Genomic DNA, 69,930 nt, shown 5'->3' on the forward strand with positions numbered 1-69,930 from the left:
TCTGATATACTTGTCAACATGCTTGACATTGGTATGCTTCACGGCTTAATAGACCTCACCCCAATGTGTGCCTGCATTCCAAAATCATACATACACAGACATGCAAGAAGTAAATAGACACCTTCAAATTCAAATAATGGTGTCTGTTTACTTCTTGCGTGTCTGTGTATGTCATTTTCATTAGTTAAAGATAGGACATAGGCTTCAGAAGAAGACCTGGCCTACGGCTCATGCCTGAGATGCCTATGTCACATACAATACACCTTGCAGCTGAGCTTGTGCGAGACCTGATGATAGCTCCGCCGCTCAGCTTTGCTTGCAATATGACCACAGTGATCAGTAACCCGCAGTATTGCTGTAAAAAATTCCTGCAGCACAACAAAAAAAACCTGTACACTGTCACGATGACAGACGTGTGGAAAACTGTTGACAGGACACCGCAAACAAAGTCACGCTCATGTGACAAATTCCAGAATTACAGGCTGAGAAAGTTAGACATTTTACGTGAAAGGCACAATGGCATGTCTCAAAGGGAGTTTTTTTTTATCAGTGCAGCTTGTCACATAGTTTGAGTGTTTGATAGATGAAGCACTCCACTGCACGAATTTTCCATCGCAGTATGTTTCCGTTTGGTACTGTAGATAAATATGTGATCTGCAATCCGGATCTACAGATACAGTGTATTTTACATATGTTTGGGCTGATAAACAAGACAATTTTATGTTTATTTCAGTATATATGGACAGTGGTTCAATATGGTGCGTTAGATATTTGAGTAATTTGACACTTGCACTTGCAGGACGAGGCATAAATCGACACAAATGGAGAAAGTAAAGTGCTTCAAAAAGGCTTCACAAAAATTACAACAGTTTAAAATCCTATCTTAAATAATGTATGCATTAACTAAAAGCCAAATGTCTCTGTGTACACTGGGAATAGAAACAGCCAGGTTTCAGTTTCAGGTCTCGGTTTGCAATATAATGTTTTATATAAAAAGTTCTGTTGTCGTCTGAATGTTTCACCACTGCAAAGGCGTTTTTGTACTCTTATAAATCCATGTGGGCCGGGCACGTATGTATGTGAATGGCACAGCTGTATAACAGGAACAGGAACCTCACATGTTAATCCAACATAAGCTTATTTAATACCTGCAGCAGTATTTTAAATGTCTGCTGTACCGACATAAACTGTCAAATCTAAACACACCTTCGGAGCAGATCCCAATTTAGAGTTCACAGACACTTGCATGCATGGAAACTGCATGATGAGACGACCCGCGAGAAACAGTCAACTTTCTACCTAAAACATAACGGATCTGCTTCGGGATTAGCAGTCTGTATTAATCACTCAGTCACCACGGTCTCATATTTTATCACTAAATAAAGTTGAACCTTGTCAACAAAAAAGAATCCAGCCAACAAAAGTGACTCAAAGGTTAATGAAATATTTATTTTGGCCTGTTCAAGAATTGACTTCAGTGATCCGTGCACAGTTGAATAAACAGATCTCTGTTTGATGTCTTGCTGTATTACACAGTTACGCCGCTGTGGTTTATTTTTCCAAAGAAGAGTCTAATTTTTCTTCTGCATCGTTAGGCTTACATGACAACAATGCCTCATTTCCACAAGTCCAAGTCACAAACACACACTGAAGTGTGAGTTCTTCTTGGGTACATCCATGCATAATAGGTCAAATGGTTGATCGACTCTGAATTGCCAATATTGTCGGTGAGAATGTGAGTGTGGTTCTTTGTCTCCATGAGTCAGCCCTGTGGAAAACTGGCGACTCGTCCTCTCGCCCAATGCCAGATTGAATCAGCTCCAGCTACTCTGCAATCCTGATACAGGAAGTGGAGAGTAGAAATATGTTTGTATACTCTTACAGTTCCGTCGGTTGGTTCAACAGGTGTTTCAAACCTTTTGATCAATGCATTCATTCAAATCTAGAATAACTGACTGTGAATGGATGCCATTGTTCTTGTTTCGTCTCTTCTTCTTTCTTCACCACCGTGAGTTCATGTTTTGGAAAAAAAAAAACGCAACAGACTTATTTTCCCAGCATTCATTTTGACGTGACAGAAAAGCACAGGTGCAATTTAAAGAATTAGCACAGGGTGCATGTGTGTGTCATTTCCAGGTAAGCGGTCATTAATGTGATTAATCACTTTTGCACTAATGTGACAGGACAAAGTGGCTCCACGTCGCAGATGAACCCGCTTCAATTAAAGTGATATCTAGTGGTTGACTTTGATAGATGAAGGTGAGACAGTTGCAATAAACAAGCCATATTTTGTGACACTCAGCTGATTGGATTAATGGATGAACACATTTTATATGGCTGTAGGGAGTATTCAAGTATGAAGTGTTAGGAAAGTTTGTTGATCAATCTCGACCACAGAACAAAGAACAAGTCTTATTCTTAGCAAATATTTGAATTGAATATCAGAAAGGAGAGGTTTGTACTTCTTTCGTAAAACAAAGAAATATAATCCTTGAACCGTTTGTCGTTCTCCCGTCTCACCTGATGATGAATGTGCTATTACTACTAGAAAATTCTTGTTCAGTCAGTAGACCTGAAAGTTCTGATCCCTTCTAAATCCTAACACACAGTAACAATCTGTCGTGGGATTAGTGCCTCAGTGAAGAACATGTGCGAGGCATTTGTAAAAACAACCTTCACATTTAAAAAGATTTACTCATGTCTCATGTTGTACGTTTATCGTAGACACTAATATGGACAAATCTTATTCGATTTCCACAAAACAATGTGGCTGTTGCACCATAAAGGAAATCAGATATTCTGTCTGCGCAGAAGCTGTGCCAGGCTGCGTCACTCGGTGGTGGCTGGATGTTTAGTCAGATTTTTGTATCAGAGTGAAACAATGCATGGCCAACCAGCAACACATATGGCAAAACGTTATAAATGAGGTACCGTGTGATCAATGTAGAGACAGGCAGAGGAAAAATAATTCCATTTCCACTATTAATGCGTGCATGTGGCCCACAGCTGTTCAGCTCGGTTCAGCTTCATGTGAAAATATATATTTTTTGTAATGATGTAATGGGAATTAGTTTGACTTTTTAATACTTTTTGGCTGGAGATGAATGAATGAGATGAAAAATGTGTATTTTAATTCATCTGTAATTTATGCTAATTTCAAGCCTGGCATCCTTAATTTTCCTTAAAGCTGCATCCATCAATTTGTAGAAAACATCGAAACAAATTAAATTGAAAAATACACCATCAAATATGCAAATTCTAAAGCTGTTGTTGACGTCTAAGTATTCCATTGTTCATTTTTGTAGCCACGCAGCCACACATGTCACAATTACACGTACATAAACAAAACAGGCATCTGATGGATGAAAGATACGGTATATTTTACATACGTCTGGGCTGATAAACAAGACATTTTACGCTTATTGTAATACACAACGTTCAGCATGGTTCAGTATGGTGTGCTAAATAGTGGAATGAGTTGACACTGGTTGCAGGCCAAAGCATGAATCAACACAACATGCAAAAGAGAAAAGAAATATTCCAATAGGCTTTTTCAAAATCGGTTTGGAGTGCAAGTAAAACTATGAATATGAAATTCAATCTCAATGTATGCAGAACATTGTGTCCTTAAAAAATGTATTTGCACAGAATGAATTTAGTATTTAAATACAAATGATTTCCAGGAAATCAATTACAAAAATCAAGTCAGAGATCTCTGTGTTACGTTCAGGCACACGGTCGGGAAGACAGACTAAAAGACAAACATCTTTTTGTGTGTATAATCATATGTTCCAAATCTCAGTACATTTTGATGCATGCTGATATATTTTGGTGTTGGTTCAGCAGCATCCTTTCAAAGATAGAGAAAGCTACTATATAATATAATAATGTATAATTTGCTACTATTAATGGATGCCATTCTTCTGGCTTTGTCTCTTGTTCTTTGCCACCAGATGTACATTCATTACAGGAAAAGCAACGGTGCAATTAATATCTTTGGTAAAAGGACGGTGGTGTTCCAGTTTTAGGGAGGCTATTGTTAATGTAATTAATTACACCTAAACTGCTGTGACTAGACAAAACGTCTCCATTAAAGTAACATCTACTTAGATAAATTAGATAACGGATTGTGGGTGGTGGCCAGGCTAAGTGTTATGGTAAATATCAGGACATTTTTGAAATGTACATACTACTAAATCATGAGTCAATCATTGATGGCAATCACCTGCCAAGTGCACCCACCGTAGGGCCAAGGTATGGCGTGTAAATTGAGATAAGCAGAGTTACTTTTTGCTATGACGACGATCATGGAAGCATTCAGATTTCATGTGTTTGCATTTGCATACACAGCTGATTTATCATGTTGAGGGCTCAGAGGTCAGCAATTTTGCCACTTCTCCTACCTATTCGAAGACCCAGTCGCCGTCACCGCCTATGTCACCGGTTTTGGGTCCGACCCGGGCGGACTGCTGTCTGGTGGGATAATTTTGATGCCGCCCATAGGCATGGCGTAGTTATTATGGCGCTCGATGGCGTATTTACAGTATGCGGGTTGATGTAAGTGAAAACTTTTTGGAAAACGATGCTATGTGCACGATGTTATTTTGGAAAGCGGAGGGAGGGAAATATTCTTTTCTCAACATACCCGGCTATGTGTAAACGTATTACATATTATATTACGTACATACATATTAAGGGGTAGAAATTAATGCATGGTTAACTTGGAATGTAACAAAGAAAACTCAAAGACATTAGTAAGAGTAGTAGAATGTATGTTATCGGAACATTTTAATAAAATATACATATTTCATTATTTGATTGCGGTATAGCTGATGTTGTTGTTGAATGAGTTATGTTATATTGAGTTATGAGATATTAGTCATTAATGTGGTGGGTACACTTTTGGGATTAGGACATAGTATTGATGTGTTGGTTCATTAAACAAACAGGTAGACCTGTTTGTTCAGTGTAGGCTTTACAGTGAAGAACTCAAAGTTAAAGTTGATCTTATAGTTAAGCCCTTAATTATCAGTGTACAGCCGGTGAGCTCACTGCATTCACGCATGAATATGTTGGTGCCTTGCATAATCTTTGAAGGTGATGCACTTCACTGGTCTGTTGAGCTGGCTCACTTATTAAAACAAATCAAACCACAGGAACGAATTGCATCTTGCGTGCACGTAATAGCTTTTCTCAGTGTATGGCCACTCCAGGTCATCATAAGTGTTCAAATTAAATTAAATAAGGAGATTAATCTTCATGCAATGTCGAATTTTTGTGAAGTTTCTCATTTTTTTATGTCAAGCTTATTTGCATAAAAAAAAAAACATAATCCTTAAATGTTTTATAATTCTGATACATCTACAGGAAAATCCTGTTCAGTCAGTAAACCTGATTCTTTATAAATCCCACACAGACACACAGTGATGATTAATGACTATGCGTGAGGTATTTTTAGAAAACACTTTCAGATTAAGTTGTCTGTTGTTTAGTTGTTTTGTTGTTAATTTCTTTTTAACATCATCACCAGTTCATCACATTAAAAGCCCCTTCAATGTGGCACAAGGAACGTACAGATTCAAAGTGAATTTCTGTCTATACCAACGACACTGATATGAACAATGTGGCTATTGTGCAACATGATCATTATGTAATAAAAGTCTCCTCCGTCTACTGGGCAGACATCCTTGGTCGAACTTGTCAAAGTGGTTTGTCATGAGCTCTTTTATTGAGGAAACGTCTGCACATTCTTCTTTGTGCTCTGTCTCCCGGTAAAGGTGTGTATTGTGCACCTGAAAGATGGCATCAGACAGTAATCTTCCATTCATTCTATGGCTGAATGTCAACAACTGATACAGTTCCCATCAACATTTTTTCCACCACCTAAAGAAATGCAATTCAAATATTTAATCCATTTTGGCCTCCGACCGCGAGAAACTATCCGGATCTTTGGCCTGCTATGCTCAACATTCTTCTCTAACTACCCGGCTTTGGCTTTCTGCCACTTAGTTCTGGGTAGGAGGCGTCCCGTGTCTTTATCGGACTTATTTGCTATAAATATCCAAAGCTGCTGAAACACATACTGTGTGTGCAGACTGTGGAACCAAAACAAGATAAAAGAGAGGCTTAAAATCGCTGCTGAGCAACAACTGTCACATTACGGATGTGTCATGTTCGTTCAGTCGAAATCTTTTAGAGTTTAATGACTTAACACAGAATTATGAGCAGAGGCCTATGGTCACATGTTGCAAGAGGATCACACTTGAATTTAACTTTACTTCATCATTAAAAGTGACACAGTCTTGCATATTAGATACTGCAACACGGTTCAATAGTCTTGAATATAGCTGATGAATTCAATGGTAAATTCGTTTAATTTTGCAGCTGCACTAAATTATTTTTGACTCTCAGAAATAAAGACACAGCAATGAGCATGTTTGGAGGCCATGATGGCAAAATACATTTTGGATATGGAATTTGAATAATCATAATAATGCATATTAGCTGCAGGTGTGTCTGCAAACTGCTCATCTTGTGCTTTTGCCAGTCGCACTAGCGATTTATTGGCATTTTGGCTCTCAGCATTGGCATGGAGCATGAGCTTGTTTGCCGGGGTGTGGTTCTTGCTTTGGTTAAACAATAACATTGAGATTTTAATCATAGTCCATCTATTTATTGGTGAAGCTACGGAATTTATAGCAAACGCGTTCCCAAAAAACTGTGCCATTGTTATTGTGCACGCAGGAGCTTCCTGTTGACACGGGAGCCGTGCCCGACTCGACCTTTCACTAGTACAAAATTCGAAACTTTTTACAAAAAACAGATTTAAAAATCAAGTCACAGATGCAGACAGCAGACTGATCAGATGTCTTTTCTTAAACTGGAAAGAAATCTCCATCAGAAGGTCGACCAACGCTGTAATATCTTAAAAAAAAAAAAAAATCATTTATTTCTAATTGGTGGTGAAAAATAGATAGATAGATAGATAGATAGATAGATAGATAGATAGATAGATAGATAGATAGATAGATAGATAGATAGATAGATAGATAGATATACTTTATTTATCCCAAGCTGGGAAATTATAGTGCAGTAGCAGCATTACACAAAGTGACAAGTGACAACATAAGAATAAAAATATACTATAAAGCAAACTATACATAATAAAATATCAAAAAAGCAATAGTAGATACGATAAAATAAAATATATTGTACAGAGGTATATACAGCAAGTATAAGAATAAACATTCACTGCAAACACTGCTGCAAGTGCATTGACTCTATGAGGTCAATCTAAAAAGTGTAAGGTTGTAATGGCAACTACTGGATCTGATCAAATTGTAATCATTGCCCAGTATTAACAAAGCATAACTTGCCCAGGTGGGAAAAAAAACTACAATCTCATGTACGAGATAAAACGTGACTTGACCTCTCCTCCGCTCACACAGTTTGTCACCATGACAACAACCGCCAGTTCACAAGAGGTGCAGCAAGAGGGGATCGCTGAGAAAAAAAACGTCTCTCGGTCAGTCTGCATTCTCTGTTAAAGCTGCACTAGAACGCAACTTTACCCCGGCCACTGTTAGTGAACTGGACATGTCATCAACAACAACTGTAATGCAATGGCTTTAGCATTACATCATACTTCTATTAATGTACATGTATCACCGTGCTGTTTTAGCATGTATTGTTTTGTGATCAGGTGGAAAGTAGAGCGTATCTCATTACTACAACACGATTATAGAACTGCAGTCGTGCAGAGCTGACGTGGCTTAACATCCACCTCTGTCATTATCTGTGTCATATTGCTGGCTTCGTATTGTTGCAGTTATGGTCACAGTTCATTGATGTTACTGTGTTTTGATAAGGGCGTGTGATCCGCGCACACACACACAAAGGACGGGCTTCATCACAGACAGATGTCAATAGTTCATAGTCTGCACTCAACACATCATTCTTGAGAGGAGAAAGCCCGAACAATAAGATCCTGTGTTACGGTATCCACTGTTGATTTTTGCAGGAATGTCCTCATCTGTTGTAAATTTGCTGCAAACTGCAATATTTACAGCCAGATTTTTGGAGCCGATTATGCAAAGCATGAGAGAAACAACATCTAAAAAAAGAAAAAAGAAGAAAACAAAGAAAAGAGAGACATTGTCATGTCAAAACATTCGGTAATTCCATGGTGGAGCTACTTATCGCTGTGGGGCCAAAACATGAAAAGCTGCAGGACTGTGAAGGAGGGGCGCTTTTGTCATGACGTGTGTTATTATGAAGAGAAAGAATGCAGCTTTTAAACACTATGCAGTGTACAGCACCTATCCCTTTGACAGAAATGGTGTGGTGTTTCTACAGTAAATAAAATAATCACGACAGCGCTCTGTTAAGCCTTTCATAAAGTGAGCCCCAAAAGAGGCTCTTGTGGAATGTGTCCGAACCATTCAATACAACAGCAACAGCAGCGATCTGATAAATTGGCCCCTCCTTGCCATGACTATGTAGTCATCGCCCTGTGATGAAAGATTTCTTGTAGCTCCATGTCCATTCACATAAATTCAGACTGTTTCTTTAATGAATGACATACAAAAAAAATGCACTAAATAACATGTAATAAAAATGAATAAAGCGGTGTGTGTTGGTTATGATGAAGACAAACTGTTGAACTTTAATTGGATCATGGATGTTAGGACTTTTAACCTCAGTGCAACGTGTCACAGCCACATCAAAGTCTCACATTTCTTGCTTCCAAACTAATAATTACATACAACAACCTTCTCCTCCTCCTCCTCTCTTCTGTTATTCCTGTATTTCCAATCTCCAGTCTAATGACAACATGATGAGCAGAGACTCTTCTGTCTCTTGCGACTCGTAAACCAACAAATATTTAAATTTGACTTGTCTACTCGAATAAGAAGATGCTTATCGCTATTCTGCCAATTTTGTGTTGAGTACACGGAGTGAACCGTTTTTGGGCACATGCTCCAGATCAGGTTGAACTGGTCTGACGATGATAATCTCAGCAGGAAGACGTTAAAGTAAACACCTCCTCTCTATGTCAGTTGCCCACATTGTCACACAGACACTAATAACAGGTGTACGACTGAGGCGACACGACTTAAATATTTCTGAATAGGTCTCATCTGTTACACTGGGAGGAATACTAAACGGCACACTGCTTGTTCTCACATCATCAGGGCACTGACATGACATGATCCATGGTTATTCTCTCAATGGAAACACAGGTGAGGTTATTGTTTTTATTAATAATGCTTTTTATAATCTATGATTTTATTCGAAGTGAACCTACAGGTTTAGTCTTTTAGCTCTTATTTTGTAAATATGAGGGGGGAAAAATCAGGGGAGTGAGGTGCTTTATTTTGAAAAACACATGTTTTTAAAAAAAAAAAACAGATAAAATGATAGTAAATGATGAAATGGATCATAACTAAATGATTCTGAACTAATATTGGAACAAGCGGTTTAGCTTGGATACGTCTTTAAACTTATTCCGAGTGTGAGCATGTGACACGTTTGATTCATTATGGTTTTACAAATAATGGAAACTAGTGAATGAAAGAGTGCATTGATGCCATCAGCGTCATATTAATGGCATGTTGCCTAAAGTGACAAAGCGTTGACAGCACGGAGGCAAGTACAAACATGTGATACATGGTCAGAAGTTGTTTGACAATCATCAGTCACGGCGATGGGACCTCAAAACAGTGAGGCATTGTCACCTCAGGTTCATGTGCATCACATTTCAGATTTCACAACAGGTCTGTGATACCATCTTTAAAAATATATATATATATATCTAAATATTAAACATTCGCCTCTGTGATCATCTTCTCTTAGAGACACATCAATATGGCACACATGATCCAAGAGGAGAGAAGCACAGAGCCGGCCGACGAGATGGGAGAAACGGAGAAACAGTTTCTCAAAGATCTCTACTCGTTCATGAAGAAGAGAGATACACCCATCGAGAGAATCCCAAACCTGGGCTTCAAACAAAGTACTTCAAAGATATTCTTCATTTTATCCCATTTTGTCTGAGCGAGCTGCTTTTAACGCATTTTAAAAAGCACACCTACGATTTCAACACGTTAACTGATAGATATACTGATATATATATGGACATAAGTTAGTCATGATTGTAATTATACTTATAATATAAACATTATCTCCAGTGTATTATCTTAAGCTAAATGATTTCCTTGTCCCAGGAATTTGCTGTTTTCCTTCCGTCTAATGTCACTGTGGATTATCTTTTGATGTCAGACTGTTGGTCAGACAAAACAAACAATTTGAGGACTCACTATTTTCTGATATTCATTCAATCCATTCATTGGGAAAACTGCTGAAATGAAAAGCCCTTTTTTTCTAATAACGAACTGTATTTGATGATGTATATTTCCTGTTTTTCAGTTGATCTATTTGTGATGTTCAGGACTGTCAGAGACATGGGCGGCTACCACCAGGTAACTAAATATATCCAGTGTATTATTAGTAATTGTAGTGACGGACAGCAGATCGATGTCAACCTCTTCTTGTTTTCGATCTTGAATATACAAAAGCTATAAATACTGTGGTGTTTGTTTTTGGTTCTTGCCCCGTATCTGTCACTATAAAAACAAAATTGGGAATAAAATCAAGTGTCCTGCACTCTCCCAGGTGACTGCTCAGCAGCTGTGGAAGCAAGTCTACAACATGCTCGGAGGGAATCCACGAAGCACGAGTGCAGCTACCTGTACCCGCAGACACTATGAGAAGTGAGTTGAATCGTGCATGGATTTCTTCTTCTTTCTCGTGTTGTCATTTTATTATTATTATTTTTAACCACGTGTTATTTTGTGCAGGCTGCTCCTGCCGTATGAATGTCACGTGAAAGGCGTAGAGATGAGTGCCTTGCCTCCTCCGAATCAGCCAAAGAACACGCATTACACAGTGAAACATGATATGGGCCTGAGACCGGCTAAACGCAAACTGATATCAATACCTCTGCATCAGGTTGGTATTATTTTACACTCAAAGAAAAAAGGAAGAACATACCAAAGTTTAACAACTGTACTCTATTACTGTATTATTATTGTATTATATTACTGTAATATATACATATCTATATCTTTTGTGAACAATCTACATCTGGTGCAAATTAATTAATTCCTGCTTAGTAAAAACCTTTCTGTTTCGAGAATGCATCCCTGTCTAACAAAACTAACAACTACTCTATGCTCCTTTACACCTTTCTCAGCTTATGTCCTCCTCTGTAAGTCGCTTTGGATAAAAGCGTCTGCTAAATGCAATGTAATTAAAGCTTAGCATAGACTGGAGACAAGGTGAAACCCTTAAAGGTAACAAAATCCACCTACAGCACAGCTAAAGTTCACTATGTAACCTGCTTTATATTATTTGTACAAATAAACAACATCCCGGAGCCTCCACCGATCTCCTGGCAACTAGCCAAACCACAAACTTCTATCTTTCAGAATTTGTTTGTTTTTTTACAGATTAGTCGAGATATGTCACGTTCATTAGGGACTTTTCAAAGTAATGGTAGGCTGATGTTGTTATCTTTGGATGGAGTCAGGTTAGGTGGTTTCCCATTGGCAGTTTTAACGCTAAGCCATGCAGCTGCTGGTTGAAGCTCCACGTTCAGCAAACGGACATGAGTGTCTTTGCAAGAGAGTGAATAAGCATGTTATAAAAAGTCAAACTATTCTGACGGACCACTTATCTTTCCAACAGCCACCACGCGGTCATCAGCCAGGCCAGCATGCGAATCCTTTCCCCGTGTCGCTCTGCTACCCTCACTACTACCATCCAAGCCACGCGGTTTTCCCTCCCCACATCCCTACCGCCTCCTCACTTATGGCACCACATGGCCCCCCCGAACCACGGCCCCGGTTTCCTTTCAATCCATATCATCTAAACTCAACAGAAAGGGTCATGGAGCCGCTGGACCACCTGCGGGAGCTGGCGAAACTCTACAAGAACTCATCTGGATTGAATGAGCCCCTAAACCTCAGCGTTAAAGCATCAAAAGAGGGAACCAGCAGGCCTGTCTCGTCGTTCGCCCCACCTTCATCCAGCAAAACCCCGAAGTTTTTGAACAAACCCTCCCCTCTGTACACTGCTCATTTCCCACAGGTGGTGAGAAGTGAAGATGATAAGGCAGGTTTAGGAGAGACGTATCCTGCGAAAGCTAGGGAGACATACGTCATCGATGTCGACGCTATAACGGCCTCAAGCAGCCCCTCGTGTGACTCTGCTCTGACACTTAGAACAGACGAAGGCGCCGTCGCAACAGCCCAAAGTCCCAGCTCTCTGAGAAGAGACTCCGCAATCCAGCCAAAAGGAGAAAGAGAAGGGAGTCCGGAAGTAAGAGGGCTCGACCTCAGTCATATACTGCCCAACCTCCCTCAAGAGAACAGAGGCGAGATGGAAATTGAGGTTCCGCTGTCTGTGTTTAATAACTGGCTCAGGCTGTGTAGGTCCTCACCCACGACGCAAGGAGATAAGCAGATACCTACTCTTTCTACTCTGGAAGAACCCTCTGGGAAAAGGATTTGTCCTGACGCAGACGTCATCCCCGCCAACGTAACATTTCGAATGAATCCCCAGCACCCGAGCTCGGTCGCTGAGGATCTCCGGCTGAGGCAGAGAAGTCCCACGCCGGTCGTCCAAACAAGTGATCATCGCAACGACATGAGCCAAGATTCTTTTACCAGCTACAAGCCTGTGCCTTCAGGTAGTATTCTGAAAAATGCAGCCAGCCGGGATGTCTATCCATTCGATCAGCAGGGTATCAACAAGTCATACACTTCCAAACCCTCAAACTGCTGGGAACCATACGACCAACAGACCTGGGTTCGCCCAATCCAAGCAAAAAGTGACTCTAATCCTCTCACGGTTCCGCAAAACTTTGCAGCCTCTAAATCCTACAACGAAGACCGAGGCCAGGGAGGGAAGTCCGAGATAGTACCCTCGGCTCTGCTAATGATGGATCCCAGCTCCACTTCTCTGCTGCGGCTCACAACCGAAGAGGTGATGAAACTGAAGAAAATCATCTCGAGCTCATTGTGAAGATCGGTTCAGACACACACCACACTGACACTCCAACACCACATTAAAGCTGACTCGCATTACGCTGTAGCTCGTTGAAGTTTTGTATCATCCTTTAATATGATTAAATATAATGTCAAAGTGTCAAATAAAAATCTGAATTTTAATGACTAATAATTCATTCACGTCTGGAGCAGAACTTAAGTTAAGGAGAATGTGCTGCTTGCCTTTTCTGTACAGTAATATTTCTTGCATGATACATGTAATACTTTTAATTATAATGTAAATAAAATCAATTAAAGTCAATGAAACAGACGTATCATGACTCATTTGTTAATTGGATAATCCTGTCTTCATCAATCTTTCGTAGCTGAACTACCATCACTGCATTTCACTGACTGCTAAACTATACCTGGGATGGAGGGAGTGGCTTGAAGGTGTGCTAATTCATTTGCATGATTTTACAGATTTACTGCTCGATTGTCTAAAATATTTTCCTAACAGGGAGGCTGTGTCTACTCAGCTTCGGTTTTGTTGTTGTCCTACCAGCATGCTTGACGATTACGCATGCGGTCTACTTACATCTTATTGTTGCGGTTATAATTACTACTTTCCGATTCAGTGTGTAACGTTTGGAATTTTTTAATGGTGTGACAAAAACATAGAACATGGAGACAGAACTGACACTCCCATCCCATTCTAGACGGTGATTATCGCGTGCACGTTGCTTATTAACATCATAAAAAGCCTGTAGCAGCTATTATGATTCATTGTTCGGAAATTGTATTTCACCTAAACAGGCCTTTAATCCATTGACAGGAGGGGATACGTATTGAAATATCTGCCTGAATCGCTTTGTTCACTTGTTTACCCGCTCGTTATCACATGAAATGCATCAGAGGAAAATGAAAATGATGTCAGCGATCCGGCATGAACATGTTTGAGCGAGCGTGAATTCAGTGGTCTCTTTTTTTTTGCTTGCAGTCAGATTTTTTCAAATTTCTGCTGCCATTTGATTCAGAATAACAAAAACACTTCTGTTCTGAGTAACTCTACACTGAAAGCATTTTAGTTCCACAAGCCGCTGAGAGGGATTTACAGGGCTCAGTGCACAGGCATGAGGCCTTTTACTGATCCACAATATGGTGCTTGCATGTTGCAAAGGAAAACACTGACATTTACTTGGAATTCATACGATATATAAAAAAGATTGAAGTTACATCATGAGGACATTTCCTGAATTATTGGCTCAAATAATATGATCTGATTATTTCCACACCACTTTATACATGGTACTGTGTGTGTTTATGGGAATCAAGTGAAAAATAACTGGGCAGTGTGTGTTGAAAGTGTTTTTTTGGTGTTAATAATTCAAGCTGTCGCATACTGAAATGTCATTTATTTGCTTTATGCCGTCAGTTTTACAGATAACTGAACCCAAGCAGTGTGTTCTCTTGGCTCAATGATGGAGTTTAGTTTTATTAAAAGTACTAATACCACACTGTAAAAATACTATATTACAAGTAATGTTTGTTAAATTTTGTCTGTCAACAAATCGCACTGTGTATTATATAAGACCTTTTAAACAAGGTTATCTATCTGAGACTATTTGCCTCATGACTCAGCAGGAAAGATACAGCATCTGTGGTTTCAGTAGGAAAGTATGAGAGCCTGACTGCCAACTGGAGAATCCACCGTAACCGAAAACAAAAAAATCTTTACAAGCATCAGAAAACAGGAATTACTCGTTTTAATTTGCCTTTCGGTTAAATGACCTATTTAATTTGAAAGTGACAGTGAACAGATTGATTTGAATTTTTTATTTCCTTGTTTTTGTCATGTCAGGTTTATCTGAAACTCCAATTAACAACACATTAGTGGCAGAATAGTCTCAAAATCGATGGTGTGGATCTACCAAATGTTGGACTGTGTTGCATGTGAAGCTCAGTGAAAATCAATAATATACTGGACCTGCTTATGGGTCAAGAGAATACTTGCTAGACGTACCAGTCTGTTTCTCTTTACAGTCACAAAATGTACAATACAGCTAGACAGTGTCTGCGTTTGAAAGTCAGTTACGGGTTGGGATTTCAGGCTAAACTGTTAAAATTCACGGTGGAGAGGTAGAAGATCGTGGAGAAGGATGTGTCCTCTGCAGCTTTTTCGAAATAGCACCATTTATCATATCCATGTTCACGTCCATGACCAGGCGTAGTAACCACGAATGGAAAGGACGGGTCCTCGCCACACTGGTGAAACTAGCAGCAAGGTCATCAATAACTGAGAGGGAGAGAGAAACAAAGAAAGGTGGGGTATCGTGTTACAGAAAGATGCTGGTGGTCTTATATGGCAACATCATTTTAGTATCTGTTCAATCAACGGCTTGTTTATTGGAATGGAAACTATTTTTGTGACTGACATATACGACAATTAGTTATAAATCTTTCTGTACAAACAACGCGTACCACACCCCCATGACAGACAGCAACTATTCATGCTCGTATCTGCACAAACCACAGCTGCAGCTGTAACTTTGCCAATATCTGATCTGGAACTGGATTGCTATGAGGATATGATCCATTCTTATTTACTAGAACACAGACAAAACATGATTTGCTAGATCAAATGACAAAGACATACCTTGGTACATCATTGTCTTGCCAGTCTGCATTCACCTCCACACAGGAGGAAATGTATGACACTTTTACATATGTCTTTAAATGTACGCCCATCAGTTAAACTTTGATGTCACATAATACATAATACAGTTTTAGCCATGTGGCGTAATTGTATTCATCTCCGCGGGATAAACTCCAAGCCTTAGAAATAAATTCATCCGCCGCCGCGTCATTTTTCTTCAAAAGAAATGAGCTCGGCTGCACAGATCTGCAGATGTGACTCACTCGTCTGTCACTACGAATACGGAAAATCACATATAACTAGCGTCTATTGCTGCATACAGCGTGATCATGACTCATTACCATACTGGTAAAACATTCACACATGGAGTGAGTTTCACAAAGCCACTATTGTAAAAAAAAAAAAAAAACTTGTTTCTTCACATATATCAATTATCTTTCCTCCAGTGCAACCTGTTCCCCGGGATATCTCTGGACCAATCTCTGGCTTTTCTCTGTAAACAAACCATGACAACACCTGAACAATACCTGTAGCATTTAACACATGAGGGCATTATATATGAACCCGTACCTTTCTTTCTCAGATGATCTGGGAAACATTCAGTGTTTGATGACATATGTGACCATTATGTGTTACAGTAAAAGAGGTGTTTATCTTGGCTTAGCTGGGATGTCAGATATAAAGTCACGACCTCAATATATGCTTGGAAGAACAGTTTGTGACCTGTGTCCTTTTTTTTAAGTGATGATGAATAAACTGACTGACTGACACAGCATTTAATATGCATACAAGACATGAAATCTGAGAAAGAAACCATCACATATCTGCTGCTTTTGTTGACATACTCTGCCTGACGACAGAAAATACGTAGTGGAAAATACACATGCTTATCTAAAGTATGTCTGGAAGGGTCTAATTCAGACAGACACACTGCCCCAGGGTCAGCTGCATGTACTGTCGAGTGTTTCCTGCCTCTTTGTTGAACTATCACAACAGACAAGTGATGATGCGTGTAATGATGAACAGGAGGAGAGGGAAGGGGTTTTTTTTTTTGTTTGTTTGATACACCAGACGTCTGCTGCTACCTTTCCTTGTAGTAGGAAGAGAGCAAAGTGCGGATCTCAACGGATAAATCCGGAACCACGAAGCCTTCTCCAGGAGAGGACGGTGATACTGACAAAGAATCAGGAAAGAAAGAAGAAAATTAAAAAGGGGATTTCCTGACATCTCTTTTTTATCAAACTCTAGATCAAGTATTTTAAATATTCTTGTTTGTAACTGGAAACAAAAGAAGCAGGGATTTTAGAAAGACGTTTTTATTTCCTTTACTGAATTATTATGAACCTCTCTTCCGTCTGAGAGTTGTTTCTTTTTCTCAAAGGCTCTCCTAAAGACTGAAATGCACAACACACCCACATTTTCTGTATGTAACATACTTGTCCTCCTCTGGTCTATAGAGGTTTATTTATAGGTGTATACTTTCTGATCAGCATGACTGATGTTTTTGTCAGCAGGTGTTGAACATAATGCGCCTATTCACTGTGACGGTGTCTGGCCTGTGGGTTTAGGCCATTGTTAGGCAGCATTATATATCTACTATTTACTCAAACCCGTTCGTCAGCTTTTAAAAACAGGCATTACTCCAGCTTTCTGCAGAAAAAGACAAAACAAGCGCACATGAAGCGTTACGTTTCACCGTTCGTCATCCTGTCAACACTTAGACTCATGTTTTTAAGTCATCAATGTGGTGTTTAGGGTCAAGAACTCTTTGGTCATTGCAGTTTTTGGCTTCAGCGTGCGTGACAAAAACCTCCAACCATACATGATACACCCCCTGACCAGCAAAGTTATTGACTGCCTGGCAAACACGGTGGAGAATTTAGCAAATAAAGAGAGAGAAATATTTTCTTTTGGGGTTTAGTGATGCGAGAAACAGAGTAAAGGTGGACACAACCACAACTCTAGACGCATGTTAATGTAGATCAGTATCTGCGGGATGTGTAACAAGTCACTATTTGCTTACAAGTTCGTCATACTAACTCAAAAGGTGATGATGCGTCATGTTTATAGCATCTTACGCAGCCAAGAAAATCTGTTATTGCAGCTTTAAAAGTTTCAAAGGGTGTAAGATTTAAGGGAGTTTATTTATAGAATAGAGCAGAAGTTGACTATACAATGCTCTATGACTCTGTTATATGCATAAGTTGTTGTGTTTTTGTTACCTTAGAATGAATTGTTTCATATCTACATATATCACAGATTCTCTTTCATGGAGTCCACCACCATATTTCTATTGTAACCCAAAATGGACAAACCAAACAACCACAGGGCCTTTTGCATTTTTCCGTAGCCAGCATAGTGTCTCCTTTTGCTCTTGGCTTGCGTCAAGGGGTTTCAAGTTGGTTGCAAACTGCATTCTACCACCACTAGATGCAACTAAATCCCACACACGGTGGTCCTTTTTTTTTTTTTTTGGACTAGTTACACAGTTGAAGTGCTGGTTGATTTGAAGAGTCTTCACAGTATTTTGAACTTTAACACAAATACAAGCAGACGTGTCCTCTGCTGTGAAGATTCAAGAGTCTGCCAATAGGTTTACACAGAAATTAATGAACAAAAACAAAGGCCCAGAATAGCAGAAAAACAAATATATTAAAATTGCAGAACAATTTTTTTTTTTGCACAGAAAATAGCAGAAGTTGACCAACTGAAAGTAATCAGCAAAACCACTGATAAGGTTCCTTCCTATTGTGTTACCCTACCTATTTCATGGTAGAGCGATCCCTGCTTCACTGTAATGGGTTTCCTGGGTCTCAGCGTTTCAATCTTCATGAGGTGATCGCAACATTGTTTCCACTGGCCTGCAACAAACAGTATGAACAGTGATTTCTTGAAGCACATGATTTTTCTTTTTTGTCAGCAACTGATCTACTAGCAACTTCTGTCTGACCACAAACAAGCTGTCAAAGTGTGTGTATAGTAGTTGGCAAGCTGGCAGTGTAAATAAATGCCATACAACATACCAGACAAGAATTATAGATGCTGGTATATGTATACTACGGAAGTCCTAAAGGGTCATACATACATACATACATTTTATTCCACCCGTTTTCCTGTGATAACGAGATAATTCATAACACTAGACCAGGGGTCCCCAAACTTTTTTCGGTGCGGGCCACATCAACTTGCCTTTCTGTGATGGGGGGCCGGGATCAGTCTATAACTGGAACTGATATCAGTCCCACCAGGATTTCGCGGGCCTTTTTTGAAATAGTTGCGGCCTAAAATGCCTGATGTTGCATCAGGTTTTCAAAAAAATTGTGGTGAAAGTTGCGGTGCTTTTGTTGCGATTTTGTTGCGGGAGGAAGTGAAAGTTGCGATAAATTGAGATTCGACAGTCGCGGAGAGGGCACAGCGAGCACTCAATATATATTTTATAATAGGAAAATGCAATTTTGAAAAATAGGCCATGTTTAGAGGGATTGTTTGGGATCGTTAAGTGGGCCACTCCAATTGTTTAGGCGGGCCGGATGTGGCCCGCGGGCCGTAGTTTGGAGACCTCTGCACTAGACTATCGTTTTGTTTTCTCGAGATCTCAAATTAATTATCTCGTTATCACGGGAAAACGGAGGAAAATTATCACAGGGAAAATGGGTGAAATAAAATGTATGTATGTATGACCCTTTAGGGCTTCCGTAGTATACTAATATACTATACTAAAGAATTAACCAGAGTAATTATTTGTTGTTTCATGTTGTGCTTGCTCATCAAATCAAATAAAGCCGCCCTGCAGGTTGAAACTGCCCCGAGCAACAACTTCTTTAGATTCACAAAACAAGCTCTGAGCAAGCGGTGTTACTGACAAAGAATCAGGAAAGAAAAACAGAAAATTAAAAAGGGATTTCCTGACATCTCTTTTTTTTTCCTTTACTGAATTATTATGAACCTCTCTTCCGTCTGAGAGTTGTTTGTTTTTCTCAAAGGCTCTCCTAAAGACTGAAATGCTCTTCATGAAAAAACAACACACCCACATTTTCTGTATGTAACATACTTGTCCTCCTCTGGTCTATAGATGTTTATTTATAGGTGTATACTTTCTGCGGCTATAAATATCAACATGTCTTCTAAATGCTTTCAAGAACGATGGCAAACCAGTGCAAAGCTCCCATACACACCCGAAATAACTCCTCTAATTAAAAAACAATTCAAATTAATGGGCACCGTAATGGGAAATGTGTTGACTGTCACGCAGATAGGTGTGTGGGAGAATAACTGAGGAGCAAAGCATGTCACATGTCATTTGTAATTGCCCGGGGAAGGTCGCTGTAGTGAAACAATTCAATAAATCTGGTGTTAGTGTGCCGTGCTATTAATCCTCCTGTACTTTGCAGTTTGCACAAATGATATGCAGATCATTTCTCTCCAAAATAAAACCATTAAGTGCAGTTGAACGGTAAACAAAAGATTGCTGACAAACACACACCAAGGAGTGGCATATTACCACGTTCGCTTATTCAATTACCAAATTCTCATTCCTGTTCTATCTGTTCAGCAAGAGTAGCGAAAGGAAAATCCATTTTTAGCACAAAAAAAAATAAAGGGACAAAATGCAGTTGCTCCTGCAAACACATTTCCTTATTGGAGAGGATTATTTGCATATCTTAGAAATGCACTGAGGCATAAAGAAACTACAATAACAGCCCAGAGGTGCACAGTATATTATTTATATTGCAGCAGAAGCTGACTTAGAAGCGTAACGTGTTTGGCAGCAATCCAACGAACAATGAAATAAATGGCAATGAAAGTACAAAAATAATAGACTGAATTAGCTAAATATTTCGTTATAAAAATGACTTCTCTCTCATTTCCTGACTGACTTAATCAAATATTTGGATCGGGGGGTTCCCCCCAATTTTTTTTTAAACAGTAAATTGCTCAACTGAAGAAGTACAGTCAATAATACTTCCTCAGCTTGAGACAAACATCACGTAACGTCACGCAACCATGTTGTGATTGTAATGGGTGTGCATGAGCAATAAAAAATAATTGTCAACTATTATGTGTGGTGTGGTTTATCACAGCTCAAACATTTGGCATCACACATCAAACACATTTTTCCACAACAAATTCTATACAAATAAGAATACAAATTGAAATCAGCTCCAGCTCTTAGCACTTTTAAATCCAGGTTAAAAAGCTTTTGGCTGAGCTCTTTTAAAGAATTTTTAATCATAGTCCTGTGATTCGTTTAATGTTTTAAATTGTTTTCATATTTGCTGTTTTAATGATTTTAAATGACATTCTGATGTTTTAATTAAATTTTCTTCTCTTTTTTTATTTTTATTTCTATTGCTTGTCTTAATGTCCAATGTTTTTCCTAGCTATGAATTGCCTTGTGTATGAACTGTGCTATACAAATAAACTTGCCTTGCCTTATGATCCACGTAATGTCATTTCTCAAAGTAAAACAAAGTGACAGACAAGTGTTTATTTTTGATCAGTACAAGGAAGCTTAAGAAGTTTCAGAAATGTTTCACATGACGATGAGAGGATATGATGATTGCAGTGACTGCAGGATTTAATTGGAAAAGGGTGACAATTCTGTTGTTTGTGTAAAGCTGTCACATACGTATTGCTGCATATATCAGCATTGTATCAGGCCGTCAATACGCTTCTACTAATCCCAGCTCGACGTATATTCTCTTATTTAACATGCAAGATTTAGGGAAGAAGGTGTTCTTTCCTAAATCTTGACTTAAATGTCAGGATTTTGATTTATTGTTATGATGCAAGGCAACAGGTGTAATTATCATGGTATGTGAGACAATTAAAAAAACAACGATGATGGCATGCACACACCTCAGTACTGTGAGTATAATTGTCACGGTGGTGTATTTGATCAAAGGAGCGCTTGTTTTTGTTGTCAAAGAAGTCAATCCGTGGCAATACTGTGGTTATTTCAGAAAACAAGTTACTGTAGCAACCAAGTAGTGAACGTGGCTGAGCATCTGACTCTGATGCCAGTGTCACTCTTAGTGAGTTAACAACTATATGCAACAATCCCAAAAAGACTTTGTGAAGTATTGAATCTTTCCCTACTCGACGGAAAGTGTTCACCAGACAAATAAATTCACGCTGTGCCTAGTCTCATTCAACAACTTCCCTTCCTTGTTCTCTGAACTATCTGATGAAAGGCCTACTTGTTAACACAGAAGTTTATTTATTTATTTTCCATAAGTCCCCATGTTCAAATGTCCAACTTCACAGCAGAAATAAACATGTTTACAGCCTGGTACAAAAAACAGTTTTGGTCTCTGTAGCTAATTTCCCCGTTCATGACAACTGTACTGAGGGTGAATTTATATACAACCCATCTGTTCTTACAAAATGATGCAGTGTATCCACTTTGACTGACGGATGATTGTTGTTACAGGTGGCTTGTTTGGCGGCCAGAGCCACCGCACTTCCGAGCTTCACATACGCCTCTTCAGAAACCTGCGAGAGACGTCAATGTAATAAAGTTACAACTTTCTTTGGGTTTATATGGATTACGCAACTCAAACTAAAAAGAACTATATAACATAGTCCTTGTGTTTTTTTTAGATATTTTAGTGTGAAAATGTTACGTATTATATCTTTAATTTAAATACTGGCATGTTGTCTCTATGTGACCCTGTTGTGTTGTGTATGATTTAGTGCAAGACAATGCTACGCCAAATTATTTCTGTCTGGAACATCAAGAAACACCACTCCCTTTGACTTTTAGATCTTCTCTAAGGTTCTATACATAGAAGTACTTAAAAAGTGTAATGAAAAAAGTAATAATCTAGTATAATGATACCCCAGCAACGGTATTTAGCTTTAGAGTGCTCATTATCGTGTCAATACCATAGTGTGATCAAACATTTTCTTTGTGGCACTCGGGAACATCTAGTCACAGATCATGTCAGGAATGCGACTTTGCGAGCGTCAGCAAGTATATACGGTATCTTGCGTGCTTCTGGGACACATGCATGAAGCCCTCTAACCATTTTGGGGACGGATGCCTGGAGCTTAAGTCAGGGTAATCAAGTGAAGATGGCAGATATACATACACGTACACACACGCTAGAACAATTTCTGCCACGTCATCACCGTTCGTATTTATACAACAAATGTGTTTATGATTCAAACATTTACTAGAGTGCAAAATTGTTTACATGAGGTATTTTATTCTATTAATATTGCACATTATGCCTTTTGATTTTATTATTTGGGAGGGTAAACACAATGTAGGTAGCTGTTTCTTGACTAAATTCAAGGGATTTGGTGTGGAAAAGCATGAAATTTGTTATAAATTACATTTTTATGTATCTTCTTTATGCATTTTTACAAGTGTACCCTCATTTTAAAACATAACCAGAAATGAGTTCCCAGGACTGAATGTTTATACTGGCAGCTGCAGCCTGTTGCTACTTTCCATGACATTAGACAAGCATGAGTAATATTTTGCTTGCGGATCACAATGGATCATTCAGTCCAAACGTTTGAGATCACATGAAAGCTTGAGAACTAAGTGGAGGTAGAACGAGTGAAATTCTTCACAGGCAGGCTAGTCTCCAAGGTTTCCGAGTACGTGCAACTCTAACGCGCTTTGCAGAAACTGTATCCAGAGCACAAAAAGTGACCACGCCGTCAAAAGATCAATACGTCAAGATTGATTTGCCAAGACTCCAATCAGCAGAAGTTCTGTCAAAAGATGGCGACTATCTAAACCACTTCTTAGGAGGGGAATCAAGGCCAAACACTTGGGATGGGCCAGCACTTCACAGCTGGTACTCCAGCAGGATAATGACCCCAACAACGCCTCAACACAACTGTCATGGTCTCCAAACTTGTTCCACAAAGGACCAGTGTGGCTGCAGGTTTTTGCTCCAACCAACCAAGAGCACACAGTTTGACCAATCAACTCTCTGAAGACTGAGATCAGTTGATTAAATGAGGTGTGCTGCTGTTTGGTTAGAAGGAAAACCTGCAGCCACAGTGGAACAGTTTGGAGACCCCTGCTTTACGGGGTCACTTGAAGTCTAAGGAATCCAAGCACTCTGACATCACAAGACGGGACTCTTTGGGACTTTATCAAACCATGTTGGGACAACATGGAGCTTATGGAGTCTATCTGTTGAAGCATATTCTAAAATATTAAAGATACTATGAAACTTCTGTACATTTTCATCAAAGATTCAACTTTTCACTCGAATTGTTAGGCCGATATTGTCATTTGTAATGAAAAATAAATGCATTACATTAAAAAAACAAATGTGAAACCATCTATCTTGTTTACCTCACAAGGTATGCTTCAAGGAATTCTGAGATTTGCATCTGGCATTTCTTACAAATGTTTCTAAAGGTTCCTGTTAGTCCTTTGTGGTCTCTCATTTCACTTCCTGTTGCCATGGCAGTCTCTGAATTTGTATTCGTACATCTGTACATCACAGCTGTTGTTGTCCAATTCATGTTGCTGTTGTGTAATTGTGTTTTTGTGTATTATGTGACGTCCTTGAGAATGAGATGATGCATCTAAAAGTAAGTAAGTAGTTAAATGAGAAAACAGAACCAAGAACAGAACAGAGGTGACTTAAGGTCAATTATCTGTGGTTGCATAATCTACTATACTGCATATGTATTCCAGTGAAAAGTCAAAGACACCCTGTGCTTGATAGTTTGCCAAAGCTCTTTCTGAGTAATTGGTACGCTAAAGCATAAACTTTTTGTTGGCTCACAATCTGAATTCCACCATGTAAGAATAACAAACAAACACAAGATCAAGACATAAAGATCCAACGTGTCCTAGTAGCTGGTGTTAGAGACTAATAGGTTTTAAATGTACATCCAGGCCTCACTCATGTTATAGACGTGCTGCCAGAGGGCTACAGTCCACCGCTGCGTGTCTTCAGGTGTGTGCGCGGTCAGCGTGTAGGTTACATCCTGTCCTTGGTGCCGTGTGCTGATGTACAAACTCTGGCAACGGACGGGATCTGTCTCTGACAAACAGACGAGGGTATCCTGAAACACAGACATTATTATTCCACCTTCATTCAGACACAGAATACGCATTATAAGAGAGTGTTTTCCCAAGAAACACCCACATAGCTAAGACATTACTGGTAGTTGTTAATTGACTAAATAATCTCGGTTGAAAGCGCAGATTGACAGAAGCTTAAGAGCAAGATGAGTAAATCTGCTGTTGGCAGGACAGTAAAACATTCTTTTATAATTACATCAGAGTTTAAATTCAACTCCTGAACACTTTTTTCCATCCTGACCTCAGCATTGACCTTTGACGTCAGCAATTTTTCCACAACAGTTGCCAGTTTGAGGGTTGGGCCCTCAAAAAGGTCACAAGGATTAATGAAGTCTTCTAATTTTTTTAGCCTTTGTGCCTTTAATGATAGGACAGCTGAAGATCGACAGGAAATGGCCGTCCGATTCGGGATTCGAGCCGGGGCCAGCTGCAGCGAGGACTATAGCCTCCACACACGGGGCGGCCGCACAACCCACTACGCTACCGACCGCCCCTCTCAAGTCTTTTTAAATTATTAAATCATTTGACCTCCTTGAGATTTTCAAGGGGACAGTCCCCCCTCAAAAAAATGTACATGTAGTACTGTAGTAGTAGTGCTATTATTTAACTATCTGGGTTATTTCGGTGTGAGTTTTGTTGATATCGGCCTTAGAGATCTTCTCTCGAGTATAATGGAACTAGATGGCATTCGGCTTAGGCCATTTCAAGCGCGTAAATATCTCCAGAACCCAGCAACTCACACCAAAACTATCGAGATGAATAAATGACACTACAGGTAAGAATATAAATATGTATTTTTGATTTGTGGCTGAACTGTCCCTTTAATCACCTCTAACAAGTGTCAAGAGGCAACAAGTAGACACAAGCCAAAAAGTTTGAGAACTTTTTATGTGTGGTATCTTATAAGCTTATCCAGTGTCATTGTGAAATGTAACTAGTAGCTAAAGCTGTCAGATAAATGTGATGGAGGTAAAAGTTTAATATTTCCCAATGAACTGTTGCAGAGTAGAAGTAGAAGTTTTTCCTTCCCACCGTCACCAAGCGCTTGCTCATGGTGGGAACTGTTAAGTCTCTATAAATAATACTATAAAGGGTACGGTCTCCTTAGATCTAGATCATAAAAAAGAAACTTCTGTTATTATTTGTTGCTATATGAATAAAAATTTAACTGGATAAAATGAAAACACCAAAGTAAATGTAAGCACCTCAGAATCATGAATATATAATCATACATGAACTGCATTCACACTGTTTTCTTGTAGGTAATAAAGTGTGAATCTAAAAAAAATAAAAGTCTTCATATCGCCGTTGTCTTATGGTCAAAGAATTTCCAAAATCTGATAGGGTGCTACCTGATTTTACATTTTTAAATTATAGCTATAATATGTCGGACACGGTTTTGGCAGAAATGAATCATAAAATATGATATTCCAGACGCTCACCATTACAACAGGTTTACTCTCCTTATACAGTTTCTATTAATTCACCAGTGCACTCTGGTGGCCTTGGCATGTTATCGTAATCAGCACGGACGAAACCACAAATGAATCCATATATTTATTCATGACTGTGCTCATTTCGACACCAACCTTTTTGAGGTGGATTACAAGTAACGGCTCGTCCTCAGACTCCAGCTCTTCTTGACACTGATAGCAGAGAAGACTTTGGCCCTTGAGGACACCATAGACATTTTGCCAGCAATTAAGGTCCTCTCCGAGCTGAATGAGAGCAGGGGAGTAAAGCGATACAGTGAATGATAATGTGATACGAGATGAAACACTATCACACGGCAGGATGATATATGACAATCTACTCACCATAACCTTGAGTTGGCCACTTATGACTGGTTCAATCATGCAGAGAGGCTGAGCAACTAGGCGGCAGCACATATTGCCATATAGAGGCAACCAGAATGGACTATCCTCTGGAAAAATAAAGACATTAGGGATTAGAGGAGAGGAGAGGAGAGGAGACAAGAAGAAAAGAGGACTCACAACTCACCTGTTGCTTCTAGTAACAAATCATGTGTCTTGAAACTTCCCTGGACATGTTCGATTCTCAGTGTTGTGTGCGCCAGCAGGTTATACTTAGGCCCCCTTCAGAAAGAAGGCAAGAGGTGAAACCACTCTTCATTTTTATTAATATATATATTTATATATACAAAATATATTCCTTTAGTATGTGTTTCAGGGAGAACTGTCATCCTCACAGAGTAGATAAGTCAGGGGATGAAGGTGGTGACACCCGTCCAGATCTTTCATCTCCTCCACTGGATCCACAAACAGTTGCAGACTCAAACGCAGCACGGATCTTTCTCCCCGAGGAGCGTCCCAGAGAGCCCCCAAGACGGCTCAGCCTCCTGGGTCCTAGAGCCCCCGGGAAGAAATCCTCCACCACCACACAACTGCTGTACAGTTCAACACGAAGCTGAAACTCTGGGCTGGCCTCATTGCTGCTTAGACACACACACAGACACATTTTACACAAAGACATGTGGAATGACTGAAAGTGGAACTGGAAAAAAAAATATCTGTCTGACTTACAATATGATGGTGTCTTCAAAGCAGATGTCAGTTAAAGTCCTGTCTACCATCACCAGATCGGTGTCATGGATCTCTGTGCCACACTGAAGCAGGCAGAACACAGCACAGCGATGGAGCTCTGCAATTGAAAGGAACAGAGTCAAAGTTACAATTGATTCCAGACGTCTTGCTATATGTATTTTTATTCCCTGTCATTATATACAGTCAGGCAGGTCAGGTCCAGAGACTGTAGGACTGTAATTTCAGTCTTTTCAATGCTTTTTATAAACTATAAAAGGAATAGGCATAAGAAAGAGAATAATAGTTTTCCATGCAATCAAAATCAAAAATTGTTCATTCCTTTTCTTTTCTTTTTTAAAAAACAGAGCGTGTAGACAAAGACAACAAAATCACTTCAGACTTCAGGCGTACTTACCTCCTTTGTTCTTGAAGTACTCTGAGTCCTTCCACATCAGCGGGATACGAAGGTCTGCACGATGCAAATTATGAAGTTAGAAAATCTAAAAGACAAGCTGAAGTATTTTTTTAAATGAATTTTTGGCAGGAGATTTGAATAAAACTCACCTGAAATGGCCACTTTCCCCAAACATGGCACTATAACTTCAGAGGGCCTGTAAGTAAAACAAAATACATCATCTATCCAGCAGAACATACATGCTGTACAGTACAGTATGTACAGGGGGGGGTGGACAGAATAACATGAACACTACGGGATGACAACAACAACAACAGCGCAAATTACAGAAAACATTCACAAAGATAATATTTGTGTTCTGTTACATCATATAAGTCTGTGCTTGTATATTCCTCATGTAATGTTACATCACAAAACACATGAAATCAGGCAAACCAAGGATGGAGAAGCTTGTCTGACACCTAGTGGCTGTTAAGAGGCATGGCGATGTCCATGAACGAGCTGCTTTCACTCCTCTCTCTCTACACTGACGACGGATGTATTACCTGTCTGTTCACCTCACTCCAATAATGCATCCTTGAACTCAATCTGACCTGCGTCCTGCTCTCTGCAGCACTTGAGCTTTCCTCATCCTCTGCAGTTGGCTGAGCAGAGCCAGGATGCGGGCGTTGCAGGTTAGCAGACTCTTGGAGGCCTCCAGGGCCTGCTCTCTCCTGGAACAAGCTGCCAATAGCTTACTGGCCCCCTCCCGCATTCGCACCTCCCTCTCAATCCGCTTCAGCACCTCTTCGTCCTACGGATTAGTGTGGAAAATAAGAACATTCGTTGAATCCAAACTATGATTTTTGACTGAAAAAACAGCTTAGAGCGTTTGGAGGCTTGGTACTGAGAACGAATCAGACAAACAGTTACAACATGTACACCACATTTGGTCCAGACTAGTACAACTATTCAATGTACAGCCAGTGTTAGTAGTAGGAAAGTACAGATATCCGTGAATCCTAATTACTCACTCATCCACTCACCTCTCATGTATCAAAACCGACAGGTCCAAACGATCATTTATCCAGTCAAATAACTCAACATCTACCAAATGGATTGGCCCTAAATGTTTCCTCTAATGTCACCATGATGTTTTGAGTGTAACGTCTTGACAACTATTGGAAAAATTGCCTTGAAATTTGTTCCATTCATGTTTCCCTCAGGGTGAATTTACATCACGTCGGTGATCCTCTGACTTTAGATGAAATATCTGCAAAACTGATACTCCCATCAGCCTCAGCTGCACTTTGTGTTCAGTGCACACTAACATGGTGAATATGACTGTTACTTTGATGCAGGTGTTACCATCTATGCGTATGTACAGCCTGATAAAGACTCTTGTCATTTGCCTACCGCATTATATCAGGTGGTAGCCACTATTACACTGTTGATCTTTCCAGCAACAGATTTCAAACACACACTGACCCAGACGTGTTACATAAGAGTCCAGAATCCACGGGGCGACGGTGTTAAAGTGCATCGCATTAATCCCTGGATCTAGTCGAAACTTGTCAGAGATCTTCCAGATCAAGAGGCAAGAAGTTGAATATACACAAGTTGATGAGGACACCGCAGGCAATCTTGTTCACCATAGAAAGATACAGCTTTGATATACGCACATCTGGAAACGCTTTACATTTCTCTGACCCTCTTATCAACATTTAGGGTCTCCTTCTGAACCTGATCTGTTACTCGTCCTATAACTTCAGGAACAACACCAATACATCTGTCCTGGGCCTCCAGATGAAGATTCCTACCAGATGTGTGAATGTCAAACTGAATGCAAACACACTTTTACACCGGGCATTTCGTCACATATATCTTGACACAAATGCAACATTCCCTTTGTCTTTGTCAGATTTAGTTGTTCTTTGATAGGTGAGAAAAACATTGTATCTTTATTAATAATCCACTTAGAGGCATGATTCCTAATGAGCCCTGTTTATGTGGTCATTATTATTATAGTTCTAGATTTATTATTAGACATACACTTTGTGGTATGAATTAATACCCTCCAGCTGATTTTTCTGCTCATTAATTCAATGCAATTAACACACTCTGACATGAATTTTATATACCTGTTATATCTTATTACTGTTATATTATTTAGACTTTCCACAGTGGACACAATTACACAGATACACAGTGTTATGTTGTTGGTTAATGCAACATTCCTGGGCGGTCTTTTGGGGTTTGCCATGCAGAATAACAAGCCGTACAAGTAAGGTGAAGCAGCACAGCTTTAGGGATCAGTACAGTGTTGCATAATTCAATCGTGTTTTCTGAGCCTAATCCTCTGTGAAATGTTGTTTTTGTTCCCACATAATCACATAACCTGTAGCTCACTAATAAAATATTATAAATTATTTATTTTTGTATTACTTTATTATTATCATTTCCATATTACACACTTCTAATTACTAATTATTAGTTTCTCATGTGACTCGCATGAAAAAAAATTGAAGAAAAAGTTTTCTTTTGCAGCTACCTTTTTATATAAACAAAACATAATCATAAATCCCTATGCTGAGCCGCAATATGAAAACTTGTTTCACTAACCTGGGTGTTATCATTCATGATGCTTCTCCGCCTTGTGCCTCAGAGATCTGCTCCGGTGCAGTCAGCAGTACAGTACAGTGAGTAGACTGACTAATCTCACAGCTGACTGGAAGAGAGAGTTAGAGCGGACCTGCAGACGGAGCAGTTAGTTACTCAGCAGAGAGATCAAAACAGTCTTAAGCCTCACTACAAGAGGTTTCAGCATGAGGGATTAGTCTTTTATTCTGTCAGCTCTATCACATGCAACAATGAATGAGTGCTGTGAAAATTTACAATATCTTAAAAACACGGATGGATTTCTTTAGGCTAAGAAGTTCAATAAAATGAGGGTGGTTATTCTAAAAAAGGTATTTTAAAATGATTAAAAACACAGTCGACCAATTATGGCAAACACCAATCCTGCAACAACAAAAAAACAAAACTTATTACTACTGAGACGCTTACACATTCATGTGACTGTTTGTCATGTGCCGTCAAGTGAGATTACCTAATTATGCGGTTGATTTTTTTCCATTCAGATGGTTTGAAGAGTCTTTAAAAAGTTCTGGAAAAAGCAAAAAGGGTTGTTAAACATCCTTTGCAAAGATCACAGGGTAATTAATTTTTCTGACAAACTGAGACTCCAATGTAATGACATAACACATGAGATGAGAAATCATTTTTGTTAAATTGCAAATATGTATTTTGCATGAGTGTGTTCAAGGTGTTGAGTTTCTCTTAATAAACCAGACTGCACAATTTCATTAAAGAAAGGCGACACAAATATTCTACAACATCGCAATCTGCCAGCTGACACATTGCCAATGCTGTGCCAAGTAAAAATAAATGAGACAGCTCTGATGACGACACGGCCACAGTTGATGTCTGATGTTCACTTTCATAATGAAAATGTTTTAATGTTTACAGTATCTTCAGAATAAAGCAAACCAGCATCCACGTAGATGAAAGACTAAATCAAGTGTCGGTGGAAGAATATATTTTATTCAGATCTTACATAATCCCACATTTGAACTTTTAATAAACCAATGAAACTTAAGGTCGATAACACATGATGTGTTCTCATTTCAAGTATCAACCATAATAATCTGAACGCTGTGTGACAGTACAAGGACGAACAAACCTCTGCTCTGTATGGAGTCGGCTGCTACAATGCTACGAACTGAAATGAAAAGACAATTCCTTTTTTGGTAATACGAGCAGATTTGTTTCAGAATGTTTTGTTTAGAACATATTAAAAATTAGCACAACATTACACAAAAACAATTGTACATGATTGCAAGTAATCCAGTTTTTTTTTTTTTCCTGAAACCAATCTTGTGGTCTATGTTAACGGAACAGACGTGGGAAGAAAAGAAAAATCATAAACCAGTTTGTTATTGTACAATATTTACACGCTCGCATATCTTTAAACAACAAAACGAATGGATCCGAGGCTCGAAACATAATGAATACTTGGGGAAAAGCTGACACTTCTTTAAGTTAAACTGGTGATGTAGCAGTTGTTTTTAGTTATTTGAACTAATGGCTGTTTAAAAAAAAATTCAGTAAATTGAAACTACTGTACATATTCAAAGTGCTTGTGAAAGTGAAAATGCATGTCAGTATATTAAATTTAGCTTCAGTTAATTACATCTGACAGCAAAAACAACAAGAACAAAACAGTCTTAGTTATAAATTAACCTTTACAGACATAACTTAATACAACAGATCTTTAAAAGAAAAAAAAGTCTCCTCTCGCTCCTCCTCTCTATGGCTTTCATCCCTCCTCCACTTCTGTAAAAATGTCACTTAAGAAGTATTGAGACACGCTCATGGGCTCCTCCTCTTCCATAGAGCTGCTCTCCAGGCTGTCACTTTGCTGGGATGCTGAAACCTACAAACAAAAAGAAGAACAAAGGATGAGCTGCACTCATCTCTAATGTGGGTGCGTGCCTCCACCCCCATCCACCTGTGCGACCTCCTCACCTCAGCCGTCCATGGAGAAGTGCTCGGAGCCGGGTCTGAGCAGAGTCGGCCGTGCTCAGAGGTCTGTACGACGGCCGCCTCCGTTTGTGTCGGGGATGTGTTAGAGGGTGCCGAATGGGTTTCTTCCTCCGGTGGCGGCTGTGTTGGACCGGGTGTAGGAGAGCGGTTGTCTGATGGCGAGCGTACCTGTGCTCGGGCGGATCGTTTACCTGCAGCACGTGACGTTTTGGCCTTTGAAGCTGGTTTGTTCGGTGCAGAATCGCTTGTGATGCTCGTCTCAGAGACAGGATGTAAGCTTTTGGGTTTTCTGTAAAAAGCAATTTACATTTTATCACAAATGGTCGCTGAATGTGAAAATTGAGGATTTCTTTTCAGTTTTTTTTCTCACCTTTTCCGACTACTAGTCCCCCTCCTCCCTGTAGTCTGTGCTCCTGAGCTGCTATCCTCAGGGTCTTTCCCACCTGTCGGGATCTCCTTTTCCAAATCTGTGCGATCGCCGCTTTCTTTTTGTGGCTCATCGCTGAGCTCATCCATGACTTTTGGCTCCTCAGACGGTCCAGGAAGCTCTGAGTCCTGAGCTGGGGTTGACTCTGCTTCCTTGCTGGCTTGTCTCTTCCTTTGAGTTTTGGGCTTAACCTGCAGTTTGGCTGGTTCAAAGATAAAAAAAAAAAGATGTGTTCAGAGTGTTCAGAGTGTGTATGAGTGTGTGTTAGTGTTCATCTTATTGCATACCGGCTCTTCCTGGTCTCTGTTTTGAGGGAGGGGGTTCAGCCTCGTCATCATTCTCTGCAGCCTCTGCTAACATGGATGGCTGGACTGAAGAACTCTCTGTTGCACAGACACAAACAATCCACGTTTATCATTTCTCACACGACGTTAATCATTAGTTCAATTCAATGACAGAATAATGAAGTTACTATACCATGTGGATCCACTGGGTTCTCCACGATCGAATGCATCTGTGCAGCTGTGTCCGACCCAACGAGGCCTGTTTCACTACTCTCCTCCGTGGACGCAGGTACAGCGACATCAGAGAGAAGTCCATCTGCTGCTCCGAGATCACTGCTGAGGGGTGAGGAGTAAGACTTAAGACGCCAAATATAAGCCAGATCCACGCCTGCCAGCTGATAAAAAAAAAGGTGGGTACCAACCTCTGTTGCTGTACCGATGCATCTGTTGCAGGGAGATAAGAGAGGGGCTCAGACACGCTGTCCACCACCTCCCCTGATGGACAGACCGGGATTTCAGTCAAAGAGAGGATGAAAAACGGTTCATCTGGATCTGAAGGCACCTGATCCGACAGCACTGAGAGTGAGAGTGACAGAGGTTTTTTTTTTTTTCAGCTTTGACCATGGTGCGTGCGGTGTACAATAATTCATGATACAGCGTCGACTGATGCCGAGTGGAAGGTGACCTCTGACTGACTTACTGTCTGGAAATATTGTGAGACTTGGATGAATTTGGGTCACTTCTGTACCGGATGTTGATGCGTCCGGGGACTGCGAGTAGAATCAGAGACATTTGAGGATTAATCGTTAAATGTGGCGAGAGCTTCTGAGACCAACGCTGCCTTGTTAAGCGCTGCAGTGACTTTGTGCTACTTTTAAGTGTTCAGACTTCTGCTTGCTCGCCTAATAGTTTTCATGCACTCAATCACAACAACTGGATCGCTCTGTGAAGAAATTATCAACACCGGGTTGGGAATAAAAGCTAAGAAAGAAGCCAGTTCACTGAAGGGGTAAATTGAAATTGTCACACTTTTATATTGAATTTAGGCAGGCAGAACAGGCAAAAGCTATTGTTATGATGCGCACCGCAGTGTAATAACACAGTTTGAGTAATGTTATTGTTTGGCAAACAACTAACTGCAGCGGGGGTTGATGGGAGAGTAACGCTTCATACAGAAAACATCAGCGGGCTTTTCTGCAACCATTTAGTCTTTCTGTATAAAAATATAACGCTCATAAATCGAGCTTTTATTTCCTCGGGAAACATCGTGCCCGGCCATAGACAGAAGTTAAAGTGAGGCTTATAGGGAACCAATCTACATGTGGACGGTGTCATTATTCTATAGCCATTACACTGTGCAATCAACACTGACTGCATAATGACACATTAAAGCTCCAGAGTTCCCGATTTCCACTTTAAATTGAATCTAAATGTTTTGTTTCTCCATATTTTGCAACAATCTTTTCACATACACACTGCAACTCCTGAAATATCAGCTGGGGGTTACTGCTGTATGATATAACCTTGTTGGTTTGGCTAATATTAAGAAAACTTCTCAAGAATTCTTACACAGAAAGACACCGTCATGATACATGTAATGCTCATGATATTGCTCCTCCTGCACATGCTGATTAATACCTCACCTGTGTAGAATTGTCAGGTACTTGTGTCAAACATCCCAGAGAGGATCCAGCAACATCTGAAGGGGAGTCCTGTTGACTCAGTTGTTCAATCACTGGTGTTATGCAGGCCAGCGAGGACGCGGCATCATTTACAGGGGGGATAATGTGTTGCTCAACAGCTCCCTCTGCTGGTTCTTGGATGTCAGGTCGTATTTCAGACACAGGTTTGTGGGAAATCGAAGCATCCACATCTTCTGAGTGATTACCAGAAACTGTGGAGAAACAAAAACTGTAAGTGATCTGCTTTGCATTCTTTAAAGGTAACGGAGCTTTTATTTTTAAAAAGGTGTCAAACCTTCTTCCGCTTGTTTTATATTCTGGACTTGTTTGGGTTGTGGAGGTTGGCTGCTGCGTCCCAGATTGGGTTTGGGTTTAACAAGCCGGCCTCTACGAATCGGAGGAGCTTTTCTTGAGGACTCAGAAGAGTCTTTTGACTCTAACTTATGCTCATCAGTGCTGTAAGTGGAAAACAAACTCTGTTACAACAGAAACTATTAAAACAAACTGTAAAAAAAGACTTGTGTCTTTTTGCAGACAGAACTCACTCTTACCTTTGGGCAGCTGTTAAGTTAGTTTCAGTAGTTTGAGAACACTGTTGGACTACGGCTGGACTTTGTGCCTCAGAGTCATTCTCTGAACGTGGCTGTTGAGTTTTTTCTTTGGGATCTGCTGTGCACGGTGTATTAGCAGATTTAATGTTTGACTCTTTTGAACCGTCTTCTGATGGCAGGACATCTGAAATAGCAGCTGTTAGTTGGGTATTTGACTCAGTAGGTGTAATGGACGTGTCCTGTGAAGCAGGTCCAGCCTCCACCTTGTCCCCTGTAGATTCCCCTTCAGCTGTGGGTTTCTCAAGGCTCTTATTTTCAGGAACTGAGTCGGTCACCACAGACTGACTCTCAGAAACCGAAGATGTTGCTATGACGAAACCATCGGAGGACGTACCCACATCTTTTGTGTCGTCTTGTGACTTCTCTGACTCTGCAGGTCCTAAGTTTGTTGAGCTGAGAAGTTCGGTATGTAACAAAGAACTTGTTGATGTCAAGTGCTCACTGTCTTTTGTGTCGTCTGGTGACTTCTCTGACTCTGCAGGTCTTAACTTTGTTGAGCTGAGAAGTTCGGTATGTAACAAAGAACTTGTTGATGTCAAGTGCTCACTGTCTTTTGTGTCATCTTGTGACTTCTCTGACTCTGCAGGTCCTAACTTTGTTGAGCTGAGAAGTTCGGTATGTAACGAAGAACTTGTTGATGTCAAGTGCTCACTGTCTTTCGCTGCGAGTTTCAGTTCTGTTTGTGCATCGTTATTGTCCATGGCCTGTTGTACTGCGGTTACATTTGAAGAGGTGTCCATATGGCACTGTTCTAATGGTTTACTGACATCAGTTGTCTGTAGTTTTGTCTGCGAAATTCTAGTGGAGGATCCTAAATTGGGTTTGGGTTTGACCTTGGGAAAGCGTCGCCTTCTTTGAGGTACATTTTGTTCTGGGGCCTCTGAGCTTGAGTCTAGAGCACTTCCTTCTGTCCTGCAGCCTTCTGTTGAAGATAATTCCTCTGTGGGTTCATGAGTAGGGCATGATTTTAGTGATGGTACTGAAACTGAAGAAGGGGCAGTTGTTTGAATTTGGGATGGTTTTTCAGAAGAGGTGGTACTGCAAGTTGTCTGTGCTTCTGCTATTGTGCCGTCAGTGGTTTCAGACCTTAAAGGTGGGCTGGAGGGTTTCTCCATGAGCTGCATCTGTGTTTCAGTGTTTTTTGTGGTTTGAGGTCTGGACCGCACAGATCTTGTCTGTAGTAAGTTGGGTTTGGGTTTAACTTTCTGTAACTGACCTCTCCTTGTCTGGGAAGTAGATGCAACTTCATGCTCTTCTTTCTGACTGACAGGTAACTCTTTAACATGTGTAAAACATGGAGAAGGATGATCGCTGCTTGCTTGGACTGTGGCTGAGTCTATGTTTGGCCCAAGTTGTCCAACTTGTGATTCTGGTGAGTCAGATGTCAGCAAATTACTATCAGTGCTCTGGGCTTCCCCATCATGAGACATCAGTTTTTCTTCTGTTGACTCAGGTGGTGTCCTTGTGTCTCTAGAGGCTTGTTCCATACTAGATTGAAAGAAGTTTTGGTTTTCTGAGGCAATCTGATCTGATGTTGCTGCACTTGATTCTACCGGTCCAAGAACTCCGACATCTGTCTTTTTCTCCTCAGCTGAGGGTGTAAGAGTAGAACCTAAATCCAACAATGGTATCAAATCTGAAGTGGGACCAGTGATTTGACTGCAAGTTGGTTCTGCTTCAACCTCTGCTATTGTTTTTTCATGTAATTTGGGCTTTGGAGTTGGACTAGAGTCTTTCTCTATGGCGTCTTTTATGGTTTGGGGTTTAGAATGGACAGTTCTCGACGCATGTGCTAGGTTGGGTTTGGGTTTGACTTTCGGAAATCTGCTCCTCCTGGTCTGTCGGGTAGAAGTGTCTTCACTCTCTTCTTTCTGACTGACAGGTAAATCTTCTACAGGTGTAATGCATGAAGTAGGATGGTCACTACTCTGCTGAACTGGAGCTGAATCTATTATTGTCCCTTGCAAGCCTGTCTCAGATGGCACCAGATCACTACAACTACTCTTAGTTGTCCCAACAGGAGAGGTCAGCATTTTATCTGTGGACTCTCTGGTGGAGTTTCCGGTGCCCTGTTCCAAACTTTGGTTTGGACTTTGGTTTTCCAAGATACTCTGATCTGATGTCGCAGCAACAACAATCTGACTTCCAGATGGCTCTTCTGCAAGTTTAATTTCAACACAAGAAATGTCTTCTTTTGACAATTGTTGACTACTGTCTGCTGTCTTAGAGGTTTCATCAGCAGCTGATAGAGTCTCAGTGGTTTGAGAAAGGTCGGGAGCAACTGTGTGGCTCTCTACAACCGTCCTCTCTGTTGATGCCTCTGGTCGGGATTTTGCAGTCCGTGAGGACTGGCCTAGGTTAGGTTTTGGTTTCAACTTAGATAAGCGACCTCTCCTGGTTTGTGGAGAATTTGTCTTTGACCTCTCGGGAGTTGACTGCAATTGAGGGGTAGGGTCCATCTCAGGAGCAGTCCTCTGATCACTTGTTTCAAGAATAGGCATGTCAACGGTGTCTGTTGTGCTGTTTTGTGGCTCCACAGTGGCAACATTTTCTAATGTTTCTGTGACTACTTGACAAGAAATTGCAGACATGGCACTGTTTTCCTCTTGCACAGCAGGCTTTGGTGCAATCTCAACTTCTTGGTGTTGGCTTGTTTCATCCACAGTGACTGACGGTATCTCTGCAATTAAACACAACGGCACATTTTGAAATTTGCTGTAATCTAAAAGAAATAAAAATCAAGTTTCAATGTAAGGAATGACTTCTGTCTCAAACCTGTTGTGTGATCTTGTATGGCTGTTTCATTCTGAGTTGGCTGAGCGAGGTGAGCCAAGTTGCCGATGGTCAACAGGGTTTGAGCAGCCTCATTGTAGCTCTCATCCTCAGTTACTTAAACCAAAAAGAACCCCAATAATGAATACTTTGAGACCATCTCAATAAGGTTACATGAGTGCCACACAGAATACTTCTTCAACATACCTTCTGGGTGTTCTGAAGAAAGGAAGTCTATAACATCCTGCAAGGGAAACAAATATTTAAGCCATATCAAAAGCTTCAAATATAAGCCACACTACTTGTGAATACGGTAGCCCCAGTTACACTTCTTTGTCATTTTATAGACACAAAAATCTGGATGAAAATAAGGTTGTATTAAATCAATGGTGACCCTTTTATATATAAAACTATGCAGATAGATCACGCAGACTTTTTAAAATAGATCTCAGAAATTATATTAAAATTAGGAGTGTAACTGGGGATAAGGATTTAATTTCACTAGTGCTACATTTTAGAATAAGACACTTACGACCAGGAGGTCCAGCTGATGTTCACATGGTTCAACAGTGCCAGCCTCATTTTGTGCCAGCTCGCAAGAGGCATCAGGGCACATAGCATCTTGGGAGATGCCCAACACATCAGGCATATTGGCCAAGATATCAAGCTATGTGTGGGATTGGGAGGGGGGGAGTCAGAGTGAAGGGCTTGAATGATTTGAATGCAAAACCATGCACAAATAAAAACAAATGCAAAAAAAAAATAACACAAAAAATGATTGTTATAAGAATTATGCAAAAATAAAATAATGGGTGGAATGTATCTGTGCAAGACCTGATGGGGAAACAGTTTTTCATACCTCCTCCATAGTCTCTTCCACTTCTGAAATTACAGGACGTGGCGAGCGCAGGCTGGCGGGCACGAACGCAGGGGCAGTGCCGTCCTTACTGAAGCTGCACGCAGGGTGTTGCTCTTCCTCCACCTCTTCTTCCTCCCACTGCTTTTCGTTCTCCTCATCACTGTCTTCTGACTGAGAAGCCCTGAGGGTGACCAATTTGGGCTTTTTGGACTCTTGGGTTGATTGTAGCTTTGATGATCTTCCCCTCTTGGCTGTGCATTTGATTTTCGGCTTGGCAGCGACAGCGGTGGACCCCGCTGGTGAGGCAGGAGTGGTTTCAGATGCAGAGGAGTGTGCATCCTCTTTGGCAGGGTAAGTCAAGGGCTTGGTGGGTTTGGGCACTCTTCCATACCTAAAAAAAAAACGCAATTACAAACTGATGAACCACTCACTTATTATATCTGGAGTATTTTCTGTGGGAATTGGGAGTGGGAACGTTTCTAGATACACTGTTAAAATGGAAGTCATGAAATATACGAAAAACATTTTGTACCTGGTAGGTTTCGGAGGTTGAACGGTGGCATCCTCTTCCTCAGATGAAATGTCATCATTGTCTGACTTCCTCTTACTAGCTGCATCTTTACTTACCTATAAAGGATATTATAACTTTCAGTAAGGAAAAGTAGCAATGTGTAGAAAGATCTGATGATGAAACTGAAATAATAACCTGTTCCTTTGAGGCTCCGTCACTCACACTCTCGTCCCCTTTATCTGACACATCGTCTTTGGCCTTCGTAGAGGGTGGTGGGGCCTTTTTACCCCACTTCCGGCCTAAAGGCAGCAGTGGTTTTGGCGCTCTGCCTCGTGAGAGCTTAGCTGGCTTAATTGTGGTGTCCTTGGCTGCATCTACATCCTGCGTCTTTTCAGGCCTGATTATTAGGACGAAATAAGAGAGTTTAAATGACAACTGGAAATGCATGAAGAACACTTTTATCCAAAAGAACATTTTTAAAGTTTGATTACATGTCTGAATTTGCACGGTCCTCGGGAAGTGCTGCCTCTGCGTCTTCGGGTATGCAGACCTCATCTGAGCAAACACAAAACAAACTGAGCTACAACAATGAACAAGGGCCATGTAAAAAAAACTACGATGACTTTGAGAAAGAAGACAATTTTCCTTAAATAACTGAAAGCTCCTGTACCTTGTTCATTACTTTTTTCACCCGTTTTGTTTTTCTTGTCATCTGGTTCCTCAGTCGAGGCCGTCTTTCTTTTGCGTTTCCTCTTCGGCTTCGAAACAGGAGTTCCTCCCTCATTCTCCTTCTCCCCCTCCTCCAAGTCAGGCATTTCGTTCTCATCTTCCTCATCCTCCTCCTCCACATCACTCAGGTTCTTTGCTGCTTTTTTGCCTATAGAGGGAATAAGAACACATAAGGATTATTTGACTGAGACAAACTCGGGGAGAACCATTTTATATCTGTACCTCAGTTACCCTTTGACTTTTTCTTGTGCTTCCTGGGGGAGTTCTTGTCAGCGAGTGACTTGAGTTTCTTCCTGTTTTTCTGAACTTCTAGAATCTTCTCTAGCAGCTTAGAAAAATACTCTATATCCAGTTTGCGCCTTTCTCCTACGAGACAATGAGCAGCAAATGTTGCATCAAAAAATATAAAAGGGATAGCACAGGGAACATTAATCATTTAAAGTTATAAAACATTATGTCCTACTCAGTACTTACTGAAAGCTTTGTCAATCCTCCAGGCATTCTCTCGCTCTTCCTTTTTGAATTTGTTCTGAAAGTTTAAATCAATGCAGTTAACACGCATTGTGTTTTTAGGCAGGGGCGTTGCTTAATCATACCGTGTTTTATAAACATATGTATATCTGTATCCATCACTGACCTTTATCTCCGATCGAGCTCTGTGAGGAAACAGTTGACAAATCATGGAAAAGTCTGTCCCCACCATGCTAATTGCCAGGAAGAACATGTCTGTCTCTGGTGGAAAACAGCAAACAACCAAGATATGAACGAGGCATCGGAGCAAAATGTGTGCTCTAATCATTTTATGATTATCTATCAGTTATACCTTCACTGGACCAGGGTTTCGAATAGGTCCCTTTCCTGAAGCTCGAGTAAGTTGTAGTGGAGCCACGCTCAAAGATGGGGTCTCGATCCTGAGCCGGGTTTGGACCTTTGGCTCGCAGGACTTCCACTGTCAAGCTGAGAGACAGTTCAGAGGATATGATATCAATGTTTATGTTAAGAGGAAAAATCATCTCTGGGGGATGTTAGGGATGCATTTGTAGATGTTGTTAGTCAGTTTCTATCATGTCCACTGACCTCTCTTCATCAATGATCAGCGAGCCATCCTCTGCTACTTTGACCTGAGGAACCATGAGCGCTTCTTCATCCTCCTCTTCCTCTTCCTCTCCCTCTGCCACTGCTGCCGCCGCCACCGCCTCTTCCTCCTCTCTGGGGCTTCCAATTTTAGGGGGGGCTTTAGGTTCCTGTGCTCTCTCTGGTGACCTGTAGGGATTACAATGCAAACATAATGTAAGAGGAAGCTGGTATGCACGCATTATACAAACTACTGCTGATTGATGTCTACAGGAACGAGATTTTAGAAAGATGATGATATAAACGTACTCTTCTCTTCCTGGAGAAGGAGGGACCACAGTCTCATTCTCTGGAGCTGCATCTTCTAAACTAGATCTGGAAAATTGCAGTCACAGAAGGCAAGAAAACACAAACATGTTTGTCAAATAAGATCCAGAATAATCAATAGAAAACATTATCTCATGGGGTAAAGGTTTACTCAGTTGCAGAGGAGACTCTTACGTCATGGGGTTAGACACTGGTAGATAACGGATAAGGTCCCTCATGGTCATTTTGGCAGGATCTAAAGTAAACTCCTTCACACGTGACACAGCTTTCTTCTTTTTCTGTCAAATGATAACACGCATTTCATGTAATTAGTAGAGATAAATCTCATTAGCATGCAAGCAGTAAGTAGAAAGCTCACCTTCTCTTTGTGCATCTCCTCTCTGAGCAACTCTCTGAGCTTTCGTGCCTTTGCGAGCCTCTGTAAGTCTGATGGGTTATTCAGGAGTCTACTCAGAGAGAGCGCAGGAGGTGACAGTGAAAGCCCGTACTTGGAGGACACCAGAGTTTTGGCTTTCTCTGATAACTCAATAGCTTCTTTGTCTGGCAGAGATAGGGGGATTTTATCTGGTAGTCTGGAAGGAACGTCTTTAACTTCACAACCTGACGTGCTTTCTAACGGTTTGCTGCTGTCCTCTGGTAGATGGGTTTGGAGGTCTGGAGGAACAGCTGAAGGTCCTGAACTGTCAGAAGGGGTAAGGATGGGTTTAGGTTGCACTTTGAGCTGCTTGCTCTCTTCTGAAAGCCTCCGTCGCCTTGGGGACTGGAGTCCCTGAGGGGCCGGTGTAGTCTCAGTTTGGCCAGATGTCGTTGGCTTCTCATGGTCTGAGGCAGAGACTTCAATGGGAGTTTCGGAAACTGCCTTGGCGGGGGACTTTGGCGTCCGAGCAAGAGCGGAGGGGCGACCTGGGGCCACTTTGGGCTTGATAGCAAACCGCTTCCTCCTCTGGACTGCTGCCGAGGAGCTGGTACCTTCCCCATTTTGGTCATTACCATCCCTAAACATTCGAAAGAATAGTTGTTATACATAACAAAGTTAGCAGAAGTAAAATACAATACGGAGGCTGTTTATTGGTTGTTACTCACGCTGGGCCTGCAGGTTTTTCCGGTGTCCCAGCAGACTTGTTATCTGTCACAGCAGTAGCAGTGCTGCTCTCATTGGTGTCTTTGAGGGTCTCACTGGACTCCTGGCTCACTGAGGGGGCGTCCTGAGGTGCTGCTGCTGCTGCTGCTGTTGCTCTTCCTGCTGTCGCAACATTGGGCCGAATGCTAAATCTTGACCGTCGAAACATTTTGACCTGAAAAAACAAAACAAAACACACAGGAAGTCAAAGCTGACAACCAATTGAAACCAACTTTCTGCCAGGTGATTTAGATTCTTTGACTTTGAAGTAATTTAAAATACTCGGTTTGTGGTCAGTACAGAATAGAAAATATCAAACTTACACTTGCAATCATGTACTTTTATATCGCCTTTCTAGATGCACACTACATAGCTCATTCACCCATTCATTTGGGGTTCAGTATCTTGCCCAAGGACACTTCGACATGCAGACTGGAGGAGCCCGGGATCGAACTACGACAGCTGCCTTCAGTTTGCCACTCTATACACAAGCTCCACATGCTGTTCAATGTGTATATACTGTCACATCTACCTAACTCATGTTCATAAAGCAGCCTGCTACATAAACCATATTCATTTTAACATCCTTTGCTCTGCACTATTGTCTTATTCCTTCTATGAATGTTATTGTGGTCGATAGATAGATAGATAGATAGATAGATAGATATGTGTACACATGCATATTTTTATTTACTTATTTTCATTTTATTTATTTTATCTTGTGCGTGTAGTGCTTTTTTATTTATTTTATTTGACTTTATTGTTTTTTTTATCTTTCTATTGTATACTTCATGTTTTTATTGTGTTTCTTTTGTTTATTTATTGTGTTTTATCTTGTTGTGCAGCACTTTGTTGTACACATTTTTGACTTATGACTGTCTAGATTACTACTGTATTGGGTATCACATTATAGGAAATCTCGTCAGCTTTCATGTGGCATCTCTCATAATGCTCTATGACTAATGATAGTGAAGTTATGAGGCAAAATGTGGCAAAATGTCAGACTTTTTTTTTTTTTAAAGATGATTTTTTTGGCCTTTTATGCCTTTATTGATAGGACAGCTGAAGATAGACAGGAAGCAGGGGGCAGAGAGAGGGGGAGTGACACGCGGTACATCGGCCGTCCGATGCGGGATTCGAACCGGGGCCGGCTGCAGCAAGGACTAAAGCCTCCACACACGGGGCGGCTGCTTAACCCACTACGCTACTGACCACCCCAATGTACACATTGTTGCTTCAAAGACAACTATGACTGTCTAGATTACTACTGTATTGGGTATCACCTTATAGGAAATTTCGCCAGCTTTCATGTGGCACCTCTCATAATGCTCTATGACTAATGATAGTGAAGTTATGAGGCAAAATGTGGCAAAATGTCAGACTTTTTTTTTTTTTAAAGATGATTTTTTTGGCCTTTTATGCCTTTATTGATAGTACAGCTGAAGATAGACAGGAAGCAGAGAGAGGGGGAGTGACACGCGGTACATTAGCCGTCCGATGCGGGATTCGAACCGTGGCCAGCTGCAGCGAGGACTAAAGCCTCCACACACGGGGCGGCTGCTTAACCCACTACGCTACCGACCGCCCCCAATGTACACATTTTTGCTTTAAAGACAACTATGACTGTCTAGATTATGTATTATGTATTGGGTATCACCTTATAGGAAATTTCATCAGCTTTCATGTGGCACCTCTCATAATGCTCTATGACTAATGGTAGTGAAGTTAGAGAGGGGGAGTGACATGCGGTACATTAGCCGTCCGATGCCGGATTCAAACCCGGGGCCGGCTGCAGCGAGGACTAAAGCCTCCACACACGGGGCGGCTGCTTTTTTTTTAAAAGATTATTTTTTTGGCCTTTTATGCCTTTATTGATAGTACAGCTGAAGATAGACTGGAAGCAGAGAGAGGGGGAGTAACACGCAGTAAATGGCCGTCCGATGCGGGATTCGAACCAGGGCCAGCTGCAGCAAGGACTAAAGCCTCCACACACGGGGCGGCCGCTGTCTAGATTACTACTGTATTGGGTATCACCTTATAGGAAATTTAATCAGCTTTCATGTGGCACTTCTCATAACGCACTATGACTAATGGTAGTGAAGTTATGAGGCAAAATGTGGCCAAATGTTTGAATGATTCGAACCGGGGCCGGCTGCAGCGAGGACTAAAGCCTCCACACACGGGGCGGCTGCTTGGTAGTGAAGTTATGAGGCAAAAATGTGTCAAAATGTCAGACTTTTTTGACAAAAATAAACATTAAAACTTCATGGCTCATGAGGCAGGCATTCCCATGGTCCAAAATCTAAATAATTGTATATCTGGTCATTCCACAGCTTGGAGAATGGGAATGACAGCAATTGCCTTTAAAATAAAATAACAGAAAGGTTGGTTTTTTTTTTAACAGGTCTAATGCTACACTTTCCTCTGCTGCTGTAACAAGTACATTTCCCCATGGTGGGATGAATAAAGTATATTTAATCTAATGTAAAATGACTGTGATATGAATGTATTACTGCTGCAAAACCTGAAGAAACTGTCATGTTAAGTCCTGCAGCAGTGACACATTCATATTATTTGACAGAGGTGGAAACCGGAGACTTTAACCAGCAGAGGTTTGATCAGCAGAAACACAGAAACACAGAAAACAAACGTAAAAGTGCACAAAGCTTCGCATGTCAACACTTTTAGTACCTGAGTCTCCCGCACTTTAACCTGCCTTTGTGTTAATACAAACACGAGCTTTTATCATTTTATCACGTCCACGCGAGTTATTAACCTGTCAGGACACCTACCTGTTGAAGAAAAAGTCGCTTTCTGTCAGAAATGAGCTTTTCATTTGTCGACGACCGTCTGGCAAGTAGCGGACCCCATGCACACACACACTAATCCGCCATGTTTCTCATGACGCGTTATTTTCGTGGGAGGGGAGAAGAAGGGGGTTGTGGGAAATGTAGGCCAGTCGCTCAAGGAGCTGGATGAGGTAAGATCGTGGCAAGAATTGCCCTTTTTTCTCAACATTATTACCTATTTTGAATACAAAGAAAAGAAACTATGTGTTATTGTCAACCTTTATATTTTATTTGGGAAGTTTCACATCCATAAATGTACATTTTCAAGATTTATCTCCATCATTTAAGCTGTTTTTGATTGATTTGGTTGATTATTATTTTAAGTCTTTTAAGTTAATTACTAATAAGACATGTCTATCTATAATAAATATTCACTCACTAGATATTTTTAACCAATAACCTGTCACAACAGTTATAACTAGAACTTTATTTATATGTAAGAATACAAGTGTGTCACATCTAAGTTTTATTTCTGCTTTAGTTTTTATGCTTTTCCCTTTTGATCCTTACTATACTTACTTCCTTACTTTTGATCCTATACTTACTTACTATATCATGTAACTATGCTGGTGCTATGTTACTAATGTACAATGTGAACTAGTATGACTGAATTCTTTGTTTGTTTGTTCTTTCAATAAAGTTTGGAGTGCCCTTTTTTGCATTAGCACTGTTAGAAATGAACTAATGTGCAGTCTCCATTACTTTTGTAGTTAATTTTAATTCCTTCAGAGGGAGAGGGAGAGGAGCTTTTCTCTTGCATGAGTACTTTTAATAATAATAGTACATTTTGCCAATAATACTTTAATGTAGTTGTAAATAAAATTTAACCTGCATGAGTATTTTTACACTGTGGTGTTGCATCTGAAGATTTGGGTATTATTACTTGTTGTATTTCCGCTGTGCAGCCAGTCCTTTCTGAGTCAAGTGTTTTTTGTGGTTCATCCATGTCTAGGGATATTTCAAACCACCTACTGTGTGTCTAAAATATAACAGAACAAAGATAGAACTCAAACTTTTACATCCTGAATCATGGAGTATATCTGTTTCACTCCAAACTGTTGATTCACTAACCCCCGTCTAAAAAAGACCAAGGACTTGTCAACATCTTGCAGCGTTATCATTGAATTATTTTATTTCTTCAATACAGACAGCATCAGCAGTGAACCTCTTTGGACGTGCCTTCTTTCACACACCACATTTCTTTCTTCAGCAGATCATGACATAACATTTACTTCTTAGATCAGTGGTCTTGAGAAAAAAAAAAGGAACTACTGATTGGACAGAAAAGAAACAACATCAGAGGTGGAGGTGTAAAAGAAGGGTGGGTCGGGGACAAGAGTCAGAAAAGTTCATAATTTGGATTGTCTTGCGCGCGCTGTAGCAGCTCGTCCCAAAGGTGTTATTTGATGTAAAGATCTCCATTCACTCCATTTCAACTGTCAGAGCAGAGGGAAGAGAAAAAAAATTAAAATAATGTTCATTCTGTATATATAAATACAGTTAAGAAACAAATACATACATACTTACTTATAGACAAAGTTATGGTCAAGCAAAGGGATTTCCAAAAGGATCCCCAAAAGCAGCTGTTGAACCAGAAGTCTGACCAACAGCAGTCGTCTGCTGCAAGATCAAGAGAGAAAAGTCCAGAATTAAGAATTAAAAAATGATTATGATACTTCCTGTGTTGTAAATATATGCCTGTGTGAATCTCCGTACCATGGCTACAGGCGGCGCTCCAAACGGACTGGAATTTGGGGCCCCAAATGCTTTATCAAACATGTCCTGGTTGTTTGCCTGATTGTTTGCGGTGGGGGCAGAACCGAAGGCAGCATTGAGGAGGCCAGGGTTAAAGCTTGGAGCTGCAGCTGGTGCAGGAGCTGTACGACAACAGAGGACACCATCAGTGACAAGTTTCACAGTAATATACACAACAACTTGCAAAATATTGACTATGTACACTATGGTGCCTTCTACAGCTGGTTTACCGTTAACAGCTGCTGACATTTGATTGATATCAAAGTCATCGTGGTCTGCAGTATCCTGAGCCAGGCCCACTTTGTTGGAAAAGTACTGATCAAATGCTCCAGATTCGTTACTACTGCCGGCTGCAGCGGGGTTGGCCCCTTGCTCCCCTTTCCTCGCCGGGATGGCAGGGGGTTTGGCAATCTGGAAATCCTTGAACATGTCCTTTCCCATCTTCTTCTCTTTATCTCCAAGGGGGTCCAAAGCTGTGAAGGCACTGTTCTCTACCTTTGGTTGGGCCTCCTTAGCAGGCGGCCTAGGGGGAGGGCGTGAGGGACCGTGCTGGTCACCCATTGCAGGGAACGCACCAGGATGGAAAGGATTGGTCATGGCGGGCTGACCCCAGCCTGGAGTAGCAGCTTGCCCAGGTGGTGGAGGGAAGATGTGAGGTGGGGATAAAGGTGGGTTGCTAAACTGAGGTGGCAACTGCTGGCCCCAGGCTGTGGGTGGTATGGGTAGACCGCCAAAGGCAGATGGCTGTGGGTAGTTGAACCCAGGGACTGGAGCTGTCACTCCTGGCATGTGGAACATAGTGGGTGCAGCAGGAGAGGCTCCCCACATGGTTACAGCAGGGATAGTTGTGGTAGCTGGAGGACCCAAATGAAGATTCCCTGAATATAAAAAAAAGAGTTATGAAAGTTTAGGGAATGAAAAGCCAAAAAAGACAAATGACATTTTAATGTATGAGTAACACAAAGTTTCCCTCTTGTGTATTACCCAGAGCAGCTATGGATGATGGAGCGGAGTTGGCAGGTGCACTGTTGAAAAGATCACCTGAAGCAGATGATGCTTCAGACTGAGCAGGAGCTGCAAAGAGGTCTGCTCCAAACAGGTCACTTGCTGTGGACTATTCCCAGAAAATCAAGTTAAAATCGGAAATATATTTGCACCACATTGACATCATTTTATACATGCTGTACTTAGAAATTAAGATTTGTAACTTTTTCTAACTAATTATTTTCATACAGTAACCTGAACACATGCATGCTTTGCCACTTACCCGTGCTTTTATCACTGAAGCATGAATGTTAGAAAATAGATTGAGAGCAGAGATGACAAAGGATAGATTTGATTCAGCAGCACAGTCAAAGTGTAACTTACTCAGGCCAGACAAAGAAGCACGTGACCACCAGTGCATGCATAAAGACAAAACAGATCCAAACAACAAGCCCTTAACTGCAGACCTTAATTATAGACCTTGCATCTTATCTTAACCAAGTGCATCCTTTTACAGATCCGGGCAGACACCAACGCATACCAACCCAAAATGCTCAGAAAGGGAGGTGTTAGCAGACTTATTATGCTCCAGAAAATGTGCATAAATCCCATTTTTAGGCATCACACATGCAACTCTTGATGTAATTCATCCGGCTATGGAATTTCACCTTTGCACTCCTTCGACCTCGTCCGGCCTTAGAGCTCTGTGGAGGCGGATTTATGACTACTGAATCCTTGCTATGAGTCACTGGGGGTTGTGGGTGATGAGTAATGCCGTTAGAGACAGGGCCAGTTTTCAATGATGAGTCAAAAAACGGGTTTTTGGTTGAGAGAACCGGTCCGGATTCATTCCCGTCCATCATGGTAATTGTGTTGCCCTGAGTTATTTTGCCCCCTAGTGGCCACTGTCCGTTACTGAGAGCGAGGATCATGGTCTTACTTGACAAACCATTTATCTGCTGACTGAGATGTTCAGAGTCTCCATTCAAACCACCATTAATAAATGTCTTACTAGTGTTGCCAGCAATGCTGTTTAGGTGATTAGTGGTGGCGAGGGAGATGTGCGAATTATCGGGTGCCGACTGAGTGGGTGATTTAGAAAGGGGGTCATCTCTGAAAGGGTCAGTGTCTGGAGTTGGAAAGTAGCCAAATGTCGAGGAAAAGGGATTCTCTGTCTGGGAAGATGCCCTACGGTCAGGGGCACAGGACGTTACAAAGGAGTTTCCCTTTATGCAATTCTGATTGCTGTCAACTTCAGCAGAAAAGTCCAGCAAGAGAATATCATTAGAGTCCTGGTTAACATGAGAGGAACAGTGGGGGGGAGAGAAAACAAAAGAATCATGAATCAGTTCTGCAGAAGAAGAAAAAACACGTGTTAACAAAAAATGAAAAATAAATCACATGGTGTGAGAAGACGACATGACATGGTGTGAGTATTTAAAGCTGCTACCTCAAAATGTCACTTTTTTAACAGTCTAGAGTTCAATTTCCAACGAAGTTGTTTATTAATCCTTACTTGTTTTGGATGAAATATGCTGAAGTCAGCACTAGCTCGCTGGCCTGAAACTCTGACCCAGCGTCGGTGATGTAAAACCAGCACAAGACTGCAGGTGTCACCACAGTCAACACAAATGTTCATCGATTCTACCCGTAGCAGCTTTAAATGTTTGATGAACAACAACGAGATTGGTATACACAAAGGGATGAGCTCAATTCTTCAAAGACCTTTTTGATTTAGGTCTAAAATCCACAAGTCAGAAAAATCTGACACTCAAAATGATCAGTTGACCTTTTTAGAATTGAGTTCACACATGTTGAAGTTGTTTAGTGGATCCAAGGTTTTCTTACAGATCAGATCTTTTGTTTTTCAGAAAAACAATACAGAATGAAAGTCTCCTATATTCTACTTAAAAAAAGTATACACTGTAAATACCCAGCTTACGTCACTGACTAAGTGCCACTATGTTGCCCAGATAAAGGGAACATTTTACACTATGGCACCACACTTACATTTGGAGCCTGGATGTCTGGAGGGGTCGACATGGCTCCAAAAAGGTCATGCTGCTCCACTGGCTGGATGTCAGAAAGAAACATACTGTATTTATTCAGCTTCTAAAAAATCTGTGGTATTTTATTTCATGTTCAAACAGCAGAAATCCTTCTTACTTGGGTAGTTTTTGCTTCATCCATACTTAGCAAGGCATCGCCTCCATTCTGAAAAACAACACAGAAAAAGCGGATGGTTGAGGAGTGAGCTAGAGGAACTAATTTGGAGAAAACAACTTTGTCCAAGAGCTTACCTCAACTACAGTGCCGCCATTTTCGCCCTGTAAACACAGGCAGACTGTTAATGGTTATACTTGTTTTCTTAATAAAGCCGAGCCGTGTGTCATTTCACATCATTTCAATGGAATGTCTGAAGATGTGATTCATTGAAAGAACACAGAGAGGCAGTGTTGACACTCGAGAGGTACATACAGTGCGTACCCTGCCAACGCTCCCAGATGGCCGCACCAAAATGCTTTTCTTTCAGAAAGAAAATGTTTTCGCTCTCCAACTTTCTTTGGAGAGAAAAAAAAAATTGTTCCAGTTTAAAGTGAACCAGTTACCTTCTGTGGAGCCTCAGCCTCCTTCTTCCTCAAGTTGAAGATGACCTGGAACAGATCTTTCAGATCAACGACGAGGGGCTCTGCCTGTGTGGCGACAGAAAGGCGACACATTTTTTCATTTTGGGTCTATTCGTCTTTACAGGATCTACTCATGTGAAAGAGGCCAAAGTGTTACCTGCTGCGCGGTCTTGATGGCGAAAAACTGATGCTGCCCTTCTGCTCCGCACACGTATCCGAACGCCCTGTTATCTGTGACGTCTCTGGCGATGAAGGAGATCTTGTTCACCACGTGCTCGTGTTCGATCACCTGAGTTACGAGCACAAGCGAGTTTTTTAATCAGCAGGCCCCAACATGATCAGCTGAACTACACAGAGTGACGTGACAGTGATGGAACTCACTCCTGATCTCTCGTCAATGATCTTGATGCCCGACATGGAAATGTTGATCCAGATCCTCTGTTTGTGTTTGCCCTGGGACCGAGCAGCTACTGCCATACCCTGGTGTGAGATAAATATTACATACTGTGCTGTTTTTTCCATCTTTTCTAAGAAAACACGCCCTCTGCTCTGAGGACACGTCTACAGCAAAGAGGTAAAGTGATATTCCCTTAATATATTTCATGAATTGTAAACATAGCAGGGCACGGTCAAAGATCCCGTGCTGCTTTACCTTAAGTTTCATCATAGAGTCCTGGCACATCTTGTCTCCTCTGGCCTCTGGGACGTCATCAATGCCAATCAGCTTAGCCTTGTACCTCACGCCATCTCCTTGAAACCTGGCCAGCAGGTACTCATCTGTCTTTTCTGGTACTGAAAAAAAACCACACACAGCAACAACACTATGATTCCTACACTTTGCTGGCACGATCATAATCATCATCGCCATGTCATTTCCGGGCACTCACCTTTCTTCTTTTCTTTCTTGAATGGGACCTTGGATGTGGCAGGGGACGCGGGAGGGGTGTTGGAGGTCGAGGCTGTAGTCGGGGACGCTGCGCTGGGATCAGCCGCGACGGGAGCGCTGTTCACCACCTCAGCGGACATGGTGCCGAGTGAGCCTCGCCGGACGAGCAGACGGTCGGTGGTGGGGGGGGCGGGGTGGGAGGATAACGCAGACGGCAGCAGCTCCGTGTTTCAGGGGGCAGCGAGGTCAAACCGAGCAGATGACTCCTCAACACCCACACATGGTTTTCTTGTTATTTGTCTGGACACAGAAAAAGTGAAGTGGTGAGCGAGAAAAAAAAAAAAAAAGGAGAAGGGGATGTCATGCAAATACACACTGCTTCCTGGTGAAACTGCAAAGACACTGGATTGTAAAAGGGGCTGCAATTAGAATACTTTATCACCGCTGGAAAGGTTTGGAAGTAGCTACTGAAAAGATTTTTGCATGCAACATCACATTCTTTTAACAATGCACATTTACAACCATCTGACAGTGAGGCATCAGAGGACACATGACCCATAAAGCATGAGTCTCATAAGAAAACACCCTGCTTCACTCATGCTGGGTCAGATGTTCAGCCCTGTAAAAGGGAGTAAATTATCCTCAAGTTCCTGCACCTCTTAAATCTGTTGCTCTTCAGCTATTTAGCTCCACGTTTGCTCAAGAAGAATCGTGTAAGACGAATAACCCAGGCAGCAGTAGAACTGCACAGATGGACAAAGAAAAGCACATTCTGTAATCATACTGTCACATCATGTGATTTGTCAGACCCATAAAAATCCCATCCAAAAGAAAAAAAGAAATAAATAAAGAAATCGGCAAGCTGCGCTAACCGTGGCTCAGAGGAAACACGCCAGTCATACGCATCTGCACATCATCATCAAAAACATCTACGCCGGTTTGTCTGCCAACACACTGAGGATCAGTCATGAATACCTCTGCATTTGCTGTGCGGGAAACACAAGGCCAAGTCACATGAGGCAACGTTACAGTGGACTGCAGCAGACAAACACAGCAGCACCGACTTCTCCTCAACTCTGTTAGACACTTTAATCTTATTTTATCACCATTTAGTCACTTCATTTACTGAACAATCACTCCAAAGTGGTGACAAGCCAGACAAAAAAAGAGAAAGGTCTCCTGCTCTGCACAACCACTGGAACTCAAACAAACACAAACATGACTCTGTGTGAGACATACATACCTTTAGGACCAGTTCCAGAGGCTACACTGGCTGGAATACGGGCGGAAAGAGGCTGTGAATACTGTAGGACGGACCAAAGGTTGAAAGTGGGCAAAGGTTGAGCAATTACCTGAGGTTAATCTTACTCTAGCAGAGCAAAAGATCCCGTGATGCCCAGCTAAGCAATTACAAATGGAAATTGGAGTCTTTGGAATGATCATTTACCCGAAGCGCTTTTTAAACTACATCTAATATAGTGATAATGTTGAATCAGGGTAAAATGAACAATCCATATGCACCTGTGTGATCCTGCAAAATAAAAAAATAAAAAACACACAGTCCGAGGTATTGTTTATAATTAAAATCAATCAGGCAGGAAATTTGCTTCATAAAAAGGAAATGAGGGCTGTAGAAGATTAGATAACAGGTGGGAACTAAAGGGCGTCCAAGTTTGCGTGACCTATCACCTCTCTTTGAATCCAATGTGAGCACATCAGAGATTCAACACAGGCCGAACACCTACTCAGAACAGAGGGCGCAAAGATGGATTTTAAATTGAGCAGAGTTTTCTCATTAACAGCATCACAAGAGTCACTGTAGAGCTATAAAACAATAAAAAAAAAAGTTTATGCACTAGTGTCAGTCTCCACGTCGAGGAAACAAGCCTGGTAAGCTCATACGTTTGTTTTCCCGTGGTGACATTTAAAGTCCTGCAAGGCCCAGAGTCACACATGCTGTTTACGCTGCTGTCCGAAGAAGCGTAAGAAAAACAAGACCCACGCCTAAACACTCGCTGATGCTCCATTTACACGAGCGTGACACATGACCGCACTTGTCCAGCAACTTACAGTGGTGTCAGAGTCTAATAAAAAAGGGTGAAATGTCAGCTGTTCATTGTAGACTTGAGTTAAAGGATTACATTTTAACAACAACAACAGAAAAAAAAGGTTAGTCAGGATTACCAGGTGAAAGAGGAGGAGGGGAAGAAGAAGAAGAAGAAGAATCTGTAGCTTTTTACAGCATCCACCAGTGACACAACACGAGCAACAGTTGGCCCACTGTGCGAATTCATTTCTGTCAGCAGAATAACTGCAGCGCAAGAGCAGAAATGTCACAATCCCTGGTCCGTCAGGAAACGTAAACTAGTGCACATCTGGAGGAAATCAGAGGGAATGACTCAGTCTGCAAGTGAATGAGATGGTGAAATACCACAGGCCCACTGTGAACACAAAGGGCATGCACAACACTTTCAGACAAAATGAGAATTTGTTTTAGCATTAAAAGAAAAACAGACACATTTAAGCAACTTATTCAAAAATCATACATTTAAAAAAGGGCTGAACATTTGTTTGTCGGTTGGGTTTCCGGATAGTTTTCTAAAAGAAAAGAAGAAACTTGAAGGAAGAAAAGTGATTTATATTGTTTGTTATCCCAACAGCTCAGACAGAAATAAAAACCACAGAGTGAGTCACACACACTGAATGCTGAAAAGTTTTTACCTCCCAGTGTGGTTCACTTTTTCCTGCATTTAATGAAAAACAACTTTTTAACTTTGTTTGACTCACTGCAGCCTCTGTGATGCTTTTTATAGACGAACTTTGTAACCAATAGTAAAAAACAAACATAAAAACCGACTACCTGTAGTCCTCTGGTAGATCCTTAATTAATGCATGGATGGAAAATGTTAACAACACAGTGACCTACCTGTTTGAAAGCGCGCAGTAAGGATCCAGTTGGAGAAACAGTGGATTTTTGGTTTTTCCCCTGATGCCTCCGCGGCTCCGGCGCAAAATGAGTAAAAAAAAAAACCAAACACAGCTTCGGGAAAACGAGCAGGAGTCAGATGTTTTCCGCTAAATGCCGTGGACAGAAAGGAGAGACTGCTGCAAACTCCCAGTTTAACCCTTCCCTGACTGACAGCAGGCTCGACTCACTGCGGATCTCTGCTGGAGGAGGGGGCGGGCTCTACACGTGAAAGAAAATATCACCATCACCGTCATGCAAATGAAGATTTACATAGGCCTACGGTAAGTGGGTCAGGGAAATAGATCTGATTACACATGATCCATATATATATATTTATTTATTTTTATTTAAAACATCAAGTGTGGTCTGATTATGACAAAAAAAGAGAGATTTAAGTTTATGTGTAAGTTTAAGGAAGCTATAATCTATATTTTTTAACAAATGATCATGTGAAACAGGTTAATTGGTTTAATTAAAGAGCTTCTTTCAGCTTATTGTTTTGCTTTTAGGCCCTGCAACTTTAATATTACTGCTTGGTTCACTCCCAACATTTTCATGGTGCCATTTTTGGTAGTAGCTGGCAGTTTAGAGAGAAAAAATAAGGCCAAAAAAAGCCACTGTATGCGACACGTCCAGCACCAAACAATACACCTTCATTCTGCTGCAATGGCCACAAGAAGAGACCAAGATCAGACAGCATACAGCCTACTGAGGTAGCTAATATTCACCAAACTTCTTTAGGTGATGGCCTAATCTCAGTAATCATATTGCAGATTTAGATACTGCTGCGTGTCCTCTTGTGAACTTTGCGGATGGACTCTTTGTGGTTTATATATATTATATCTATTCTAATATATATATATCTATATTATATTATTCTATATATCTTATATATATATTTAATGTTCATTTATAAAATGCTATGTTCGTTGGAAGAACTTTGCACCTGTTGGTTCATGTACATGTGGTTAAACCTCGACCTGAACTCTCCTGTCCTTCTTTTGAGTTTTCTGTGCCACACAGGTGTTTGCTCTATAACTACAGAGTGTTCTGAATATGTAAACAGGCAACAATTTGCCACCATATCAACTTAAATAGGTGATAATATGTCAACGTTCTCTTCACAGCCTGTTTCTGCTGCCACCAAGTGCCCAAAAATATGTTATTGCACCTTTAATTTTCTAAAATAATGACCTCTAAAGTTACTAGCTTTTTCATTGTCATTGTTATTTAAAGCAGTGGCTAGAGAATGGCAAAGGCTTGGCTGAGATAAAACATAGATTCCTTGTTGTTTTGTGGCAAGAACTTGTTTCCTGGTGGTCCACAGCTCATTCATATAATATAAACCTTCTGTACACTGAGAATCATGTGATAAAATGTAGAAGAAGTGAGGGGAAAGAGGAGTCCAAACCAAAGAGGAAAGTTCCAATGTTGCAAACACAGCACAATTTTCTGAAAGACCAGGCACTGCATTTCCTTTGCCATGCACTGGTGTTACTGCAATTACAGTAAACTGCTGTCTGAAAACAGGTCATCAACTTCCTCAGAATAAATGTCTATTTTGCTTTAGATACCATATAGTGATTGAGCCATGTAATGACAGTTTTTATATTTGCTGTTCTAAGCACTGAGTGCCAGCTATGATATTCCCAGGAAGAAAATCCTCAAGCCACACAGGAAGTGCTTTGTTTTATGTTTGCACAAGCATCAATAGATGTTTGTTTGGGATAATTACGAGAAGAACCAGGTAGTTAGTACAGCCAAAAAGACAAAGAGGTCCAGCTTCTTCAATGCAAAAACCAAAGAAATAGAAACAAATTATCGGGAAAGAAAATCATCCATTGGTATACCTACAAAAACTAGAGTAAACATCAACAGTGAGATCTGCACTAACATGAGGAGTGATGTCAATGTGGCTGTTTTCCTGTACGCTGGTAGGTTTCACTTCTGTAATTTCGTGTGTTTTTATTACTATGGTGAGCAGGCTCTTAACAGTTATAATTTACATGTCAGACAACTTTCAAATGACTGATGGCAGCTTAAACAGCAGATAAACATCCCACAGCTGGGCGCGTCAATGAAAGGATGGCCTACCAGCACCATTGGTTGAGATAATGTTTTCCTTCCTACAGCTTATTGGTACAAATACAAAAAAATCCTTTTCTATATTTCGGATCAATTCCAATGTATGGGAAGAGGTGTTGGAGCAACATGTATTAATGTTGAGTGTTTGATAAGAAATCCAAACATTCCTGCACTTATATTTAAAACTATAAGCACCGTTTGACAAGACAATGAGTGTGTGAGAAAATGTTTTTCGATGCCCAAACTTCGTGAGCAAACACTTGTATTGTGTTATTAAGTTGCAAATGGCTACTAGGATCCCAAGTTCCCAAGTTCCAGCGTGAAAGATTTAGTGTTCATTATCAGTATCGCCTGAAATGAGCCATTGTTAAGGTTTTGTTACCTAGGATGAGTCCACAGAGTCCACAGGTGGATAAACTAAACCTTGGTGTTTTCATGGTGTTTGTGGCCACTGTAGTTTCTCCTTCACTCTAGAAAGGAGATGGCAAAGCGAAGGGGTCGCAATTAACAACTATACCGCCGCTAAAACGTGAACACTGGACCTTTAGTTGACTGACTTCCTGTGCAAGGTGCCACTCTTGACAGCAGTGCTTAAATTATGAAAAGTAAGCCTACATATTTAGAGCATTTTTACCACAGTATAAATAAAACTTCTTCTTTTTTTTTACTAGAAACATCTGTCAGAACAAATGGAAATTTATGGTGAGTCGACTTTGGCCTAGCCCTGCTTTAAACTGTTAAATATATATCTGAAGCAACAGAATCCTTCATAATACTAAAAACATACTGTCACACAGCTTTGGCGTCTGGCTTTTCTGTTAAAACATGATCCTGGAAACAAGCGGAGGAGGATCTGATCTTCTGAACGTCAACTCGTGCACTGATAAATGAAATCAGATAGTTTGAGGATCTTGCTGCAGAGGCAACCGACCACCACGCGACAACCACGACAAGACAGATCTGTCAGTCACAATCACATCTGTATCTGTTACTTCAACACAGATCATAGTCATGTGCATTCACTTATACAAAAAACTAAATGTTGTTGTCTGATATTAGCGAGTACGCTCTATCGTATGCTCCATGTTGTAGGCCGAGAGCTGACGAATGAGAGCGAAAGGGACAGAGGAAGGATGTCCTTCCTGCCTTTGTATCCTGTGTTCTGCTGACAGAGGCTGGTTTTTAGGAGATGAGCACCTCAGAAGCCAGATTACTGACTCGCTGACTAACTTTCCCCTCCAGTCGCCAACTACTGGAATGATCTATTTCATAACCTCTTATTTAATATATCAATATCTGTCTACAGCATGAACTTAGGAGCTGTTTCTGCATCACATCTGCGATATATTGTGCTTTATACCCTTTTTATTTGGCTGATGCAACAATATTCATATATATATGTGACAGCAAAATATGTTTCCTCCTTTAAGACTCGGCGTCAACGTTTCCCATCAATTATGCATCTCTCCCTGGTCTAGCATCATCGTCTGATGACGCTGGGTTAAAATGCTGGTTCCCTGTTCCCGTGAATGTGAATCATTGTCTCTTTAGATCAGTGGCACACCCAATGCAACCGCACACTTGCATACAGGAGGACATGTTGTACGCTGTTTACTCATGTAAATCGCTCTGGCGGCTCCAGTTAGGAAAAAGGAAAAGTATCGGACACCCAGACTGCAGATGGCACAAGTCAGCACATGCACATTAGAGGATTTATTTTTATAGTAGAATGCTGACAGAGACGAACTAATGGGAAGTGTCCTTTCCAGTTTATGACAGGAAGGCCACAATCCAAACATCAAGCATTTAGGGCGTGAATCTTGGAACCGGCTGTAACCACAAGCAGAACCTAAGATAGCCACTTATCTCCAGTCCATAATTGAGGTAGCCTTAGATTTTATCGTCTCTGTCCTTTTTAACTCTCAACTGCCTTCGCTGCTCTTGACCATTTGGGTCTAAAAATACGACATAAAGCAGTAGGGCACGCAACCTCATCATACTCTGTCGCGCGTGATGACAAATTCCATAGGACGTAGTGTGTAAATTACAGTAAAGTGGTGCAATCGGCTGTCCCACAAATGTTTCCACGCAGTTCCAACTTCACCCTCCTGCCAAAAAACAGGAAGTCTTTCTAGTCAGGAGAAATATTGGCCAAGCACCTTACCTACCCTCTGGTTTCCTGAGAAAGCTGGGAGGAAACTGCCGAACCTTGTAAAAGTGGTGACCTAAGCACATATTTGTGCCTCTCCGGCGGGCCATGACCACATAGCCCCTAGACTACCCCAGTTCTGCTCACAGATAGAGGGGAAAGAAGCAGGACATGGCAGCCCTCAGATTGACTTTGGATACATCAGGGAATAGTCTTACTGTGTTTGTTTAAGTCAGCAGAAAATACTTGTCAGCATGCTGAATACTAGGAATTTTAACATTAGTTTTTCTCTCTGTGTCAGACGGATGAAAAGCAAGATGATTTGTCAGCCTCTCGACGCTGCCCGGATCTCTGACATGAATAATTAGATAGTTTTGATCCTGATCTTAAGAAATCCGGTCCACTTTTACAATCAATACTGATTTCATCGCTCTACACCAAAAAGTGTTTTGTAATTTATACACACTGCACTCCCTCCTTTTGAAGAACAGAGTACTGCAGACTCAGCAGAAGCCTCTCAGATCACATGACAGATCATTAGGCACAACAGTTTAAAACTTCCTGTGCATTGTGCAAGGCTTGTTTTGGATATATTTCTAAAAGAAGGCAAACGGCGACCTGTCAGAGAAAGAAAGTAGGCGAAATGTACGCGTTATAGTTTCTATAGTGGCGTTTCTACACATGGACAGTGTGAGTGTGTGAGTGTAAGAGATAGTGCCGCTTTAAATGCTGCTGTCATCTGTTTGATGTTGCCATCTTGTGGACAAAGAGTTGCACTTCAGCGCTCGCCTGTGGGGCAGGTGTTTTCTCACCACTCGTGACACTTTTCCAAACATCTTCTGCGTCGGCAGTTCCAACAAGCGTGCGCGTGCTCGAATTTTGATCCTCTGCCATTCAGTTTCCCAATCTGAGTCGGTGACCCAAATGTACCATGGACGTTTCCCATAAATGTATCCCAACAGCCTCTTTAAATATTTGCTGTGCCATTTGCTCCGAAAACCTGCCTGCCTGAATGATTGCGTAATCCTGGAAACACCGAAATTAACTACTGAATCAAAATGTTTCTGAATAATATCAGTATTTTTAAAGTAAAAAACAAAAACACAGCGATGACCTTTGGCCTTGTGCGTAAACAATGTGCTCTCATAGAAAAACTGACACAGTAGCATTCTGTCAGTGTTTTTTTGTTAGGCCTACATTTCACCCAGTTTCCAGCTTCACATGACCTTTGTGATCAGAAAATGAACAAATGACTAAAAATATAACTTATGCAAAGACATTTTCTGAATAATATGTACTGCAAAATGTTGCAAGGACCACGGTTCACCATGACAACTATTCAAACTGTAATGCTGAATAAGATCTCTGGTGCAAAATATCAACAGGGTGCAGTCATTAATTTCTATTTTTCCCATAACTTCAACAAGTATTCAACACTTTTGTGGTTTCATTTAATTCGTTTTTGATCAGTTTGATTAGTCTTCTGTCATGTTTGTCGCTGTGAGTGCTGGTAATAGGTAATTTAATCAGCTTTTCAAGCAATGGATAAGCACCTAACAGTTCACAGATCAATGATCAGTCTAACCGTTATATAAATCGTGTTTTTGGAGGCGCTTTGCTCACGCTGAAGAACAAAACAGACTGACTAAATAAGATGTTTTCAGTGAAACAAACAGACTCTGAGAGTTTACATGCACTGAATCAACATTGCTACACCAGAAATCCAAAAACTATTGACTTTGCTGACAGCAATGGTCCTTTCACAGTTGGATAATGATTGACAGAGAGGTTGCTACAAAAGGGAACAGCATCATTTGTCTCTTCAAAGGTTCATCATGAGGATTGACGTCGCTCTCCAGCTGGGCTTCTGTGCCCTGTGTCTAATTCTAGCATTTCTTGGAGGAGGAACGTAAGTATTTTACTTATTTCATTCACAGTACGATTTTTTTTTTATTCACTTTGATTTTAATTGAATTTAAAAGAGTTGCATCACTTAATATGTGTATTTTAGGGGAGTGGAACTTCCTGATCCACCAGCAGAAAATTGCGCTTGGAGCCGCTGGACAGCGTGGAGTGCTTGTGATCCGTGCACGAAAACCAGAGTGAGTCCATTAAAACAGTTTTTCACACTTTTCAACTTAGTCTAATAACAGTCCTGTACTAGCTAGCATGTAACAACCTGTTCAGTTCAGTAAAGACAAAACACAGTAACTAAGGAAAAGGATGTTTTCCCTCGCCACCGTCGCCAAGTGCTTGCTCATGGTGGATTTGTTGGGTATAAATAAAATTTAATTGAATTAACTACATATTTGACAACTGAGGTTGCATCAGAACCTCAATTGTTGCTGACATATGTTTTATATACATAAGACGCATTATGTCATACAAAATTTGTAATTCTGGGAGGAAAAAATACCGGAGGAAACGACAAAATTTGTAATTCTGGGAGGAAAAAATACCGGAGGAAACGAGTAAAAATCAAACTGCAGTAACTGAACTACAGCTAGTTATGGTTAGATGGTTAGGTAATTCATTTTTAGGAGCTTTGGCTAGCAGAAAAAAATCTTGTGAAATTAATCCATGTTTTAATTTAAAATATTTTGTAAGACAATGTAGATGCTTAACAATCATTTGTAATATCGTTTGTCACCATCAGAGGCGTTCTCGAAGTGTAGAAGTGTTTGGCCAGTTTGGTGGCCAGTCCTGCACCTCATCAATAGGGGATAGGGAGTACTGTACAACACCGGATGTATGTACGAAACCGCCTGCCCCTGAATGCTCTGACACAGAGTTCCAGTGCGAGTCAGGTACTTCGACTTCTTTTAAGTCATCTACAGTAGCTTTTTCTTTTATTATTTTAGGTCCAATCAATTGAACACCCATCTTTACACAGGTACGTGTATCAAGAAGAGATTATTGTGCAACGGGGACTATGACTGCGAGGATGGATCAGATGAGGACTGTGATGAGCCTTCGCATAAACCCTGTGGTTCGAAAATCCTGGAAAGCAGTGAGCAAGGCCGGACAGCAGGATATGGGTAAGAGTGAATCATTAAGCTAGTTTATTTGCAATCAAAGAGCAAACAGCGGAGGCGGTGTACCGTTGGACAAAGCCAGGAAAGCTCTTTCCTCTTGCTTCAAAGGTTTATGCTCAGCTAAGCCACCCCCTGGCTCTAACCTCAGATGTAATGAACATGTAATGAACATATCAATGCTGCTTGCTGCAATTTTTGGCGATTGCTTGAACCCCAGAGATTTACGGAACAGAACTTTAGCATGAGTCTAATACTCGAGTACTCTTCAAACCTTTGAATTTCAAATAAGTAGGCACGAAACTGTATTGAGTCTTCAAAGTGGCTACTGTGTCCATGCACCAGAATCAACATCTTGGGTGCAGATCCTCGAAGGAACCCCTTCAACAATGATTACTACAATGGGAGGTGTGAGCGCGTGATGAATCCAAACACTAAGACGACAGACAGGGTTCCGTATAATGTCGGTGTTCTCCACTACGAGGTTAGCCAGAATCATTTCTCCTGTTTTATCCAGAGGATGCGTTCACTATGTGCATGTGCATCTGTGTGTGTATAAATGATCATCCTATCACCCCTTCCTATCAGACTCTAGCGGAAGAAACCGCGTCTAAAGAAATCTACGAGGACACACACAGTCTCCTGAGGGAAATGTTGACTGAGATGAGTCTCAAAGTCGAAGTTGGACTTTCCTTCAAATTCTCAAAAACTGAAAAGTCCATGATCAATACTTCTTTAAGTGGCAATTTTGGATATGAGAAGAAAGAAATGATTAGGAAGGTCACGGAGTTCTCCAACACTGTGGTACGTGTCAGCCAGTAACAAGTAATTCATATTGCAATATAGTTCATAGCACACTATGTACCATATGTGTCTGTATTTACCAGTACTTCTCTCCTGCACACTTAGAACAAGAGCTTTATGCGGGTAAAGGGCAAACTACAGATGAGTACCTACAGGATGCGCTCCCTTGGGCTCAAAGTGACAGAAGAATTTCTAGAGCATCTCCAATCTTTGCCTTTGGAATATGAGAAAGGTATTTATTTTGCCTTCCTGGAGGACTATGGAACACACTACACCAAAAACGGGAAGTCTGGTGGCGAATACGAGTTGATCTATGTTCTCAACCAGGACGCCATCAAGCGAAGAAGTATGTGTAACGTTCATTTCATTCTTCTCAAGTTGTTGATGTTGGTGATAAGCGCTCATCCTCTATGCTTCATTCTCTCTGCAGATCTGACGGAGAGACAGGTTCAAGAATGCTTCAGAGTTGGCATCAATGTAGACGTGGCTGGAAAGGCTTTAGTAGGGGGAGGACATGGCAAACTTGACAAGTGTAAAAATGTAACAAACAAACCTACAGGTCAGCTTTCACCGTCTTAAATGATTGCACTGATTAGTCAAGCGTGTAAAGTTAACATTCATAAGATAGGTGCAGATTGTCAGCCAAATGGAGTGGGTACAGTTAGTCAGGTGTAAGTTTAGTGCCAGTTGTTTTGTCCTTGTAATGCAACTACTAATTTTGGGAATTTTTATTGCAGACAAAATAAAATACTAACTTTGTAAGATATTAAACAGTATTAATAGGTATTCAAATAAAAATCCAAACCTAGCCTTTAAAACCAAACCTCTCTTATCTCATGGGTACATTGTGCACAGTGATATGTGTGAAGTTAACATCAATATATATCGATTGAGGAAAACGTCTATAACCTGGTCTTTCTGTTGTTACACAGATGCTTCTGAGGGAAAAGCCCTGGTGGACCGGGTGATGACATCAGTCAAAGGAGGTACTCTCTCAGCTGCTGCTCTCATGAGAGCGAACCTGAATAAGGAAGGGCTGATGGACATAGCTACATATCAGACCTGGGCGCAGAGCATCGTTGATGGCCCTGCACTGATTAAGAGTGAGGTAGGAATGATAGATTGGCAAAGTTGAGCTGAGCGCTTTCATCCAAACAATCTTAACAATTATCAGATGGACTACCATACATTTTTGTGCAGACATTTGTGGATTCCCAGTGATTTTGGCGATACCCTGACTTTTCATCTAGCGCCACCAGCAGGTCAAAGATTTCACTCGAACTGCGAAATACGTCAAAATCTACTCGACTGATTTGCACAAGACTTCAATGACTTTCTGACGATCTTCTGACTATTCCCACTAGTCCCACCACGAGGTTGACTTATATAATGTTTCCAGTGGCTTTAATTAGATGGATTAGTCAAAATCTTCACATTTCCCCTAACCATGCTGCTAAAAACCTGGGCGTCGTACTTGATGAACGCCTTTCTCTCTCTGAACACATCTCCTCCGTAGCGAGGTCATCTCGCTATGCATTGTACAATATTAGAAAAATCAGACCGTACCTGACCCAATATGCCAATAGGCTACAGTCAGCTCCCACCTCGATTATTGCAACTTGCTCTTGGCTGGCCTACCTGCTTGCGCGATCAAACCTTTGCAAATGGTCCAGAATGCCGCAGCACGACTGGTTTTCAATCAACCTAAAAGGTCACATGTCACCCCACTCTTCAGTGACCTGCACTGGCTGCCTGTAGCTGCCAGAATTAAACACAAAGCTCTGACGCTAGCCTACAAAACCATCTCAGGATCTGCCCCTGCCTATCTCAGCGTCTTACTAAAGGCTCACGTCCCAACCAGGGCGCTACAGTAGTACAAAGTACAGTTCTTGGCAATGAAGCAAATGAAAGTTTTTTTGTTTCTATTATCATATTCCAGCAAGTCAGACATATTCTCTTGTTTCTGACAGCCTGAGCCCATCTACATGCTGATTCCAGTGGACATGCCGGGCGCCAGCAACAGGACATCCAACCTGAGGGAGGCCATCGCGGACTACGTGGCCGAGTATAACGTGTGCAAGTGTAAGCCTTGTCATAACGGAGGCACTCTTGCTCTAGTGGATGGGAAGTGCATATGTATGTGTTCTCACCTGTATGATGGTCTGGGCTGCCAGAATTACAAGCCAGATAGATCAAAATACGCAGGTAAGAGTGACCAGTGAGAACATCCCAACAAGTCCATTCACATCACTTTTTCTTTTTGCGTGTGTTGATTTGGACTCTGTTTTGCAGCTACAAGACCTCCTCCCTCCCATGAAGGTAACTGGTCATGCTGGTCTTATTGGTCAAGCTGTAGCGGACGGACACGCACCAGGACACGCAGGTGTAACACCGATGGGCTCCCTGGAGCTGTGTGCAGAGGAGACACCAGAAGTGAAGAATACTGCTGAGCAGATTAATGATCATTTAACAAGCAGCCTCAAGCTAAATCAAGCCAATCAGTAAAAAATCTATTTTTATCTTTACATGTTTAGTCAGGAGAACGGAGCCATCTTGAGGTTGGTAACGGATAATACAATTCATAAAACAACAGGGTGTTTTCTATGTTTAGATCTTTAGATCTTTTGTGATTTAAATGTATGGAATTAGGATATTATGATTTCTGTGAAACTTAAAGGATCCATTGCACCCCGGCACACATTTTAATACAAATGAAACAAATTTAAAGGACATTATTGATTAAATAAAAAAATGCATTAAGCCAAATCACGTCTGTGATTAGAATTATAATAAATATGTGATGCTACAGTCCTCCACTGTACACCTTGATGTTTTCAGTATATCAATACCACTTCTGATGTAAAGCGAGCTTAAGTTATAATTTTGGCAACTTAATGTTGCTCCAAGTAACTTCTCAGAACCATTACTCCCAAAGGTTTCTGCTATCTTTTACAGCCCGCAGTACCCTGGACAGAAAAGAGAGAGCATGACCTGTTCAGTCATCAATCAATCTCACATTTAGATCCAAAACAACGTGTGTCTTTCCACTTTAGTCCACTTAAAACAGTGCTGTGCTAAAGTATGTATTAATGGGTAAATAACTCATCTTTAAAAGCATGGACACATTCCAGCTGGCTTTGCTGCGCAAATGAGAACCAGATGAGTAGAAGCAGGATGCAGGAGAGAACCGACTGGAGATTAAGGTGTTTGACACAAACGTGACACAAAAGGAGACATTATATGTGCATTCTACACTTTTCTCAGTTACCATTTAGAGTTCCTGAAACTTCATATTTTATGTTTATTAACTCGTAAATTTTATGGCAATTGTACTTTGAAATCAGGAACTGTGGTTCCGTTTTTGCATCAGTAGCACCATTATAAACTGTGTTTTGTCACATGGGAAGCAAGGCTATCAATTAATGAGGGGGTAAATCCACACCAAATACAAGCTCTCTTTGCTTTAAATGAATGACGTATTTCTTTTTGTACAATTTGTTGTAAGTTATGACCCCAACAACGGCCAAAATTGTGTCCGTTTCTGTTGAACTGGACTCTACAAGCTCCGAGGGTGCACTGAAGATGAGAATACATAATACAATTTAAACTTGTGTATCTTGGGTTAACGTGCAAAGACAAATACCAAATCCTTTTTTGCTTTCACAATTGTCAAAAAGGGATGACTGTCATATTTTCTTAGCTTAGCCGCCTTTGATTTTCATGTTTGCACATGGATTTAAACTCAGTCGTTGAGCCTCGACGCTGCATGCATGACTGGAGACTCCTCGTGCCAGAGAAGGCCTTGTTAAGCAAACAGCAGTGACTGTTCTGCTACAGCCTTGCACAATATTGAGGAATGTGCACAGACCTGTAAAAGGGAAATTTGCTTACAATAAGTATTTTTTTTTTTCTGCCTATTTTAGAGAAGCCTGGAGTCAAATCTTTGGGAATCTTTTCAAACACTGAAAAAAAAACCTTTATAGATTTGAATAAAAGACTCCTGGAAGGAAACAAACCGTATAATAACACCTTCCACGTTTGAATATCAGAGTATATCGGATGTATCTCTTTATGAATTTGTTTAAAATGACCTGAACAGCTTTCGTCCTTCGGGTTTCATGTTATTTAGAACGTCTCCTTCCTCTTGCGGTAAGCTTTCTGTGAATATTGCCTCCTGTCATCGCCTAAATGGAGTTAAAGTCCAAAAGATGTGTGTGTGTGTGTGTGTGTGTGTGCGTGTGTGTGTGTGTGTGTGTGTAGTCGCGGGGGGTGATGAATGCATGCTTGAGAGGTAACCACTGGGGGTGGTACCCCCTGGCCTTTAGTAAGTCAGCATAATGAAGTAAAACTTTGGGACCTTATTGAGCTCCAGGGAGACCCCATTCACTCCGGACAGCAACCCAGCCTCAGGCTATTATCTTAGTCTAAAATGTTTTGTTCTTTCTTCAGTCTTCAACAGAACTGTTAGCACGAAATAATGAACCCCTCTTCATCGATAGACTGCCCAATTCTCTTTTTTTACTAATATTTACTCAAACTACAAACTGAAGAAGAAGCGGACATTTAAAGCTTAAAGGAGGAATTTCAAAACCTATTAGAGAAACTCAGTTATCTTCTTCTCTTAGGTGGGAGAAACACATTTTATACATTAGATATAAAAAAAAAATCTGCCATCTCAAATAAATGCAAACAAGAACATGAGTACAAACATCTTCATAACCAAAAAAAAAAAATGTTGAGACATTTTGGCCTTTTTCTGCCTTTGAAAAAAATCTTCTGAATACTTTTCAGAGTTCACCAATGCAGGATCCAAGAAAAACATGTTAGCAGACAGAGAACACAAAGTTCATGTTACTTCATAAAAACTTGAAATCCCAGGAATCCTCACCTTTTCAACCTGTCGCTCACAAGTAAGAAGCGAGAAAATGAATTCTAAGATTGCTCTCAATCTGCGAGCCTTTGTTGTTTAATCTCATAAACATATAGTCCTCACTTTCTGTGGGGAAAAAAAGGAAAAAGAAGTAAGGTAAGGGATTTTTTTTTTTTTAACAAAAGCACTTGGAAGGGTGTGAAAGGAGCCCCCCTTCACACCTCCTAAATGCCTGGACACAGTTGGAGTTGCCCCCTCCCCACTTCCCTGGGTCACTAAAGGCATTGAAGTTTTAGAGGGCTGCTACGGCAGATTACTCCACACAGCTGTCCCAGCACCGTGGAAATGAAGTTATGCCCCTTGTCAGCTATGTTTTGTGTTCCCCCACTCCTCCTGTTCTTCTCGCACTCCTTAAAAAACCTTGCACCACTGCTCTGTGGCTTTGCATCAGGGGAGGCAACTCATGGAAGACAAGAGGAAACCTATCTGATTGGCTGATTTAATATTCCCTCTTTGCATCATTATTCAGGGAGGCTTGAAATCCCTGACATTCAACCCAGCACAGCCTCTCTGCCATACCATACCCTTCCCCCCATTAACCCTCAATCATAAATCAACCCCTCCTCCACCTTTCCCACCTCTCTAAAAGCCCAGGGTGCTGCCTTCCTCAAGTCCACCCCCCAACCTCCAATTATTGTGGGTCACTGGGGTTTATTCACTTCGCTTTGCTTTCGCTAAGTTTGTTTATTTTCAGTCAAAACTGAAGTGTAACCTGAATCATGCAACGTGCTGAAACGTTCCGAACGAACATAAAAAAGAAATCACACAACACTCAGTTTAGAAAATAAAAGACGGATTCGCGGGCAATAAAACTTTTGCTGAAATTAATATACTCAGACGTTTTACTGCCACGGCTTGATTTAATCTGGTATGACCAGTAGCTTATGGTGGCAAATATTTGTATATTATACTGCTGTGTAACTAAATCAGTTTACTGACTTTACGACAATTGATACACTCTCTTTTACCATCTCACAGAGCAGGTCAAGTCAAATATATATTTTATTTTTACTTTTAGAGCTGGGAACAGATTAAGATCTTGTACGGCGTCAACAAATAATTATCTTCATTATAAAATGTTTGATTCTTTTGAATGGTAAATCAATCATTTAGTGTATAAAGTATAAAAAGGTGATTCAAATTGTTTGTCCCTTCAGACAACACTTCAGTTTTACAATTATGATGCTATAAGACGCTGAAGATAAACAAAGACCCTCACATCTGAGAAGCTGAGCAAAAAAGTTTGATCTGGTTTCCATATTACATAATTCAAATGAATAATAGATCATGAAAACTGTCATTGGACTAGTCCACTATTATCATTTTTGAAATATTTGTTACTTTTTTTTTGATAAGTAGATTAATAATTTAGTTATGACAAGTTTGGTGAGTCTTAGTCTTTAAATTATTTTGTCTGTCCAACAGTCCCAAAGCAAACCATATTCAATTTCTGATGCTATACAACAGAAAAAATGCAGAAATATTCTCTCATTTCAAAGTCTGCAATTAACAAATGTGTCAACATCTTCCCCAATAAACAAGTTGGAGCGGAGTGGAAAACATCCAAAGCTAAGATCATGTGATCCCAACATCTGCAATATTCATCATCACTCTGCTCTTTGCATCAAAAGTCAATTTTGTGCTTATCGTATCTTGTATTTCTTGTTTAAAGTTAAGAAAACAATCTTACCACAAGGTCTGTTTCCAAGTTCAACACTAAACTGTGAACCTCAGTAGATAAAATCATCCCAGTTCATCACTGCATGAAAGCTTGTATCCTCTTCTCCGTTTGAAACTGATTTTTTTTTTTATGTCTATCTCACTTTGGGTTCACATGAGGCGCACGTGAGTACAACTGAATTAGAAACAGTTCTCTCTCTTCCAGGAGTTTCAAAATAGGCTCAACAGGAAAAAGTCAGTCTGGCAGCTGAGCAGTTTTAAAAATGTTATGTGAAGTTCCACTGGGACTGGGCTTAACTGAACTCGGGAACAGCGCCTGAGATCAAACTGTTTTCTGGCGAAATAAGCTTTTCCAAAAAACTTTAAGTTGTAATTTAAATGTCCATTCACTATTATAATATAATGACATATTGTGTGGTACTATACGCATCATGCCAGTAGCCAGAATATGAGGAAAAATACCTCACTGATCTG

General features: G+C 40.8%; 5 protein-coding genes across 10 annotated transcripts; 2 read left to right on the plus strand and 3 right to left on the minus strand.

The window, feature by feature from the left end:
* The first annotated feature begins 9,050 nt into the window (after positions 1 to 9,050).
* On the plus strand, positions 9,051 to 13,380 carry arid6 (AT-rich interaction domain 6). Of its 2 annotated transcripts, none has more exons than XM_010740396.3 (6): positions 9,051 to 9,242; positions 9,856 to 10,015; positions 10,429 to 10,481; positions 10,675 to 10,772; positions 10,860 to 11,010; positions 11,749 to 13,380. In XM_010740396.3, exons 1-6 carry the CDS (start codon positions 9,216 to 9,218, stop codon positions 13,084 to 13,086), a joined length of 1,827 nt encoding a protein of 608 aa, XP_010738698.3. In that variant the 5' UTR covers positions 9,051 to 9,215; the 3' UTR covers positions 13,087 to 13,380. The 2 variants fall into 2 exon arrangements, with proteins under 2 accessions (XP_010738698.3, XP_027137764.1); XM_027281963.1 differs by lacking the exon at positions 9,051 to 9,242 and adding an exon at positions 9,711 to 9,776.
* A 1,848-nt stretch (positions 13,381 to 15,228) lies between these two features.
* LOC104926523 (rhotekin) lies at positions 15,229 to 30,873 on the minus strand. The gene is made up of 14 exons (XM_027281974.1): positions 30,816 to 30,873; positions 30,329 to 30,458; positions 28,321 to 28,520; positions 27,877 to 27,923; positions 27,728 to 27,781; positions 27,313 to 27,430; positions 26,979 to 27,221; positions 26,771 to 26,865; positions 26,587 to 26,693; positions 26,359 to 26,487; positions 24,588 to 24,750; positions 18,468 to 18,566; positions 16,791 to 16,878; positions 15,229 to 15,345 (listed from the first exon to the last, which is right to left on the minus strand). The coding sequence occupies exons 2-14, from the start codon at positions 30,344 to 30,346 to the stop codon at positions 15,339 to 15,341; spliced, it is 1,368 nt and encodes a 455-aa protein (XP_027137775.1). The 5' UTR covers positions 30,347 to 30,458; positions 30,816 to 30,873; the 3' UTR covers positions 15,229 to 15,338.
* A 416-nt stretch (positions 30,874 to 31,289) lies between these two features.
* Positions 31,290 to 45,626, minus strand: zgc:162472 (transcription factor TFIIIB component B'' homolog). 4 transcript variants are annotated; one of them, XM_027282125.1, is made up of 29 exons: positions 45,500 to 45,626; positions 42,671 to 42,882; positions 41,946 to 42,582; positions 41,762 to 41,865; positions 41,570 to 41,635; positions 41,264 to 41,449; positions 41,010 to 41,143; positions 40,824 to 40,918; positions 40,661 to 40,715; positions 40,418 to 40,552; positions 40,128 to 40,334; positions 39,949 to 40,012; positions 39,653 to 39,854; positions 39,479 to 39,573; positions 38,947 to 39,337; positions 38,620 to 38,754; positions 38,295 to 38,331; positions 38,091 to 38,204; positions 35,946 to 37,995; positions 35,256 to 35,840; positions 35,000 to 35,160; positions 34,666 to 34,916; positions 33,723 to 33,792; positions 33,445 to 33,598; positions 33,216 to 33,358; positions 33,026 to 33,121; positions 32,682 to 32,940; positions 32,294 to 32,600; positions 31,290 to 32,201 (listed from the first exon to the last, which is right to left on the minus strand). In XM_027282125.1, the coding sequence occupies exons 2-29, from the start codon at positions 42,874 to 42,876 to the stop codon at positions 32,085 to 32,087; spliced, it is 7,056 nt and encodes a 2,351-aa protein (XP_027137926.1). In that variant the 5' UTR covers positions 42,877 to 42,882; positions 45,500 to 45,626; the 3' UTR covers positions 31,290 to 32,084. The 4 variants fall into 4 exon arrangements, with proteins under 4 accessions (XP_027137926.1, XP_027137925.1, XP_027137924.1 ...); XM_027282124.1 differs by having other exon boundaries at positions 33,216 to 33,355; positions 35,256 to 37,995; XM_027282123.1 differs by having other exon boundaries at positions 35,256 to 37,995.
* Positions 45,627 to 46,662: 1,036 nt separating this feature from the next.
* On the minus strand, positions 46,663 to 54,964 carry dab2 (DAB adaptor protein 2). Of its 2 annotated transcripts, XM_010740381.3 has the most exons (15): positions 54,735 to 54,964; positions 51,810 to 52,108; positions 51,575 to 51,714; positions 51,304 to 51,402; positions 51,080 to 51,211; positions 50,905 to 50,988; positions 50,596 to 50,622; positions 50,462 to 50,509; positions 50,306 to 50,368; positions 48,964 to 49,587; positions 48,296 to 48,425; positions 47,542 to 48,189; positions 47,273 to 47,433; positions 47,084 to 47,176; positions 46,663 to 46,992 (listed from the first exon to the last, which is right to left on the minus strand). In XM_010740381.3, exons 2-14 carry the CDS (start codon positions 51,946 to 51,948, stop codon positions 47,102 to 47,104), a joined length of 2,370 nt encoding a protein of 789 aa, XP_010738683.2. In that variant the 5' UTR covers positions 51,949 to 52,108; positions 54,735 to 54,964; the 3' UTR covers positions 46,663 to 46,992; positions 47,084 to 47,101. The 2 variants fall into 2 exon arrangements, with proteins under 2 accessions (XP_010738683.2, XP_010738687.2); XM_010740385.3 differs by lacking the exon at positions 48,964 to 49,587 and having other exon boundaries at positions 54,735 to 54,961.
* A 5,815-nt stretch (positions 54,965 to 60,779) lies between these two features.
* c9 (complement component 9) lies at positions 60,780 to 66,314 on the plus strand. The gene is made up of 11 exons (XM_010740386.3): positions 60,780 to 60,919; positions 61,022 to 61,112; positions 61,667 to 61,817; positions 61,904 to 62,048; positions 62,388 to 62,526; positions 62,631 to 62,846; positions 62,952 to 63,192; positions 63,277 to 63,405; positions 63,779 to 63,954; positions 64,817 to 65,051; positions 65,139 to 66,314. Exons 1-11 carry the CDS (start codon positions 60,846 to 60,848, stop codon positions 65,294 to 65,296), a joined length of 1,755 nt encoding a protein of 584 aa, XP_010738688.3. The 5' UTR covers positions 60,780 to 60,845; the 3' UTR covers positions 65,297 to 66,314.
* Positions 66,315 to 69,930: the final 3,616 nt, after the last annotated feature.

This window comes from Larimichthys crocea, chromosome IX (genome assembly GCF_000972845.2).
Source record: "Larimichthys crocea isolate SSNF chromosome IX, L_crocea_2.0, whole genome shotgun sequence".
Classification (NCBI taxonomy): Eukaryota; Metazoa; Chordata; class Actinopteri; family Sciaenidae; genus Larimichthys; species Larimichthys crocea.

What these genes read in the sequence shown, in the direction of transcription:
- arid6 (XM_027281963.1), top strand. Translation starts at nt 9,747, where the DNA reads ATGTGCATCACATTTCAGATTTCACAACAG. An exon ending in ACCCGCAGACACTATGAGAA is followed by an intron (nt 10,773 to 10,859) that starts GTGAGTTGAATC and finishes TATTTTGTGCAG; the next exon opens with GCTGCTCCTGCCGTATGAAT. An exon ending in TATCAATACCTCTGCATCAG is followed by an intron (nt 11,011 to 11,748) that starts GTTGGTATTATT and finishes TCTTTCCAACAG; the next exon opens with CCACCACGCGGTCATCAGCC.
- LOC104926523 (XM_027281974.1), bottom strand. An exon ending in CTGCAGAGAGCAGGACGCAG is followed by an intron (nt 27,924 to 28,320) that starts GTCAGATTGAGT and finishes TTTTACTTACAG; the next exon opens with GCCCTCTGAAGTTATAGTGC. An exon ending in GCAGCACGTCTATAACATGA is followed by an intron (nt 18,567 to 24,587) that starts GTGAGGCCTGGA and finishes TGTTTGTTGCAG; the next exon opens with GCCAGTGGAAACAATGTTGC.
- zgc:162472 (XM_027282123.1), bottom strand. Translation starts at nt 42,876, where the DNA reads ATGTTTCGACGGTCAAGATTTAGCATTCGGCCCAATGTTGCGACAGCA. An exon ending in AGGAGATGCACAAAGAGAAG is followed by an intron (nt 41,866 to 41,945) that starts GTGAGCTTTCTA and finishes ATCATTTGACAG; the next exon opens with AAAAAGAAGAAAGCTGTGTC. An exon ending in ACAGAGACCAGGAAGAGCCG is followed by an intron (nt 32,941 to 33,025) that starts GTATGCAATAAG and finishes TCTTTGAACCAG; the next exon opens with CCAAACTGCAGGTTAAGCCC.
- dab2 (XM_010740381.3), bottom strand. Translation starts at nt 51,948, where the DNA reads ATGTCCGCTGAGGTGGTGAACAGCGCTCCCGTCGCGGCTGATCCCAGC. An exon ending in CAAGAAAGAAAAGAAGAAAG is followed by an intron (nt 51,715 to 51,809) that starts GTGAGTGCCCGG and finishes GTTTTTTTTCAG; the next exon opens with TACCAGAAAAGACAGATGAG. An exon ending in ATGAAGCAAAAACTACCCAA is followed by an intron (nt 50,369 to 50,461) that starts GTAAGAAGGATT and finishes TCTGACATCCAG; the next exon opens with CCAGTGGAGCAGCATGACCT.
- c9 (XM_010740386.3), top strand. Translation starts at nt 60,846, where the DNA reads ATGAGGATTGACGTCGCTCTCCAGCTGGGCTTCTGTGCCCTGTGTCTA. An exon ending in TCGGTGTTCTCCACTACGAG is followed by an intron (nt 62,527 to 62,630) that starts GTTAGCCAGAAT and finishes CCTTCCTATCAG; the next exon opens with ACTCTAGCGGAAGAAACCGC. An exon ending in AGATAGATCAAAATACGCAG is followed by an intron (nt 65,052 to 65,138) that starts GTAAGAGTGACC and finishes TCTGTTTTGCAG; the next exon opens with CTACAAGACCTCCTCCCTCC.